At 38.8% G+C, this 53,730-nt stretch overlaps 1 protein-coding gene across 1 annotated transcript; it reads left to right on the top strand.

Moving 5' to 3' along the window:
- The first annotated feature begins 2,580 nt into the window (after positions 1-2,580).
- LOC103043435 (docking protein 3) lies at positions 2,581-32,985 on the top strand. Its single transcript, XM_049469009.1, has 6 exons — positions 2,581-3,243; positions 10,812-11,108; positions 16,065-16,179; positions 29,928-30,100; positions 31,250-31,896; positions 32,032-32,985. Exons 1-6 carry the CDS (start codon positions 3,184-3,186, stop codon positions 32,231-32,233), a joined length of 1,494 nt encoding a protein of 497 aa, XP_049324966.1. The 5' UTR covers positions 2,581-3,183; the 3' UTR covers positions 32,234-32,985.
- Positions 32,986-53,730: the final 20,745 nt, after the last annotated feature.

Below are 53,730 nucleotides of genomic sequence, written 5' to 3'. Positions count from 1 at the left end.
ATAGAAGTTAAAGGTACAAACATCTTTAGATAGGGCCTAAAGGAGATCAAAGGGAATAATTGGATAGAGGAGTAGAGGATGGGAAGAAGGAAATGAGGTTAGTAGTTAGTGTGTTAGAGGTGTTAGGAGAGTAAGTGCTCTTTGAAGAGCTCTGTCTTCAGGAGTTTATTAAAGATAGTGAGAGATTCTCCTGATCTGGTAGTAGAAGGTAGTTTGTTCCACCATTGGGGAACTCTGTATGAGAACAGTCTGGATTGCTTTGTGTGAATTTTTGTTTGGTAAAGCGAGGCATTGGAGGAGGAGCTCAGCGGCCGGTAGGTAACGTAATCCTTCAGGAGTGAGTGCAGGTAGGAAGGAGTTACATTACATAACATTATATTTAGTGGATTCATGATGTACATTTAGCAATAGAGGACATAGAATTTAAAGGAAAAAAAAAACATTTTTAAAGGACCTAAAGTAGACCAAATGGAATTAGAAGAGCAAAGGAGGGAGAGCAGGAACTTAGGTTAGAAGTAGTTAGTTTGATAGAGGTGTTAGGGGAGGAAGTGCTACTTTAAGAGCTCTGTCTTCAGGTAGAAAGAGGCATTGCTGCTCTGTTATTTACCTCACCCTACTCTAACTCTACATCACTGTATCCCACTCTACTCTTATTCTACCCTCACTATACCTCACTCTTTCTCACTGTACCCTCACTCTATATGACTCTTCCTCTTTCCACCTCATTCTTTACTGCAGTTTGTTGAAGCTTCTGTGAAAAATCAATTGTGAAAAACAGCAAACCTGGCACTCCTTCAAAAGATTTTTTTCTTCAAAACGTTTTCAAATTCACACAGATACTTAAATTCTGTTAATATTTACATCTCAATTGAAGATATATTTAAGTAGTGTAGGTTCTCCTAAACATAATTATATCTAACCCGTGTGACTGTCTCCTATAAAAACTTTGTAATGATTAAAAGAATGAAAGTAGTTTCAACTACCAGAATTGGGCTGAACCCCACAATAAAAAGTCACAAAAAGAAATACATCAGTAAATATTTTACTTAAATTACTTAAATATAGGAAGCCATTATATTTACTTTATTACTGTACACACCTGATCGGCTGTAATACTCGCGGTCAGCCGCAGAGGGGCAGTGTGGTCACATGGGCTGAGCCTGTGCTGCTCTGTGGTTTCTGCAGGGTTTTCTCTGATCATGTATCTCTCACTGCTCATCTTCAAACTGCTCATCTTCACACTGCTCATCTTCAAACTGCTCATCTTCACACTACTCATCTTCACTCATCTTAATCTCTGAGACACACAGACAGTAGATTCACCTTTACTGACTAGTGATTGATTCACATCCTGAAGTGTCCAAACATTTACGGCAAATTTAGGAGAATTCTGTAACGTTTGACCTCTCAGATATTTCCACAAAATGGTTTTGCCTATTTGTAATAAATACTGAACATAAACTGAATATTGAATAAGCTATAGTTGATACTGTAAAATGTTTAGTAAATACTGAACATTTCATACTGAATACTCAATCTTTAGTTGATACTGTAAAATTTGTTGTGAATACTAAACATTTCATACTGAATACTGAATAATCTATAGTTGATACAAAACAATTACAGTGGATACTGAACTTTTCATACTGGATACCAAATAATTCATAATTGATACTGTAAGATTTGTTGTAAATACTGAACATTTCATACTGGATATTGAATAATCTATAGTTGATACAAAAAATGTAATGAATCCTGAACATTTTAAACTGGATACTTAATTTGTAGTGAATACTGAACATTTCATACTGGATACACAATTATCTATGGTTGATACTGAATAATTCATAATGAATGCTGAGCATTTTAAACTGGATACTAAATAATCTATGGTTAATACTGAACATGTCATACTGGATACTTAATCTTAAAATTATACTTAATAAAGTCATACTGAAAAATATGTAAATACTATAAAATACTAAATAGTTTATAGTAAATACTGCATAGTACTTATCATACACTAAAAAAATCCTAGTGGATCCTAAATATTTTGTTAAATAATTTGTAGTAGATAGTGAGAAATTCATAATGAATACAGAATAGTTCATAATGGATAGTGAATACTTCATAGTGGTAACTGAATAGTTCCTTGTGAATTCATAGTAATTCATAGTAATTACTGAGTAATCTATAATGGATACGGATTGTTTTATACTAGACACTGGATACATTCATAATGGATACTGAATATCTCATTACTGAAAGACTTCACAGAACAATCATTTAGGAAGTAAAAGAGATCAGATTTGCTGATATTGGAAATATTTGTATCAATTTTGCGAAACAGGCGGAATTAACGTTTACAGTAAACCTCACTTCGGCACTGAGAACACAAACACACACACAATCTTACAGAAACACACACACACACTCTCACATACACACACACACACACACACACACAATCTTACAGAAACACACACACACACTCTCACATACACACACACACACACACACACAATCTTACACACACACAACACTCACAGACACATTCACTCTCACACACACACGTACACTCTTACACACACACACACACGTACACTCTTACACACACACACACACACACACACACTTATAGAAACACACTCACACACACTCTCTCTCTCACACACACATTCACTCACACACACACCCACGCATCTGAGCGCAGTGACTCATTTAGACCTGCAGTTCACAGGAAGTGAAGTTCTAAAGGCACTCCAGGTCAAACAATACACCACCGACAGAACGACAAAGAGAGAGAAGGAGGGAAAGAGAAAAAGAAAGAGAGGAAGAAAGAGAGAGAGAGAGTGTGTGTGAGAGAGAGAGCGAGAGAGAGAGGGAAGTGAGTATGTAAGTTAGAACAAGAGAAAAACAGACAGAGCGAACAAGAAGAAAGAGTTAGAAACATAAAAAAGAGAAAAGAAAGAGACACCGACACAAAGATAAGAACACAGAGAGAAAAGAAAAACGTCAAGAAGAAAAAGAGAGAACAAGAGGGCATAAAGGAACAGGGGAAACAGACGAAAGAGAAAAATCAAACAGCAATAAAAACAGAGAATAATAGAGAGAGAGATAACCAAAGAGATAAGAGAGACAGTGTGTGAGGGAGACAGAGAGAGGGAGATCTGTAGATGAACGATGGATGAAGACGTCAGGATGAGAGGAATGCTGTATCAGTTTCAGCATCGCTTCGGAAAGGTGAGAACATTTCAAAAGTTCTATGAATAACAGCAAATTTTGGAAAGTTCTCAAATGTACTTAGAAAACATTTCCACAGCTAGAATTCTTTCCTATGGTTTCAATGGTATGCCTTATGGTTGGTATGGTGTTGCTAAGTGATTGCTAGATTTTAACAATGGTATCCCAGGTGGTTGCTTTGGTGTTGCTAAGATGTTGCTTGGTGGTAAATATGTTATGCCACAAGGTTGTTAAGGTGTTGCTAAGTCATTGCTAGGTGGCATCTATGGCATCACTATGGCATTCCAGGTTGCTGCTATGGTGTTACTAAGTGGTTAGAAAAATTGTTGTTTGGTGGTTTCTATGGGCTCACTATAATATGCTACATGGTTGTTACCGTGTAATTAAGTGGTTGCCAGGTGTTTTTTAGGTGGTAGGTATGATATCAAAGGTGGTTTAGGCTGTTTGCTGGGTGGTTGCTGTGGTGTTGCAAAGTCATTGCTGGGTGAATTTTAAGAAGCTGCATGGTGTTTAGCACGGTAGGTAATGTGTTGGCTGCTATAGTGTTGCTAGGTAGTTGCTGGCACTGTTATGGCAACAGTGGGGATAACCAATGTTTGGTAGTCAATCATTTGTTGTCAGGTATCACAAACGTCCAGAAGGTCTGGTATCATGGTGTTGGGAGGTGTATTTCGGTAACATGTTGCCAGATCTTCACCTTTACTCTTCATTACAGGAATTTTAACAACCCAACGTTACTGAGGTTAATGAGGTCCTGCAACTAGTGACTCTACACTTACTTTACTTATCTTTACTAACTGTACTTAAATATACTCAATAAGTAAAATCTAAACATACTACTTCATGTATGTAACCCCATATTTTAAATATGCTTACAGTAAAATTATAATACATTTAATAAGTATTACAACTGTATCACTCTTATACACCAGGTATTTTAGGAATGTACTTAGAATTGATGTTAAATATATGTGATCTATTTACATCAGAGTACAAGTATGCTTCTTGTTCCTGTCTTTTTGTAAGTAGTACACTTCTAGTGTACTTCGTTGGGTATAAAAATATATTTGAATATACTGTATTACAATGTTTAGCGTGTTACTAATTTACTTTATTTTTTTTAATTAGTAGTAGTAATTTATTTTCTTTCTAAAAAGTTTAAGGATACATTGTACTTTAAGTGAACTATTGAACCAGTTGTTTTTTAACACACTTTGCTAAAAACGACAAAAGTATATTTGAAAGTAAATATTTAACTTTACGCATTAAACTAAGTTTAAAAAGTAAAAAAGTTAAAAAGTATGATCAAAATGTATTTTCAAACATTTGATGAAAGCATAATATTAATATAGTTTTAACATTTTAAGTAAGTACATAAATCTTTTAGTATATTCAGCATAAATCTATTAATATATCTCAATCCCTGTAACTTTATGTAAGCTCGGCTACATTGAAAATGAGGGTTACCCTCAATGTATTTACCGAGTGAAAATAAAGGTTGATTGATTGATTCATTGAGTGATTTACAGCATACGTAGACACATGTTTTAAGTACAATTAAGTATATAAATTTTTTTCACCAGGGTTATCACAGGAGGAACATTAGGAACCTCTACAACTTTCTACATGCTGAGACGTCTGGCATGTTGCAGTGTTACACATGTGCTACACACTTGTTATTACCTATATCAGTCTGAATTTATTATCATTTATTGATCTTAGTAAACTTTTTTCTTCCTTCTGAATAGAACTACACGTATTTTTGCAACTATTTCTGATGCCTACATCCTTTTGCTACCCATATTAAAACCCTGATTTATTCTTTATTTCACGGAATAAGCAGCACTTGTAGTAGAGAAGGCTTACACATGTTCCACGCAGCTCTGATTACCAGTTTAAATTAAAGGCCTACAACAATCTCCAGCTTCTATTCTTCGCCGGCCTCGTATCGTACCGTGTGCTCAGCAGAAGAGCTGAACTAGCCGCAGCAATTCCTTTTTAAAGCTTTTTAAGCTTTTCTGAGAGTACCGAGCTTTTACCGTTTTTCTCTGAAGTCCGGAACAGAAAGGAGGATGTTCTCAGATTGGCAGGCCTTTATTTTTTTTATCAGCTCCTCACACAAAGCAGATGCTGCAGGAACAGAAAAGCTGTCAGGCTGTAAGGTCAGGCCTACCCGAGCTCATCTCGCACGGTTCCTGCTGAATCACAGCCTCGACACGGCGCCGGATAACCAAAAACACCGCTCGCCATCAAATCTCACAGACGCATGTGGACGCTCGGAGGCTGAGGGATAAAAACCATGCCTGTAGTAACAATAACACAATAACACACCCCGAGATAGATGGTTTAAAGGGCCCATATAATAGGTAATATAACTACACCTAATAATATAAAATATTCAGTATAAGTCAAAAGTTTTTATACTGGAGTCATCCAGACTATAAAGGAACACGAAAGGAATCATGTAGTAACTTAAAAGTGCTAAACAAACCAAAATACTAATTTAGGTGCGCTGGTGAGCTGTTTCTGGTATTTTTTCTGGTTTCTGAGGCTGGTAACTCTGATGAACTTATCCTGTGCAACAGAGGAAACTCTTGATCTGATGAGTGCCAGTTTCATCATTACGTTTTTGATGATACTTTCAAAGTTCTTAAAATGTTTCAGATTGACTGATCTTCATTTTTTCTTAAAATAATTCTTTCTTTTCTTAGTTGAGTAATTCTTGCTTCTCATAATGTGGAGTAAAACATTATTCAAATAGAGCTATTCACTGTATACATACCTCTTCACAGCTTTACAACTTATGCTCTCAAACACATAAAGAGGCAAGAAAATGAAGTAGTTCAGTAAGTCTTGAAAAGTTCAGCACAGCTGTTAACTAAAAACCTGAATTCCAGGCAACTCTACCTCATAAAACTGACTGAGAAAATCCAGCAGTGATGTGCAAACCTTTTAGCAGTATAAAGTATAATAAAAAGTAATATACTAACTGTTTTTAACCTGTATTAACCTATAATTCAGTCTCAATGTCTAATGCCAGGTGTGAGCTAGAGGGGTGTAAATGAATCCTCCCATTATTGAGACACTGTGTAGCACAGTGGAACTGTGTTCTCTGGAATGATGGAGCTCTATCTAGTACTTTTGGATACTGGGATGAGTTAGGGAGTTGGGGATGAGGGATGAGTGGGGGAATAATTATCCAGCACCCTGACCTCACTTACTTTTCAGCTCATCTTTTGGGTGAATGCAATCAAATCCTCACAGCAATGGGAGTCCAAATCTAGTAGAAAGTAAGTCTTCTCTGGACAGTAGCGACAGTTATACCATCAAAAGTAGCAACACTAATAATGAATGAGTGAAAGTATCTCAGTACTTTTGTCCATATAGTAACAGAAACAGTCTATTTTGTGTAAGTTCTCCTGTATCCCAGGTGGCTGCTAGGGTGTTGCTTGATGGTTGTCGTGCTAGTGTGCCTGCATCAGAATTACACAAGACGGATGCACAAGGTTCTGAGACAGAGTGACAAAGTAGAAACTGTGATGTTCTAAACAAAGACCTGTTTAGAACATCTCCAGAACATCAGGCGATCTTATGGGATGTTCCTGGTATGCAGTGGTCAGTATCTACCAAAGGTGTCTACTAAAGAGAGAAGGGCAACCAGTGAACCAACACTGTCACTGATGTTACAGGTGGTTTTAATGTTATGGCAGGTAGCTGTGATTTGTGGGATGAAAGGAATAGATATTCTCTTTACCTTCACACTGTAAACGATGCTCCTTTGCATTTCTGCTTTCTGTAACGTAGATTAGCATTTGCATTTTTCTTTTTTTCAGACTTTCCATTCACTTCTGTTTGAGGTTCGCACCAGCTCTGAAACAGCAGTTAAGTTTCACACTTTACCCAGAAGGCCCTTGGTTTCGTGCCTCTGCAGCGGAACGTGATTCTCATGGGTTTTCACACTGAAAATAAACAAGAACATTTGCTACTCAAACCAGCTGGCACAAAGCAGAGTGTCATCACAGCTAACGGTTAACTAGGGACTATGCTACTTACTTTATTTACAACATCCAGCATTACTAGCCAAAACATTACAAATACTGACTGGAGCCTATAGAGTCAAAGCCTGAACCAACATTTATTTATTTATGTATTTCAAATTTTAGCCCATTTTCTACCCAGTTTGGAAACTAAATTTGAGGTGAGGGAGACCAAAGTAGAGCGAGTGAGGCAGGGTGAGGTAGAGAGAGGTAGAGCAGGAGAGAGCTAGGTAGAGTGATGGAGCTTATTTAGGGCAGTAGTTGCAGCTAAGTTTGTACAATAGTGGCATCTCTAATAGTGCATTGGTAGCTTAGTTGGGGCATTTGTGGCAGTTTATTTATGGCAATAGTGACAGCTCAGTTGAAGTGGTGGTGGCAGCTCAGTTAGGGCAGTGGAGGCAGCTCATTTGGAGCAATTGTGGCAGTCCAGGGTGAGCGGTGGTGGCAGCTCAGTTGGGAAAGGGGTGGTTGCTCAACTGGGGAAATAGTAGCTCTATTTTGGCTGCTAATTTGGGGTAGTTGAGGAAGCTCAGTTTTGGGGCAGTGGTTCCAGATCAGTTAGGGAAATAGTACCTTTATGGTGGCAACTAATTTGGGGGCAGTGGTGGCAGCTAAGTTGGGGCAGTGGTGGCACAGTTTATGCATTGATGGCTGAGTTGGGACAGTGGTGGCTCAATGGCAGTGAAGCAATAGTAGCTATATTGGGTTAGAGCAGTGGTGGCAGCTCATTTGGGGCAGTGGTAGCAGCAAATTTGGGGCAGTGGTGGCAGCTCATTTGGGGCAGTGCTGGAAGCTAATTTGTGGCATTGGTGGCAGCTCAGTTGGTACGGCATCTCTATTAGTTCATCGGCAGCTCAGGTAGGGCAGTGGAGGCAGCTCATTTGGGGCAGTTGTGGTAGCTCATTTGGGGCAGTGGTGGTTCCTCAATTGGGAAAATAGTAACTCAATGGTGACAGCTAACTTGGGGCATTGGAGGCAGAGGTTGCAGCTCATTTGGGGCAATGGAGGCAGCTCGTTTAGGCAGTTGTGGCAGCCCAGTTGGAGCAAAGGTGGCAACTTATCTGGGGCAGTGGTTGCAGCAAAGTTGGGGCAGTGATAACAGCTAAGTTGGGGGAAAGGTGGCAACTCATTTGGGGCAGTGGTTGCAGCAAAGTTGGGGCAGTGGTGGCAACTCATTTGGGGCAGTGGTTGCAACAAAATTAGGGCAGTGGTAACAGCTAAGTTGGGGCAGTGGTGGTAGCTCATTTGGGGCAGTAGTAGCAGCTCAGTTGGGGCAGTAGTAGCAGCTCAGTTGGGGCTGTAATGGCAGCTCAGTTCCTTCCTACCTGCACTCGCTCCTGAAGGCTTACGCTACCTCCCGGCCGCTGCGCTCCTCCAATGAACGTCGCCTCGCTTTGCCAAACACTCACACAAAGCAATCCAGACTGTTCTCATACAGAGTTCCCCAATGGTGGAACAAACTACCTTCCACTACCAGATCAGGAGAATCTCTCGCTATCTTTAAGAAACTCCTGAAGACAGAGCTCTTCAAAGAGCACTTACTCTCCTAACACCTCTAACAAACGACCTAATTCTAACCTCATCTCCTTCTTCCTCTTCTCTACTCCTCTATCCCATTATTTCCCTCTGACCTCCTTAAGGCCCTATCTATAGATGCTTTATTTTTAACTTCTATTATTTTTGTACTTAACCTCTTCTATTATTTGCACTTCAATATTGTAAGTCGCTTTGGACAAAAGCGTCTGCCAAATGTAATGTAATGTAATGTAATGTTAGAGTACTGTTGACTGAAAACTTACACAGTTTTCAGTACAGTGATGCATGTATGAGCTCAAGTGCGATAAAAAGCTTGTGCTGCTTCTGTTCTTAAAACAGAAAGCAGAAGGAGAAGTTCAGCATGGAAAACATGACTCAAGATCAGCGGCGGGAGACGGCGGCTCCTCAGACAGAATAAGAACCAGCGGGTTTAGAAATGATCTGGTTGTGTAAACCCGGTTACCTCAAAAAAAGGGAAACTTATGACACTCATGTGACACGAGCAGTTCAGTTATAGTCTTTATGTGGAACTGAGGTTGTGTTTCACTCAACAGTGTAAATAAAATGACTGGCGTTTGGGGGAACAACCACTATGGTGAAAGAGCTCTATACTTGGAAAAAATGATGGGAAAGCAGTGTGTAAACTGACCATGAATTGTTTCATTTCTGTTGAAGTAAAAGTATGGGAATTTAACATTTTTGCTAACCACAGTACTATAAAAGGGTGAACAGGAAATTCATCATAAAATGCTAATATTACCACCCACATTGGACAGTGCAGGGACTTGAAGTGGCAGAAACCACACCCACGTTTAACATATACAATGCTAGTGACTTATAATTCAAATAAAAGTGATCTATTTTGCTTCAAACCTGTTCTGTATTGACTTAAATGCCCTTTATATACAATTAAAGGTCCTTAAAAAGCAGTCTTAATAGCATAGATCTGACTTAACTTACAGTCATGTTTTGTGTATAGCATCACAGGAAGAGTTGAAACTATAGAGCTGAATACTTTTGAGAAAATATGCATGTAAACATGGCACAAATCTGATCTTTTTGATCACATGTAAACAGATGTGTTATATGTGCAGCAATCCTCTTAAATAGGTGGAATTAAAAGTTTAAAAAAAATCTGTGATAGGAATCAAATCAAATTCATGCATCAAATTAATGCAACTCAATTATGTTGAGGAGAAGGTTAAAGGCTGTACAGAGCTCTTAAATATTTGGTCGAATGTCTCTGTTCAAACCAAGGATGTCAGAAGCAGTTTTCTTTTATTGTATTAGATGTAATTTGCATTTCCTGCACTCTGGTGTGTTTTTAACAGGTTATTAAACACGTAAATTTACCTACAAACGTGATTTAATGCAATGACTATTATAAAGACAAATTTACCAGTTCAAAAGTCCAAACTGTATATTGTTGCTGTCCAATGAAAGACAAGTATCTCAATGTTTGTTGATTTTTAGTTTACTACATAATTTGAACCGACAAACTGTTCCTTATGCTGTGCCAAAACTTCTAGATAAACGGACCAATAGAAATTCTCCAAAATTACCTGAAATAAACTTATTTTACTTGACTTCTATTAAAAGTTTAGAAGTTGATACTTGTTTTTTTATTGGACAGCGACAATATTCATCAGCCTGTTTCTAAATCCACTGCTATGCCTAGAATAATTTAATTATTCTGACATAATTTTTCACCAACAATGACTTTATGGGTGAATTTTACTTTCTGTTTTAAGAATACCCTGCTGTTAAATACTGGAAGTAGATAAAAATGCAAGACGTACAGCTCTTAAACGCTGTATTTGATTTGATGAACTATCGCTTTAATAGATGGTTAAATATTAAATATGAGTGTCTGACAGATTCAAACTCAGCAGGATGTTCATTAATATAGAACTACAGAGGTTCTGTTCAGTGCATAATGCATGTTCCTAATGCCTCTGTTCTCCTGTGTGTGTGTGTGTGTGTGTGTGTGTGTAGAAGTGGAGGAAGGTGTGGTGTGTGTTGTCGGCTGACAGTATGAATGGTGCGGCTCGGTTGGAGCTGTACGAGTTCCGGCAGGCGTCGGTGACCGAGGGTCTGAGCGGGAAACGCTCCGAGGGGAAGAAGGTGATCCTGCTGAGGGACTGCGTTCAGATCCTAGAGAAGGTCGGCACTGAGTGTCCCAAAAACTGCAGCCCCTTCCAGATGGAGACCACCAACAAACTCTTCACCTTCGCCGCCCAGACCCCCGACGTCCAGAGCTGGGTCCAAGAACTCTGCAGACTGGCCTTTCCTGTAAATATTAAATACATACACCTACACCACTAATACACACCACTAATATACAGACATGTATAAAGTACTAGAGACCCAGACCTGAAAAAAGTACAAGTAGTCTGTCAAAAAAAGTGACTTGAGTAGAAGTTGGAGTGTTCTTTAAGTATCATTTTACCATATTGCCTTTTTTGTACTTAAAGCTCCACTAGGTAGGATTGAGATTTTGTGCTCGTGGGCTCCCCCTACAGTTGCAGAGTGTAATAAATGTATACAGCACTGTCATAAACCACCCCTTTCCTCTACTTTTTCCATCAGAAAGTAAAAATAATTACAACCATAATCAGTTTGTCTCTTTTAGCATGAAATGTTTACTTTATTGTAATCAAGACTGAAACAAGACATTTCTTCTGTGTCTACACCTATAAAACAGCGTGTTTACAGAGTAGCACTGTTAGCCCTTACCACAACTCAATTACGTCAAGGAGAAGTGTTAAAGGCTATGAGGAGAAGGGAAATGGATGACAGCAGTGAGTAAGGGGTTCAGTGGTCTGATAGTAAGTTTACAGAGCTCAAAAATATCTGGACGAATAACCTGAAATAATGTTGTTTTACATTGACTTCTATTGAAAGTTTAGAAGTTGATACATGTTTTTTTATTGGACAGCGACGATATTCATCAGCCTGTTTCTAAATCCACGGCTATGCCTAGAATAATTAAATTATTCTGACATAATTTATCCCCAACAATGACTTTATGGGTGACTTGTACTTTCTATTTTACCATATTACTTTTTTGTACTTTGTTGCAGAGTGTAATAAATGTATACAGCACTGTCATAAACCAACCCTTTCCGCTACTTTTTCCATCAGAAAGTAAAAAGCACAGGAAAATAATTACAACCATAATCAGTTTGTCTATTTTAGCATGAAATGTTTACTTTATTGTAATCACGACTAAAACACGACTAAAACAGCGTGTTTACAGAGTAGCACTGTTAGCCCTCACCACCAAACAAGCACAGCATGAAATAATATTAAAACAAAAACACAGTACCAGTAAAAGCTTTTACAAGCCCCAGACTAAAATGTATATTTCAGTTTGTGGCAATTTACTGCAAGCTAAGCTTACAAACAACCATATTTTACACTTAACATGATATATTTACACATTTAACACGATCGCTAATGCTAATCGCTGCTAGCTTCCGCCTGCTAGCCTACAGCTTTAGCAGTAAAAACAAACTTTAACTCAACTTATACCTCACATACTTACACTCTGGTTGTTTTAATAACCTTTTAACTCTCTTATTAATGTTTTAAGCTCCTTACAAAACAGAAATACCCACTGATTTACTTATAATCTGTCCTTATCTGGTACTTTCTGAACTCACCGGAACTTCTACTCACAATAGTACAGCACAGACAAACAAAACAAAAGATTCGTTCGAATGAACGAATCTTTTTAGTGAACGGATTCTAATGATTCAGTTCATCTAAAAGAGCTGCTGTGCTCATCACTACTAGTTAGCTTTTGTAAAGAATTAACCAACTCCAAATAGCAGGTTTTGTAGTCCTTGTAGAACTGTTAGAACTACATACAGGTCTGAAAGCAGGTCGCAGTGCTGGAAAGAGTTCTCTAAAAGTAAAAGTACAAGTATTGTGTTGTGTAGTTATTACTGAAAGAATTCAAAATGTTGAATATCATATTGTTAATTATTTCAGATATTTAGGCTAAAGGACACTCACAAGTCGTTTGGCTGTCTAACTCTCTAAACAAACTTACCCAAAAGAGAAGCTAAACAGTAAGTCGTTAGGATATTTGAACAAATTCAGCATTAAAGGTCACTAGTTATCAACTAAAGCTGTCAAAGGCCAAGAGATTAGAGCATGTTTACCAAACCCGGTGACAGAGATTTTTTTTTTTTAATGAGCAGGGGGGATTCTAGGATCAGAGGTTTGGGGGTATTGAGCACACGTCGAATAAAATCAGACATACAAACTATTATGTACAGTGGACAGATGTGTTACTTTTTAAAGCATTTAAAAACATTTTAAAATATTTCTATTAAAAAAAGGAAGCTTTATTATCTGGTCTAATTTAAACAGCTAAACGTGAAAAGCTACACAAACCTCAGTATGGATTTTGCAGGGCATCTGCTCACTCTAAACCAGGGGTGTCCAAACTACGGCCCGCGGGCCATTTGCGGCCCGTTTCCTTTTTTGGAGTTTTTATAATGTGAGATTCAAAGTTTGAACGCTAGTGTCAGAAACGGGCCAAAGAGTTGGAGAGAGTGCACATTTCTAGCGCAGAAAAACGGGCCAAAGAGTCTAAAAGCAGAGAGAGTGCGCATTTCTAGTGCAGAAAAACAGGCCAAAGAGTCTAAAAGCGGAGAGAGTGCACATTTCTAGTGCAGAAAAACGGGCCAAAGAGTAAAGATAAAGTAAAGATAAAGATAGTAAGTCATGTAAAATGGTGTGTAAATGAAATAATCAGGAAAAAAGTATTATTTAAAGTGGTATATTTCATTATTTGTTTTATTACAGAGTGTGGCCCGTGACTTCAAATATATTTCTCCTTCTGGCCCCCAACAAAAAAAAGTTTGGACACCCCTGCTCTAAACTGATTTTTTTTTTTTTTACCTTTTTTTACCTTAATTTTTATACTTGAATCTGAATATAACCTTTTATTTTAAAAACCAACCCATTATCCACAACTGGCTGACTGAACGATTGGCCACACACACGTGAGCGCGCATGCGGGCACGTATCAGTAGAGGAACATCTCGTCAAACTACAGCAACATAAAGAGTGTTGTTTAATATTCAGTGGAGAGAACATGGATTATAGTTTTTGGTTCCTGAGCCCCTAAAAAAGGACTGGCGACGCTCCTGGTAACGAGTAATAAAGCAGCACATAAAAAAATGTATCGGAGTAAACGTATTAAACTCAATTAAAATATGTATTAAATGTGAAAGTAGGAGAAAAAAATAATACGCCAATAAAGTACAGATACAGCATTTTACTAGTTAAGAACAGTAGTGCAGTAGTTCTACTTCAGTACTATACATTTCTGCTAATACATACAATAACACTGTACACAACACTAATACATACCATAATACATACTAATGGCATATGTATTTACATATGTATTTACATATGATTAAACAGTTTATTTAGGGCTACATTTACCTGCTGAGTAAACGTGAGGGAGAGAAGCAGCTTGCTTTAACTTTGCTCCAAATTTAGCTTATCTCCAAAACTTTCAAAACAAAGCTATAAAGCTGATGTGTGCCATCAGTTGGGAAAAGTGCTGTATATATAAACTTTAATTGATTTTAAAAAATGATCCACTGAATGAAATCACTCCAGAAAAACATCCCCAGGATGCAGATTTTTTTTCTTCAATACCATAAACTGGTTTGGAAACTCCTGAGTTTATAGTGTTGTATAGAACTGAGACACCACCATACTACACTGAATTAAACAGTTTCAATCCAGTCCAGGTCTTTGTGGGTGTGGTTACCTGGACATTGTGACTCGCTCTGAATGTGAGTGTAAATCTGGACTAAACTTCAGTATGTGAACGCTGAGGATGGTGGTTTTGGACACATTGAGATTTGATTGATTGTACAGTCCTCAGTAAATCATAACATGTCCTAAACCACTTCCACAAGCCTGCGGCGCTCTGCAGAACAGCCGAATACTCTTACAGGAAGCTGAGAGGAGTGTGTGGTCATGTGTTTTCACAAGTGTTCGAGCGACTGCAGACAGACTTCTAGTGAAGCTGGGAAACTCATTGTCTAAAATATTAGTACACTTGCACTTCTTCCAGAACAGCTTTGCAATTACAAATACACCAGTTTGTTTGCATTGGAACATAAAATGATATGTACGTTATATACATATGCATAGTAGCATTATTAAGTTTGTGGACACCCAATGGTCTGTGAAGAAGTGGAACTGTTGGAAATAGGGTGGGGTGGTGATCATATAACATCCTGAACTGTTGCTCTTGTTGCTGAATGCAATCTAACCCTCACAGAAATGTGCATCCAGGGCTAGAGCTTAGATCAGGCTCAAAAAAATCCAGCCCGACCCTGCCCGAGCCTGACCCGAACCATAAACTGTCATTATGGGCCCGAGCCTGATTTAAACCCGACATTTCTTTAGTAAGTAGAGCGTTTAACCTGAGCTTTTTTTATTTCGGGCTGTTTAAATGAATTATGTTAATTAACATTGCAACACTGAAGAAGCATAGACCTTTTATTTAAGAAAAATGGTTATTTAGGAAAGCGACACACAGCGCTGCAAGTCAAGTGCGTAATGTGAACAAGTGGAGGGGCTTGCAACATTTGCTAGATTGGGATTATTACATCGTAGCTTTATACAAAATAAAAATAGCATTAAAAACAGGTGCCTTTGTCACAGACCATTTTCCTAAGCCCAAGGAAAGTGGTGGGAAATATCGGCCTCAGGTTGAGCTCAGGCTTGGGCAGAGAATCTAAACTCTACCCAGTTTATACTCTTTTAATATCCTTGATTTCAAGAGAATATATATGAAACAGTGAATGAATAGGTGTCCTAATATTAATTGAGCACCTGTGGGGCATCCTCGAGTGGTATTAAAATCTGTTACAGATCAAATTTGTGGTGATACGACTCAATGTGTTTTGTCCTATCGATCAAGGGGAAGGGATTCTTTCATGAAGCAATAGAAACAGCACTGGGTGAACAAATTACCAATTAGACCAATTTGACCATTTAGACCAATTAGACGAATGTCAGATTTAGATCACATTAAAAAGATGACAGTGTGAACAGACAACAGATTTGTTGAGGAATTTGTATTTGGGCCATTTTTATCTGCTGTGTGAACGCAGTGTAACTCAGACTGGTTTTATATGTGTATAACTGCAGTGTTTTATTGTAGCTGGTTGTGACGCTGTGTTATTTTTCTTGTTCTGGTTTCAGTTGAACCGAGCTGAGGGCAGATCATCCGGGCCAACCGCCGTCCTTCACCCTCCTGTGAGAGATCACTCAGCCGTGGAGATGAAGGAAAACTCTCTGTACGAGCCCGCCGCCAGCTGTAAGACTGTTTACACACACACACACACACACACACACACACACACACTACAGCCATATATCCCTCCTGCGGTATTCCACACACGTCTGCTCAGTGGGAATAGAGATGTATGGAGTTTAGTGATTGGTTCTCTGATTGCAGGCTCTGTATCACTCTGACTGAACGGCTGGCTGAGTGTGGACACAGCGTGTGGACGGGGTGTTATATGGCTGTAAATGACCTGTAAGAGCAGTAATATTAATACTCTGCTCACACTGCAGATATCTGCTTTATTCTCTGAGCAGTGACAGTTTGAATAGGTTGGGTAGAGCACAGTGACTCTGCTGGAGCTTCAGGAGTTTATACTGTTCTCCGCAGGATTAAAGCACAGTGTACTCTACTACCAGCTGTTATGTAACACAATATAATACAATACAATGTATTTCAAAACAATGCAATTTAATATGATTCAGTATGAAGCAATGCAATATGCTACAGTACAATGGGCTACATGATTATTCAATCAGATTCAGTGCATTATATATACAATATAACACAATATGAAACAATTCGTTATGGTACGAAACAAAACTAAAATAAGTCGTACAATTCTTTACGGTACAATATGATTTGATAGATAAACTCAAACCCCAACAATTATTGTAAACCCAACCTTAGCACCAGACTTAGCCCCAGACCTAGTTTAAGCCAAAGCCAAAACCTTATTCTAAGCCTAGTTCTAGCCCAAGCCCAACCCCTAGTTTTTGCCTTAGCCTTTGCCCAAGCCCTAGTCCTAGCCCAAATCTTATCCTCAACCTAGTTCTAGCCCTAACCCCAGCCCTTGTCTAAGCTAAGCCCAAACCCAAGCCCAAACCTTATCCTGACCCTAGATCTAGCCCCAGCCTTAGCCCAAGCCCTAGTCTGAACCCCAACCCTAAAATAAGCTCAAGCCCAAACCTTATCCTTACTTTAGTTCTAGTTCTAGCCCCAGCCTCAGCCCAAGCCCTAGTCTGAGCCCCAGCCCTAAGCTAAGCCCAAGTCCAAACTTTATTTTAACCCTAGTTCTTGCCCTGGCCTTATGTTAAATTCTAGTTCTAGTCTAAGCCCAAGTCCTAAACTAAGCCCAAGCCTAAGCTTTATCCTAACCATAGATCTAGCTCCAGCCCTTGTCTAAGCCCAAGCCTTAGACTTAGCCTTAGCCCAAGCCCAACCCCAACCACAAGCCTTATCCAAACTCTGGTTCTAGCCCTTGCCACAGCCTTAGCCCTAGTGTAAGGCTGATCCCTAGTCTAATTCCAAACTCAAATCATACCCTAACCGTAGTTCTATCACTAGCCCCAGCCCTAATCATAGTCCTAGTTTAAGCCCAAATCTTATCCTAACCCTAGTTCTAGCTCTAGCCCTAGCCCTAGTCTAAACCCAAACCCAAACCTTACCTCTACCTCTAGCCAGAGCCGCAAACTCTAACCTAAACTTATCCTAACTTTATCCTAGATTAAACTCTGGTCAGAGCTCAAACCCTTACCTAGCTCAAACCCAACCTACTGTATTCCTAGCCTTAGCCTTACCTTTACCCTCAATCCTTATCTTATCCTCAATCCTAGTACTATCTGAATAGCATTGGTGTGTAAATGTAAGTGCAGGATTGACCTGGTCTGCAGATCAGCGAGGTGACCTGTGCTCTGTGTAGATCCCTGTAAGGGCCTTGAGGCATTATGTGGACTTGACCGCTGACTTCTGTCAGACCGACCAATTATTACAGCAGCTCTGAGGCAGCGGGAGAGAGCAGCACTGTTAAAACCCAGGCTTTAACTCTGGGTGGCGGGTGGAGTCTCCAGGGCCTACACATCCTTTTAGCAGTCGACCCCGAGGTCATCGTCTTTTCACTCTGCCCGGAGAGTGTATATGTGTGCAGTGTGGGCAGTGATAAAACATCTGCACAGCAGCCTCTCCCTCACCTTCTGTGGGTTCCACACTGTATGTGTGGTTGAGTGCCATACCTCACTGTCACTTTCAGCGGCATTTATGTGGTTTTACAGTAAACCGAGCTTTACTTTGTCTCTGGTGGTCAGTAGAAATGAAACTGTGTCAGATTTGTTGGTCTTTTGAAGTCTGGATGACTTTTACTGGGCATACTTTCCTTTACTTTCCTGCATATAAGATAAGATTGAGATGGTTAGGTACGGAGGTTCTACAGGTTCCAGATAAATCCTGCACTCAAGTCTTTGAGTGCATTGTAGAGGCATGTCTAGCAGTCAGCAATCTCTCACCAGGAGGTACACTTCCCAAAAGTAACCTCCGAAAGCTGTTTCATAGAACAGTGAAGGAAGCATTTTACACCCACTTGTGAAAAGACCCAGGGCTCTATGTCGTTGTGATGCTCATTGCTATCTTACACCACACCAACAGTCTATTTTACTATTTTCACTCTTTCCATCTGTGTCGTTTAAATAGCAATGGTGGTCAGTCTATATCTATGGGTCTGGTGATCTTAAAGGGCGGTGCAGGTGTACTTTTCCCGTCGTTACGAGCAAGGACACACTGACACGCCTATAGATTTCAAAAATAGGGCCTCCAGTGTCTAATCAGACCACACAATGTAAATACTACATCTTATGTGTTAATTTTAACACATTTCCTTCACTTCTCTCAAACTACAGCAGGTGTTCTCTCTGTTTTGTTCTCTTCAGCAATAAATGAACTATATTAGGTCAGGGTTTGTTTTCCTGTGGTCATATTTTTACTTTCTGTTGTCTGACCACTTCAGGTTCTCATAGACTCTCTGCTCTTCAGGTATAAACCGCCTTCAGAATTTAGTGTTCTGACTACACAAAATTTATAACCGAGGTACAATACAGTAACGTACAATACAAATAACAGCCTACTTTAACAAAGAAAACATTAACCCACTTGATGGATAGAGTGGATTTGCTGCTGGAGTTTTTATACACCTTATACCTTTTATACACACTAACACCTCATACACCACTTTACCACCATGCTAATCACTGCAGTGCTGAGTTGCTATATGATCAGTGGAACTGAAGAAGAACAGTGTAGAAACAAGGAGGTGGTCATAATGATATGCTTGAAACAAATGATCATGTCCCATGATACACTTTAACCAATTCCTGTATTTTTTTTAAATATTAATATTTGTGGGAAAATGCTTATATTTAAAACACTTCCCAGGAATATGCTGCTTGATTTGGGAAAGTGTAGTGTTGCCGACATTAACGTCTGACTGTTGACATCTGTCTACTACTATTCTTATTATACAATAATATGCTATAATCTTTTATTGGCAACTTTTAACTTACTGTAAAATTTATGAGAAACTTAATCGAGAAGCTTAATATTATTGACACTGTGGATCAAACTTCTGAAATATATAATACACCCACTCAATTATTATCAGGCCTTGCTCCAACTTTAATTATTCATGTCCCGTGACTTTTGGCATGTGATTGTATGTTTATGAACTGGAGCAGACTGTTAGTTACTCATTATAAAAGTGTTAAAAGGTGTGTTTGTGTATTTCAGTCTGTCCTGCTGAAGGACAAACTGCCTGATTCTGACTGCAGAACCTCGGGCCAGAGACAAATTGACCATTTGGGCCACAGGTGGCTCACCCTGATTCCATTACAGCCTGCTGGAGATAGGGTGTGTTCTCAGCTTCGTGTGAGGGTGTGAGTGTGTGTTAGTGTGTGTGTGTATGTTAGTTTATGTGTGTGTATGTGTGAGAGAGAGAGTGTGTGTGTATAGCACCATCTCTAACAAAATAAAATAGGGGGATATAAGCCGTCTTGAAATTTGCCCACAGCCACCTCCATCTGCCTCCCTCAGAGAGAGAGAGTGAGAGAGAGAGAGAGAGAGAGAAAGAAAGAAACAGACAGAGAGATAGACAGATAGAGAGTGTGTGTAAAAGAAAGAGAGGGAGAGAGAGAAACAGATGTAGAGATAGACAGCCAGAGATTGTGTGTAAGAGAGAGAGAGAAACAGACAGAGAGATAGACAGATAGAGTGTGTATGTGTGAGAGATTGAGAGAAAGAGAGTGAGAAAGAGAAACAGACAGAGAGATAGACAGATACAGAGTGTGTGTAAGAGAAAGAGAGGGAGAAGGAGAAACATACAGAGATATACAGCTAGAGATTGTGTGTAATAGAGAGATAGCGATGAACAGACAGAGATAGACAAAAAGTGTGTGTGTAAGAGATAGAGAGAGAGAGCAAGACAGACAGAAAGATAGACAGATAAAGAGTGTTTGTAAGAGAGAGAGATAGACAGACAGAGAGATAGACAAATAAAGTGTGTGTGTAACAGAGAAAGAGAAACAGACAGAGATAGACAATTAAAGTGTGTGCGTAAGAGAGAGAGAGAGAGAGATAGACAGACAGACAGAGAGATAGACAGAAAGAGAGTGTGAGTAAGAGAGAGAGAGAGACAGAGAGATAGACAGATAGTGTGTGTAAGAGAGAGAGAGAAAACAGAGAAAGAGATGCTACTTCTATTTCTACGTTAGCATTGTATCTATTAGCATCTTGTCTCCAGTGTTAATTAGTAAAGTATAAGTGAGACAGATATAGAGTGTGTGTAAGAGAGAGAAACATACAGAGAGATAGACAAATTAAGTGTGTGCGTAAGAGAGAGAGAGATAGACAGACAGAGAGATAGACAGAAAGAGAGTGTGCGTAAGAGAGAGAGAGATAGACAGACAGAGAGATAGACAGAAAGAGAGTGTGCGTAAGAGAGAGAGAGATAGACAGACAGACAGAGAGATAGACAGAAAGAGAGTGTGAGTAAGAGAGAGAGAGAAACAGACAGATAGATAGACAGATTGAATGTGCATGTGTGAGAGAGTGAGAGAAAGAGAGGGAGAGAGAAACAGAGAGAGAGATAGACAGAGTGTGTGTGTGTGTGTGTGTTAATGAGAGAGGGGATAGATAGATAGTTACTGTGGGTTTGGTATGAGGTTATTTTATCTGTTAGATACGTTACTGTTGTCTTTATAGCTGCAGTTCTGTGGGTGGGGAAGGTATATCTTCTGCATTTTCTGCATTAATTGTTATACTACATTAGGCGACATTAGGCTAACAGCTGCAGTGCTAAATCTGAGGAAGTAAACTTCAGGTACCCAGCGTGACTCAGCTGAGCGAGTGTTTTGTGTGATTTTTGCTGAAGCGAGGCTTTAACTCCTCAGTCTGGGGTTTAATTTTATTCAGACGGGACGCTTTAAAGTCCTGAAACAGGTTAGGTTTAGTCACAGAGCTGTTTAAGGCTAAAATATGATCAGACGCTCGTCTCCGCCGCGCGAGCAGAGCAACGCGGCCGCTAGCGGTTAGCCCCGCGGTGCTGTGCGGATAATTGGATTGAAAGCACCTGCCGACAGATTTGATTGGACGGCGAGGCGTTTCCAGCTGAAAGTTGCTGTTTGCTCTGGGAGTTCAACATCAAAGCAGAAGCCAAATACAATCAGAGCCCGAATCCTCAAACACTTCAATACAGCAGCAGAACCGCCATCCGACGCCGTACACACACACACACACACACACACCGGACACACACACCAAACACACATCTCATAAACACTGAACACCGGGATTACACCATTCCATACAAATAATTATAACTCATACAAAGTCATATTACCCAATAAATCAACATAATGACTCACTACATGTCCAAATATTTGTAGACACCCTTCTTATGACTGCAATCAGCTACTGACACATACAGCTTTGGAAAAAAGAAAATAAGAGACCACTTAAAAATTATGGGTTTCTTTGATTTTAACCAATTGAAAACCCCTGGAATATAATCAAGAGGAAGATTGATGATCACAAGCTGAACTCATCAAACCAAGCTGAACTGCTTGAATTTTTGCACCAGTAGTAAAGGCATAAAGTTATCCAAAAGCAGTGTGTAAGACTGGTGGAGGAGAATATGCAAAGATGCATGAAAACTGTGAATAAAAACCCTTAAGACTTTATGAATATGAACTTGTTTTCTTTATATTATTTGGGGTCTGAAAGCTCTGCATTTTTTCAGCCATTTCTTATTTTCTGCAAATAAATGCTCTAAATGGCAATATTTTTATTTGGAATTTGGGAGAAATGTTGTCTGTAGTTTATAGAATAAAACAACAATGTAAATTTACTCAAATATATATGCATATTTTTTTCAGAGCTGTATAATGCAAATACACACACATAAATATGACAGTTTAATGCAATGTATACAAAGTATTCAGTGTACAGTACAGTGTTACAGTATAACAGTGCAAATTTACTGTGCCCTCAAAATAACTCACATAACACACAGCCATTAATGTCTTAACAACTGCTAATAAATATAAGTTCACACAAACTATAACCAAAGTGTCAGTATTTCGAGCCTTAAACTCTTTTGGGCATGGAGTTGAGACATCACAGAGCTCCACCTTCTGTTTGAGGATGCCCCACAGATGCTCAATTGAGACTTAATTGAGTTTAGGTCTAAAGACATGCTTTGACCAGTCCTTCACTTTTACCATTAGCTTCCTCTGCAAAGCAGTTGCCTTCTTGGAGCTGTATTTTGAGGTCATTATTATGTTGGAAAACTGCTGGTTGTTAAAATGTAGCTACTTTACATTGTATTAAAATGTCATATCTTCAGTGTTGTTCCATGAAAAGATAGTATAACATATTTACAAAAATGTAAGGGATGTACTCACTTTTGTGAACTACTCTAGATATAACATTTGGACATTTACTGTAAATTATCTGCTGATGAATAAGGAATTCAGAATCGAATCTATAGTGCACTGAAAAAAAAAACAATATGAGTAAAATTTACTTTAAAAAAGTTTTGTAAGTTTCTGCAAATTTAATTTCTGTAAATTTAATTTCAGATAAATTTAATTAACTTCAACTCGGTTTCAAGATTTTAAATGTTACATAGATAAGTGAACTGAACTTCGATCCTTTCTTTTAGTAAACTTTACTTAATTTATTTTTGCTGAATTAATCCTTTCTTTTAGTAAACTTTACTTAATTTATTTTTGCTGAATTAATCCTTTCTTTTAGTAAACTTTCCTTAATTTCTGCATACAATATTACCTAATTACAATTACTTTATTTATATAATATTACTCAAATAATATATGATACATAATATATTATAATTCCTGATTTTTTATATTTCTAGTTAAAACACACATTTAAATATTTACATATTTTATTATTTTGTGGACAGACCAAGTCTCATTGTCTCAACACATAGATGGCATGTAAAACATTCTTTTTAGTATGCTATGCCACCCATGTGTTGAGACAGTGTAATATGTGTGTTTTAAAAAAAAAAAAATTCAGGAATTATAATATTATAATATAATATTGTATAAATTAAGTAATTGTAACTAGGTAATATTGTATGCAGAAATTAAGTTTACTGAAAGAAAGGATTGGCATGAATTTCAGTTCACTTATTTAATCCATGTAACTTTTCTAATTACATTTTACTTTTTATTAGTGGACTTAACTTTCTAAACTACATACTTCAAACTCAAACCCTGGTTAGTATCAGTAATAAGTGCACAATTGGGACATACCCTGTGTTTGATATGAGATGGTTCAGTATTAATGCAGATAAGCGAGTGCTCTGGCAGTCTGACAGATCTCTAATAATAGCCGCTCTGGTTGGGGTGAAGTTCTCAGACTAAAGCTAGTAGTGATAATCTGCTCTGAGGTCGCCGTTTATTTCTGCTCATCAGGAAGGAAGTGGTTGCTGTGTTGCATTTTTAGCAGTGAGAGAGCAGCATCACACGACTGTGGTTCCCGTCTCAGTTCTGCTTCAGTCCTGCAGCCCTTAGATCAATTCGGGTTAAAGCGAAAGCTGTACTTAATCTTCTGTTCTGTAGATTCAAATACTGCAAGAAAACATTCAAAACTATCTTTCTAAGGGATATCAGTGCGTTGCAAAAATATTAAATCTACCATAGATGTCATTTATTAAGTATTTAAAGTGTTGTTTAATGTATAAATAGTAATTATGTGACTTTATTTTGGTTAAAAAATGCTGGTTTACAAGCATATTTACTATCCTGTTACCTTACCACCCTGTTACTGTACTATCCTGTTACTTTACCACCCTGTTGCTCTATTATTCTGTTACCTTACCACCCTGTTACTCTACTATTCTGTTACCTTGCCACCCTGTTACTGTACTATTTTGTTGCCTTACCACCCTGTTACTGTACTATCCTGTTACCTTACCACCCTGTTACTTTACTATTATGTTACCTTATGACCCTGTTACTGTACTATCCTGTTACCTTACCACCATGTTACTCTATTATTCTGTTACCTTACCAGCATGTTACTGTAATATTATGTTATCGTACTACCCTGTTACTATACCACCCTGTTACCTTACCACCCTGTTACTGTACTATTCTGTTACCTTACCACCCTTTCATCTTACCACCCTTTTACTGTACTATCCTGTTACCATACCACCCTGTTACTCTACTATTATGTTACCTTACCACCCTGTTATATTACCACCCTTTTACTCTATTATTCTCTTACCTTACCTTACCTGCCTTTTACTGTATTATCCTACTACTTTACCAGCCTTTTATCTTACCACCCTGTTACTGTACTATTCTGTTACATTACCACCCTGTTACTGTACTATTCTGTTACCTTAACACCCTGTTAGTGTATTATCCTGTTACCTTACCACCTTGTTATATTACCACCCTGTTACTGTACTATCGTGTTACCTTACCACCCTGGTATCTTACCACTCTGTTACTCTACAATACTGTACTATCCTGTTACCTTATCATCCTGTTACTTTACTATCCTGTTACCTTACCACCCTGTTATTGTACCACCCTGTTACCTTACCACCCATTTACCTTGCTACCCTGTTACCTTACAAACCTGTTATCTTACCAATCTGACATTGTACCATCTTTTTTTTAATCTTTACACCCTTTTATCTTACCACCCTGTTATATTACCACACACCTGGCAACGGATCCAGAATGTCCTATTCTATTGGCAGTACTTCTCTTCCACAGGGACAAGCTGTGTGTGTGCATTTGCACGTCCATGTCATTCAGCAATGGGTGCAACTTCCTGCCAGAACCTTGGGCCAATTACAGTCTGAATAACCTGTCTACAAAGAAGATCCGATCTTAAATATGCGGAACCGGTGGGATTCTCCGGGCCGATGGGCAGTGCTGTGTGTGGAAGCGCGTGGTTCAGGTTGGAGTGGACGGCTTCGTGTTTGGTCCTCAGCTGATGATGGATTGAGGTCATTAAGAGGCTTTTAATCAATGTCTCCCCAATCAGTGCTGATTAAGACTCACCACTGCTAATTAGAGCCTCTGCCAGAGCAGCTGAGATCAGCTCCAGACCGGCTGAACCTGCTGATGCAGGACTGCACCTAGTTTAGACCCTGTTGGTTCCTCTATCCTGGATATAAGATGAGATTGAGATGGTTGGGTATGGAGGTTCTATAGGTTCTGTATGGATCCTGCAGCAGATTTACCCACAGATGTTGCTACAGTTGGACCTGTAGATCCTGCTCTACACTCGTAGGTTGAAGCTGAAACTGCAGCGTCCCAGCTGCTCCATAAATGCTGGATTGGTGATACATTTTAAGACCAGGCAGAACAAGGAAGTTCTGCAATCTGAGATGTTCCTCTATTTCTGGGAACCCTTGCTGTGTGTGGGTGAGCATTATCCTGCTGAAGAAAATTGTTTCAGTTGGAAGCAGCACAAGTGTCTGCAGGATGTTCTGCACATATCACTGAGCTGTTAGTGTTCCTTGTATCACTGCCCAAGAATAGAATAGGTGCCAATATAATAGGTGTCTCTGGATTAGATAAATAAACATGAACCTATTATTGGCTCCATTCCTAATGCCAGGCATTGGCTATAGAGGGGTCTATAACACCAGTATTAAGACACTGTGGAGCAGTGGGAGTGGTATCCACTGTATCCACTTTTAAATTATGCAGTTATATTTTATGCAATCAAATAAAATCAAGGGAAATGTAAGAAACATGCATTTTAGCAAGGGTGTGTTGAAAATTGTAGCTGTCAACATAATTTGTAGTTGACTACATAATTTAAACAGAAAAACTGTCGCTTACACTGAACCAATATTTCTTGATGAATGGACAAATAGAAATACTTCAAAATGACCTAAAATAAACTCTTTTTACATTGACTTCCATTGAAAGCTTAGTAGTTTTTTTCTCTCGCCTGAAAAGTTGTTGTTTTTCATTGGACAGCAACAATATACACTAGAATGGAAAATATCACCAGAAGTATCCTGTGCTATCTTCCACTCTGTTATTATATCACTGACAGTTGGCTGTGGAATATTTAGTAGTAAGGAAATTTCACAGCTAGACTTGTTGCACAAGTGCTACATCCTATCACAATACCACACTAGAGTTCACTGAGCTCCTGAGTTTGATTTGGATTTGGATGAGTAAGCAAATACTTTTGTACGATACGATATAGTGCACAGTATGTGTGTGTATGAGTGGATATGGATCATACATGCAAGAATAGGCACAAGACGTAGAAAATAGGCAGACTTCATCTGTGGGGGAATAAAAATATTAAAAATATCCGTCACTGAGCATCAGAGGGTGAAATGAAAGAGCAGCACAAACGTAACGTGCGAAATAGGAGAACACTCCGGTCTTTTTTCTAACCTGACTGACGGGGAACGCTTTACAGTATAATCGACTTCACCCTTATTCAGAGTGCAGCTAAGCCTTGTGGGTAATGGCGAGTCTGAAGTGAGTCCAAAGCAGCAGAAGCTCATAGGGTCGTCCAGGTTAACCAACACAAGCAAACTGCACCACCTTTGCTGCCGCCGCCGCAGCCATACGGTTATCTCTTTAGCCGGATTTGGCACTCGGGTCGCACCCCCGGGGCACGCCGCTGGGCCGCTATCTCCAGAGGGGCAGCGCGGCAAACAGCCCTGCAGAAAAAAACTAAACAAACAAATCTGATGTTCTTCTGGGCCGGCCTGGCTGCCAGCAAGCTGGATCAGCACCCGCTTCATCTCGAACCGCAGCGAGAAAAGGAAGCCGTCCTTTTGTGCCCGTCGGAGAGTGACAGATGTGAACATCCATAGCGAGAACAAAGGCCAAGCTCAGACAGACCCGGCTCCTCGCTCTGCTCCCAGACATCCGTCCAACTCGGAATTACAGAGTCGTCTCCGGGGAGGGGAACGCCCTACAGGCTCGCTTTCAATAACACAATCTGCTAAAAGAGACGTCCAGCAGAGTGGAAAAAGAGAAGAGGGAACCGGGGACACAGCTGGCACTGAGCCGTCACTTATATATTTACCCAACAGTGCTTTAAAACAAGTGGACGTTCCTTTAAAGAGAAACTCGGCATAACTAAAGAATTACTAGGGTTTTACCTCAGCAGACTGTTCTAATCATACATTTACCTCAGCAGTGCTATTCTAAATTATACATTTACCTCAGTAATGCTGTCTAAATCATACATTTACCTCAGCAGTGCGATTTTAGACAAATTTATCTTAGCAATGCTGTTTAAATCATACATTTACCTCAGTAATGCTGTCTAAATCATCCATTTACCTCAGTAATGCTGTTTAAATCATACATTTGCCTCAGTAATGTTGTCTAAATCATACATTTGCCTCAGTAATGTTGTCTAAATCATACATTTGCCTCAGTAATGTTGTCTAAATCATACATTTAACTTGGTAATGCAGTCTAAATCATACATTTACCTCGTTAATGCTGTCTAAATCACACATTTACCTTAGTAATGCTGTCTATATCATACATTTGTCTCAATTTACCTCAGTAATGCTAATCTATTCATACATTTACCAAAGTAATGCTATTCCTATAATACATATAATATATGTATCTCAGTTATGCTACACTAATCATACATTTACCTCAGTAATGCTATTCTTATCATACATATAATACATTTACCTTAGCAGAGCTATTCTAATCATACATTTACCTCAGCAGTGCTATTCTAATCATACATTTACCTCAGCAGTGCTATTCTAATCATACATTTATTTATATGTAAAGAATTGACCACTTTATATTGTTGCCATTCCTTCTCACAAAAATAAAAAGACGTTTTAGCATTTTATTGGGTTTTTCCTTACTGTCCCAGCTGTGATTGGTCATTTTCTATAGCAGTTCTCGGCCACGTTTAGCTGTAAAGTTCCAGACGTAAGTCTGGGTTGTAAGACTTTTCTAAACCAGACCAGACATCCATCTGTTTCTGAATTACTGAGATATCTCCGTGGACGAGGACGCCCTGCAGGCTCTCTCAATAACACAGAGTGATAGAAGAGGAAGAGGAACTGGGGACACGGACTGACATTCAGCCCTTTCTAACAGATTCACCCTCCAGTGTTTAATAGAGTCCTGATAACTTTCATTTCTAATGATGTGTCCTTGTAGTCCTCTTTACCGTCCAATCAGGCGTTTATTTATAGGAACAATAGTCACTATATGACACCACATGTGTAGAATGCCTACTTTTCTTTGCAGTGCAAAGACTGGAAATACACTGGAAAGAGTTTTTTAGCCACACCCTTTACTTCTGAGACATGAAGCTCACATTGGTTGCCAGGTTGAGGACACAGCACGTACACAAGAACTTACACAAGTGCAAGACCAGTTCAAGAACTAGAATTTAAAGTTCGTAACAATGCTGGAAACAGCTGTGTACACACAGTGTAGCCAGTTAGCACTAGTCTGGGTCACTTTACCTCAAATATATCTCAAATTTTAACTGCCTTTATAGGTCAGCTGCACTCAAGAGACCAATTAGTATAAATACTCAAGACTCCTACAAGCTAGTGGTTGTGATGAATTACTTAGCTAATGTTACCTAACCTTCACCAAAGCTTATTGCTAACAAGTGCAAGAGAAAATTAGGAACCCACCATCTGTCTTGTAGTCCTTCTGGGTTCTAAGCTCTGAGTCTCCACCTATCAAACGCATTGCTAATGTTTACTGACTATGGTGTTGCATACCTGTCCAGCTGAGATGAGGAAACCTTATGATTATTTTATTATTTTGCGAAAAGTCATCTGTTCTGCTAGCTTGTTGGTAGGCTGCTCTACTATATACAGTAGATGGCTAGCTAGATAAGTAAGCTAACATGTAAAACTATCCAGTATAATTTTTTTGTAAAAGAAACTGTCATGCAGCTAATCATGACTAGCTGAGAAGGATTAGTGCTTTTTAAAACTAGCTTCTAGCAACATACCCCAGAAATGAGCCCGATTATCCAGTCAATTTGAGTTTCTAAACCTTTAGCTTAACCAAGAAAAAATGTGAGGCAGATTTTAATCAGATAAACACTTCTTAGGACATAAATTTAGCTTATTTGTTTATCGTATTTGTTTATCGGTTTCTTTATTAATTGATTAATTGATTGATCTGTATTATTGGGGGATGCTGTGGCATAAGGGTTCAAGAATAGGTTTTGGGATCAGAAGGTCACAGGTTTGATCCCCTGGTCCAACAAGTCCAACAGTAAGCAATTGTTTATTGAATTGTTTGTGGTGCACACTGCAACTGCAGGTTGTGTAGTGTAGTGGATAACTGCCAAAGCAGGATTTAACGTTGCTGTGAGACTAAGAAACATTTGGAATATATAACATGGAGAAGTATTTCAGGAAACAGTAAACAGTGTGTGATTTACGCTGTATTTATCTGTATTTATCCCTCTGTGTGTTTCAGTGCGAGATTTCCTGGTCATCGCCATGGGGACGGAAGCGGCGCTGAGGTGTAAACTGTATGGAGAATATATTCTGACTCCTCACGATGACCGAATTCTGCTGAAGGACCACAAAACCAAGCAGGTCCTCTTCTCCTGGCCGTACTGCTTCATCAGGAAATTTGGGCAGGACAGGGTAAGCTGTGATAGGGGGCGCTCTAAGCTGTGGATGGGAATAAACAGTAAATAAAGTGAGGGGGCGAAGCCACAGACTAACATTTTTATGCACAGTATTTTAATCAGTTTCTTTTAACCAAAAAAAAACTTGGGTACTGCTTTAGATTAAAACTACCTTTAGAGGAAAGAACAGGAAATTAAAGACCAGTGTAACGCTACAGACTGAACAGGAGGGTAGTTATAATGCAAGCGGTGGTCAAAGCCAGAGTAATAATACATCGATAAATCAGCTGTTTGCTGACAAAAGAGAAATCCTGAGCCAGAAATACAGTCAAAACAACCAAAATACACAGTACAAACAGAGCTAGCCAAGGGCTAGCCAAAAATTAAGATTCCAACAAAAAATACCAAAAATACATGGAAATACAATCAGAAAGAAAACACTTGGTATAAAGAGTGGCATTACTTTGCAAAAAAAAAACAGGTTTATATACATGTAAAAATTACTAACAGCTAAAATGAATTCTAAAATAACGGGGACATAATAACGAGCGTAAGAAAGTGCAGCCATTGCCTGAGTCTGAACATGTCAGGTGCATGCTGGGGATTGTAGTTCTGGAGAGGCATATGTCTATTAATAAGAAGGGGAAAGGCAGCATTAGGAACTACAGTGTCCGTATCAGATAATACTCAGCTTCTCGTGTAGACAGTGGTTCTGTAACAGGTGTATAAGTGTACAGATGTACAGGTTTTAGGGTTTATAAAATTGGCATACATATAGAATTGCCATTCTATATTATTTATCTTGGTGTTTATCTTGGTGGTATCTTAGCATTAAAAGCTGATGTCTTCTTGGTTGGTATAGGAATTGTAATGATGTAACAGTGATATTCGTACTGGTTGTTAATGGTTAGTAAACATCTTTATAAACCTACCTATCAACAGTTTATGAGGGTAGTCTTATTTTAAAGTTGTTTCTTTAGAAAGTGCTCTGTAATAAATCCTGTAGTTATAAGAAAGGAGTATTATTTAATCCCCATACTATTTGCATGCCTTTTCTTCAGCTTGCTTTTCATATCGCTCTAAAAATGTTATTATGGCCTCAGTCTGCCAAAAACAGAAGTGTTAAAGTTTCAGTTCTGTCTTTTCTTTTTTCTTTCCTCTCCAGCTGTCGTTCTCCTTCGAGGCCGGGCGCCGGTGCGAGTCTGGTGAGGGAAACTTTGAGTTTACGACGAACCAAGGCGACCGAATCTTTAAAATCGTCAGCGGCTACATCCAGAACCTTCCGCAGTCCAAGAAACCGGGCAGAGAAATTAAACCCAGGCCTGTAGAGATGGTAGACACACCCCCTCCTCAGAGCATGGACGACACCTGCACGTACAGTACAGTAAACCTCGTGCCGTACAATGTTTCAGGCCAGGACTTTTCCTCCAGTCCCAAACAGCGTTCAATAAAAAAGCTGAGCCCAACCTTCAGGAGCTTGTCTCTGAACGCCATCGAGCCTCCAAACAAAAGTCAAGTGAGGAGCATCAACAGCTGCCCCTCAACAACATCATCATCCAGCACTTCTTTCACTGCATCTTTTACTGCGTCTTCTACCACATCCTCCGATGCCCCCCAGGGCCAGGAGCCACTTTACGCTACTGTTACCAAGCCCCGCTTCCTCAACGAGACAAAGAACGACCAGAAGAGCCACTGGCACGGCTTCAATGACTACGTCCACCAGCTCGATCCTCTGCCTGATCCTCCGGAGGACGTGGACTATTCTTTTCTAGAAGAGGAGTCCAGCGAAATGCTGCCGGGCGACCTGCCGAACGACCTGCCGGACGAGCTGCCGGACGACCTGCCGGACGAGCTGCCGGACGACCTGCCGGACGAGCTGCCGGACGACCTGCCGAACGACCTGCCGGACGAGCTGCCGGACGACCTGCCGTCTCCGCCTTTCCACTTCCAGTCTGAGGACTACATCGAAGAAGACGTTTACTCAGAGCCCAAAGACTACGATGGTCGCGCTTTCTGGGAGGTAACCAGGGAATACCAATTCCCAAAGGAGATCCTGGGTGAAGGGGAGGTGGAGAACGGTGGAGAAGAAGAGCAAACAGAGGGATTCTTCACTTACGATAATCTGATGAGTCGAGGAAAGATGCTGTAAATGCTTGTAAACAGTGAGTCCACCAATAGGAGGCGCTGTGTACAAACTTTTACACTGTTCCAACATGTCAAATCCTTTATAGCAATGTTTTTATTCTGTAGGCCCCAGTGGTCAGCATTGGTACTGCTACTGAAATAGTAAATCCACCAATAAATAGGAGGCGCTGTGTTTAAATTTCCATACTGTGCAAACATGTTCAATTCTAAGCAGTGGATTTCAACCTGTGGTCCATGGCCGCTCAGTGGTCATCAGTAGTACTGCAACTAAAAAGTTGTTAAATCCACCAATAGGAAGCACTGTGTTCAAATAAAAAAAAAATCGGATTTGTATACAGTTTATCTATTAATAGAAAGGTGCAGTCTTCAAATTTCAAAATTTCAAATTTTAGTTCTGTCCGGACGCTGAGTTTCATCTCCTTGCTTTTAATAAAATAGCTATTTGCCCATTGCCACACACCCTAATTACACTTTGCATATTACCACGGAGATCCGTGTAAACATAACAGCTAGTGGAAATGGAGGAGCTACTGAACGAGATGTCACGTGACTGACAAAGCTAAAAAAAACTCACTGGTCCTCCTGTTTTTTCAGTTGCAGTCCAGATGCAGGAGTTTTATCACTGAGTAGAATTGTAAAATATTTTTCACAGACGTCCCCCTGAGAAACTAATCCCATCCGGAAAGGGCTAAAGATTCTGTAGCAGTGTTTTTCAACCTATTGGCCATGCCCCCTCTGTAGGATGCAGTAGAACTGCTTGTAAAAATGTAGTAAAATTGAGTTTTTTTGTTGTTGTGAATATTAAATAGCAGGCACTGTGTTAAAATTTTAACCTGCACAAATATGTTTTATAACCTGTGGGCTGCAGGGTTATTTCAGATTCAGATAAACAGCTTTACAAGTATTTTACACAGCCCTGTGTGTTTGTTTACTGTACATGCATTCATATATAATGTAGTTATGCTTATATTTATATAAGCTGTTGTGGCTGGGCCACTGTTAGATTTTGGATCTTTTTGATTTTTGTGTGTATTTATGTTTTTACGTGGAATTTTTCTTTGTTGTTTTATTCTGATGCTAATAATACTTTGATATTTCACACTTCAGATGTAAATCTTTTCTATGTCTTTGTTTCTAACAAGCTGTTCATGTAGCACTTTGTGGTTTGAGGATTGATAAAATAAACTACAGCATTTTAAAACTAATATAAATGTGTAAATGCTCTCAAACACATAAAGGGCATTGCTATCTTACACTCCATCAACAGTCTATTTTCACGCCTCACGTGGCATACTGCTATCTGGGAAATACAGGTGTGCCACTGGCTGATTAAAACCCTGACAACAGTCAACAGTCGCCCAGTTCTATCTTAGCCATGCAGAAGCGCCGGGAACAAATAAATGCACTGCTGCTCACAAATCCAGTTTTTAACTCAACAATAAATAGAATAAGCAATAAAATAACATTGATGTTCTTTTAAATGAGCTGCTGGAGCTCCTTCACAGCGTGAACAAGCAGGTCAGTTTCCTCTGCTTACACGCTCAAAAACGCAGCACTGTTAAGATATCAGAGCTCACCTGAAAATAGCAAGTGACACATTGATTGTTTTTTTATTTCACGCTACGCCCAAAACTCACCCATGATAAATTAAGAAAATTCGCACATACCTTTTGCAAGTTTCGAGATGCGCATTGACCTATTTTTTGAACCCTCACATTATTGACACACCCATACACCCTAAATCCAGCTGAACGATGCACAATTGATCAATGTGCTATTGATATTAAAATAGGGCCCCAAGAGGCATGAAATTCAAACTAAGTGACTAAGAAAATGCAGCAGAGATGTGCAAATTTGTCATCTAATCAAGAGGACCTACTTTGAAGAATCTAAAATATAAAACATATACTGGTTTGTCTAAAACGTTTTTTATTTGCTAAATAATTTCAGATTTGTATGTTATTTTAATATTTTTATTTTAAAATAATAAAAACATTACATTTAAGGCATGTCCAAACTTTTGACTGCTAATGTAATTGTCTATAAAAGGATTCTAACAGAAAAAACTTTTATTCAACCTATTAAATGTCCAGGATCTACAGCAAGTTTACAAGGTTTGCAAGGTATACATTGCTTATTATATAATTATAGAATAATATGCTTTAAGATTAATAATATAATATACTCAATATTATTATTTGGTAAACAGTTTATTTTATTCAGTCTGGCTGATCAGATTCTTTTGTAGTTTGTGTGTAAACTTGATGTTTAAATCAAACATTACTTAAAGGTGTAATTAATGCTTATTTAAGTGCTAATTAAAGATATGAGCTTTCAGCTTTCAGTCTGCATTTTGAAGAATGTGAGGATCAAACAGATTAATTACACCCAAATTTACTGCATTTATTAGTTTATAATTATTTGAACTCTCAGTTATTCTCATGCACTTTCCTCCACAGACTCTAGGGGGCAGTCTGCCTCTCCTGATGCATCTGATGCATAATAATAAACGCAGGAGCTGAAGTTCTGTGTTGTTCTGGATGCTGTGAGGACTGAAAAAAGCTGCATTTAGGGACTACAATGATACAGAATTGTCCATTACACACAATTCACCCTGGATACATACACCAGGACCAGCTTTTTATTGTAGCTGAGCTGACCAGAGCTGAGGTTATGCTTAAATAAACTATATAAACCATACCTGTCAAGTTTTGGACTTAAAAATAAGGGATTTTTTCCACCGCCCCAACAGCCCAACCGAGGGCTTGTGCTTTATATATATATATATATATATATATATATATATATATATATATATATATATATATGAAATTGAAGGGTGCACAAATTTACAAGAAGGACATGGATCAGATATATTCCATAAGTAAATAATAGTCCTAAGGGGCCTACACAATTAATAATCTTTCATTAATACTTCTTTCTATCGTTCAGTCCACTCCTGATCAGTTCAGTTAATTTCAGCCCTCTCCACATTTTCTCTCTCTCCAGCTCAACCATCTCTTCTACCCCTTCTAAATAATAAATTACACCACAATACTTGAGATTTAAACAGATTCTAACAAACCCTAAAACTAGCCCTGAACAAATAGAGTTTGGAAATTATAGTTATTGGCTGATCAGGCACATAAGGGCAGGGCATTATATATATATATATATATATGTAGATTTTTCTCAAACCCTGAATATCTATCTAGCTAATTCTAAAGTTAAGCTAACTGAGTCACAAGCTGGATTTTATTAAACACACAATGGGTTTAATTTATGTTTTGATTCAGAGAAGAGTCTTTTTAACCAGCTATCAGAAACAATCTCATCACAGTTTACATAGTTAATTACCTTTCTTTTAGAAAAATCTCCGTACATCCAGATTAGTTTTAACGACAGCTGCTCCGACTAGCTGCCTGAACTCACAGCGAGGGGAGGGGCGGGGCTTCCCGCACACTAAACTGCGCTCCGCAAAACCAGCAAGCTGATTGGCTGTTTCTCCTGAAAGGCGGGACTTTCTCCTTGAACCGGCACCACGATTGGTTAAGAGACACACAGCGGTCAGTGCATTGTCGCCTGTGGCCTATATATTTTTTTATTTAGTATAATACGGGAAATTTACGGGAAAATACTAATACGGGAGGACGGCGGGAAAGAGGAGTAAAATACGGTAGTTTCCCGGCCAAAACGGGAGACTTGACAGGTATGATATAAACTATATTTATCCCTATTTAATTACTACATTGTTGTAGTTCAGTATTAGATGGTAGTGAAGTAAATGTAAGTGGTTGCTTAAAGATTTCTTATGTTTTTGCTTTTTTTATCATACTTACATTTTTCAAATTAACAAACACTTTTTAATATCAGACAGAGACTGCATGAGTAATTTCATTTACTAAGGTAAAAAAAAAAATCAAACCAACCTAAAGCTGTGTAAAAAAGTGTTTGCTCATAAACATAAAATAACTTGGTCGTGCCACCCTTTGCAGCAACAACAGCAATCAAGCGCTGGCGATAACTGAGAACGAGTGTTTCACATCTCTGTGTAGGATTTTTTGTTCCGCTCTTCTTTACAGAATTGCATTAATTCAGCCACATTGGAGGGTTTCAATCTCAATCAGACTTTATTTGCTGGTGTGCTTTAGGTCATTGTCCAGCTGCAGAACCCAAGTATGCCTGAGCTTAAAGAGTTGGTTTGGATTGTTTTTTTTTCCGTAATAAATTAAATCATCATTTAAAAACTGCTTTTTGTTTGATATTAAAGTTTGTTTGATAATCTGAAAAATGTATGAAAAAAAGCAAAAACAATAAATCTGTATGGGGATAAATACTCTTTCACAGTACTGTACGTACTGTATTATTGTGTACATATATATAACTGAAGTATTTTAAGCTACTCTCTTGTTTAAAAAAATCTGTATATTATTATTGCACATTTACCAACATTAGCAATACACAGTAACACAGCATAACATTATGACCACCTTCTTGTTTTTACACTCATTAACTATACGCTGCCCAAAAAATCATTGTAATAAATTATTCTTTATACTCCAGTGCTTTGAAGTGAACAGTGAAAACAGTGAATACTGATGAGATTATCTTATCTGTGTGAGTAAGTAATGCAGGTATGAAGGTGGAATATTATATATATATATTGTGTCTAATATAAAAATAGTCTTTTATTTGTGCTCGTGTCACAGCAGAAGGGTCTGTGTGGGATTGAGAGACTTCATTCAGTGTATTTTACATTAATATGAAAATCTGGCAGCGAACATAATATCCAGATTTTTTATGAATAAACTTTGGTGACTTTTATTAAAGTTCAGGTTTAAATATAAAAGGCTAAGAAAAAGACGTTTTATACTGAAATCCGAGAATGAAGTGTGTGTGTGGGTATTTGCACATTTATTGAGTTTCTTCTAAATTGCACTTACATACTCATAAATATATTCATAACTCATAAGGTCTCAGAAGGTCTGGTATCATGGTTTTGGGAGGTGTAATTTGATAGGATGTTGCCAGATCTTCACCTTTACTCTTCATTACAGGAACTTGATAACAGATCATCATTACTGAGGTTAATGAGGTCCTGCAACCAGTGAATCTACCTTTACTGAACACTGAACACTCCGGTCTCTATTCCTCCAGCAGGACGATGCTCGTCCACAAACTGCTGCTGCGTCTCAAGAGCTTTGAGTCTTGAAGACACTTCAGATACTAAACCATGTCCAGCTGCTGCATCTCCAGATCTATCCCTGATTAGTCTAGTGAATAAAAAGTAGATTAAAGTATATTAAGCATTATTATGCTATAGTGCACTAAAGTGTTTTTATAGCTACATTATTATTAATCAGTATATTTAAAGAGTGCTAAAATGGAACCACTTTTTTATACTTATTATACTTTAATTGTATAAAAATAGTACAAAAGTTTTAATGAAAAAAATTTACTAAGTGGACTTAAATGGATACTAAAATGGAACTATTTTCAATATACTTAAGTCACATTTAAACTACTTCATGTATGTAACCCCATATTTTAATTAAGCTTACAGTAAAATTATAATGCATTTAACACTCATTAGAGTATTACAACTGTATCACTATTATACACTGGGTATATTAGAAATGTACAAAAGAATTGATGTTTATTATATGTGATCTATTTACAGTACAAAGTACAAAAATGCTAGTATATAGCATATTTAGTATACTAGTATACTAGTATACTTCGTTGGGTACAAAAATATATTTTGATATACTGTACTACAATTTTCAGCGTGTTAAAAATTAATGTACATTTTTTTAAGTAGTAGCGGTAATTTAATTTACCTTCTAAAACGTTACACGATACATTACACTTTAAGTGTAATGTTTAACACACTGCTAAAAATGTACAAAAGTATATTTGGAAATAAGTATTATAGAAGTACACTATATTGAATTACATTAAACTAAAAGTGTACTTCATAGTAGTCTGTTTATTTTAAATACACTATATTGTACTATTTACACATTTGAAGAAAGCATAATATTAATGTGCTTTTTATATATTTTAAGTAAGTACATAAATCTGTTACTATATTTACAGCATACTTAGATATTTCTCAATATGTTTTAAGTACAATTAAGTATATATTTTTGTGGGATGCTATTCTATTGGACGCTCTATTAATACTCCTATATCCAGGTGCGGATTTGAAAGTTCTGGGGCCCCAAGCAATGTTTTTTTTTCCGGAGGCCCTGATCAAATGGATTCTTTTGTATAGCAAAATGCAGTATTGACAAACTAGTCTCAGGTACCTCATCCTCGTCAGATGTTTCATTTCTTGCTGCTGCTGCAAAAAATGGTGAGCTTTGTCAAGCTTTTTTTTTTTGGGCACCGCTGGGATAAGACCATTTCAAGGTTGTGCCGAAACTACCTTAGTCTACTAGCTTAACTTGCATGTACTAAAAAATTAAATAATACTTTTTTTTTTTCGCCAACCTTTTGGCCAGCAGGGGGCCCCTTGATCCCTGGGGCCCCAAGCAAATGCATGGTTTGTGTGGTGGTAAAATCAGCCCCTGCCTATATCCCTACTGCACAATCTGCAGGAACTGTGTATAGAGAATATTGGGGCTATTATGGGATGGATTATCAAAGGAGGAACATTAGGAACCTCTACAACTGTAGGTTTGTATAGTTGCTTTAGCTTTGAGGATTAGCAAAGCTCTGAAAGGTTTCTGATGAAACTGTAAAGGATGTTGGGGCGTTATATAAGATGTGTTACAGTGTGGGTACAGCGGGCATTGTGGGTAAAAAGAGCTAAGAGCTAAAAGTTCTGTAGAAAATCCATTAAAGTGCTTCTATTGCAAAGTTTCTAAAATCAGAGCTCCACTATGAAAGCCATGATGCTTTTATAAACCAATACAGTAATAATTAATTTCCACAGAATCATTTTCCATGGGCGCTGAGTGGTCCAGCGGTCTAAGGCGCTGCCACTATGAGCAGGAGGTCGCAGGTTCGAACCCCAGCTCATGCAGCTTTACCATCAAGCTGCTGGCGTCAGAGGGAGCAAAATTGGCCCTGCTCCCTCTGGGTGGGTAGATGGCGCTCTCTCCCCACATCACACTCCTAGGGTAATGTCTGCAGCACAGGGCGTCTGTGAGCTGATGTACCGGAGCCGAGCCGCTGTGCTTTCCTCCAAGCGCGCTGGCTGCTCGGCAATACTGCATCAGCAGCAGCTCGAAAAGAAGCGGTGGCTGACTTCACATGTATCAGAGGAAGCATGTGCTAGTCTTCACCCTCCTGGTGTGTTGTGGCATTACTAGTGATAGGGAGAGTCCTAATGAGTGGGTTGGGTAATTGGCCGTGTAAATTGGGGAGAAAAATGGGAAAAATTTGAAATAAAATTATATTAGAATCATTTTCCAGCTTTTCTCTGTCCAATAAACAGTCTGTCTCTGTTTCTCTGTAGCCTTTTAGACTCTAGAGGGGCAACATTTCTACAAAGTAACTGAGCATTTTTCTGCTTGTACGCACAGAGTGGGTGGGGCTAAACTGCTGTAGGCTGAATGGGTGGGGCTAAACAGCTGTATGCTGATAGTAGGTGGGATTAAACTACAGATTTAAGCCTATTATCATGCATTGGTCTGTATATGTTATACAGGTGTAGGTGATCCAAAACTTTTTTCTTTTTTTTTTTTCGATACAGTAAATGAGCATTCTTCTGCTTGTACACAGAGAGTGGGTGGGGCTAAACTGCTGTAGGCTGAACGGGTGGAGCCACACAGCTGTGGTAGGCTGAATGGGAGGGGCTAAACAGCTGTATGCTGATAGTAGGTGGGATTAAACTACTCTTCTGCTTGTATGCAGAGAGTGGGTGGGGCTAAACTGCAGGATGCTGAAGGGGTGGGGTCACACAGCTGTGGTGGGCTGAATGGGTGGGGCTAAACAGCTGTATACTGATAGTGGGTGGGTTTAAACTACAGATTTAACCCCTTAAACAGGTCTTGGCCCCTATACGGGCTATAGGTGTAGGTGATACAAAACATTTTTCTTTTTCTTTTACTACAGTAAAAGAACTTAAAATTATACAACCGAGAAAAAACTAAAGGTTTGAAGGTCATGCAATGTTTGCTTTGTATTAGAAAAAAAAAAATTAAAAAGTGATTTTCACTGATTAGATTTTAACAGCTGCAGATTTACTTCAATAGTTTTATATATTTTCTATTACAATTACAGTTAGAATTTTCAGTAACATTTCTTATCAAACATGAAACTTTTTAATTGACATTTTTAATAGAACTTCTCAAGATTTTAATTAAAGGAAACTTTACCAATCTTGCTTAAAATATTGAGAAACCTTTCCTAACCTTTATAAAACGTTTTTTTTTTATTGTGGTCATTATTGCCTCTGCAGTGCCCTCTCAGGTTCACCTGTGCTATAGGCGAGGAAGATGTTTTCATGTACTTTTGGTGGGCGGACACTTACAATATGCAAATCAGTCAATCAATAATACCGCCCCCTGTGCTGATGTCCAATCATCTACATCTCACCGCTATCAGAGCAAACTGCTCAGCCCAATCAGCTTTCCCTCTTGCTCCACCCCTAAACCCATACATCACCCATTGCTTGTTCCGAACTACCATTCCAATTTTTTTTGCATTTTTCAAATTTAGATTTTCACATTTCATAAAATGGCCTTATTTAGTTAATTAGTTGGGCTAAACCTTGATCATAAACCATGATAGAAGGGCAGGATTAAACCTGTGTGTACTGGAGAAATACTACATTAAAACATTTAATTACAGATTGATAAGAATGATATTGACGCTTTAAATTTTGAATTATATTCAGTAAAGCATTTGATATGCAGATCCTCATTCTGACATCACTGCAGAGCTGAGTTTTCCCAACACAAACTTCAGAGTAAATCCAGCCGCAGCAGCAGCAGCATCTCGGATATTTATCAGTGGAATTCTCATCGGAGGAGTTGGGATCTCAGCGCTCAGATCCCGGCCGGGTGATGTACTCAGCTGATGAGATTTTGATGGCTGGAGCTTTCACTGGATATTGAACTTTTCATGGGAAATTAATTAATAATCACTAGCAGATAAAAAGCGGTGAAGGCGAGCTCGGCCGGCGCCGGCGGCATCAATAATTCCGAGAGAGAGAAAAATCGATGGCAGCTGATTCGAAATGAACATCATTACTTCCTCGACTCCGCGGAGAAGCCGGTGATCCGACCCATCACACACTCTTACTGTTTAACATAAACCAATCAGAACAAAGGACACATAACTTCAGATTACACAGCTGAGCTAAACTTAAGAACACCTTTCCTTTACAGTGTGTTAGAATTTCATGATGAATGGACCAATAGAAATGCTCCAAAATGACTTTTCAACTTTTCAACCATTAATACAGCAAAAAAACAATAGAATACTCTTGATTTCATGAGTCATCAAACTGGAAAAAAAACTCAAATCAACCACTAGAAAAATCTATAGCCAGACTACCCTTTCTTACACCCTGCCTAAGGTGTGTTTCAAAACACCCCACCAACAGTCAATTTTCACTTCTGTCTGCATCGTTTAAATAGCAAGAGTGCTGCTGAATAGATCTACACTGATGGGCATGATGGTTTGGAAATGAGGTGAGTTTTCATGTAAATTTCTGGTGTATTGCTATCTTGGCAACAGAAAACACAGGTGCTCCACTGACTGAATACAACCTTGACAGGCTGATTTGGTTTATGGTGCACCGTTGGCAGCTCACCTATAGATATATAAAATAAAGCCTTCCCTGGTCTCTATCTCTAAACCTCCAACTCTATCTAAATGAAAAAAAAAAAACATTTTTGAACTACAGTGACTGTTGTAAAGAAATAAATAATAAAGTATTAATAGTCCTCCAAAGAACAAAAAACAGAGTTTGAAATTTTTATCCAGTGCTGTGTATTGGTCCAGTGCCAGATGCAACATGTTAAATTACACTACATTAGGGGGACACTTATATATTGTATAACTGATGTTACCACATAAAAAAAGAACAGCATGAAATAAAGCACAACTCACACCAGCTGCAAGTGGGCCGAGCTGATGGATGAACTGAACAGAATCGGGTCAGAGAATCTGTATTTTATAATCCATCCCACAGAAACTGGAGATACTATCATACAGCCTGAGATTCATACTGAAACCTGATATATGGCACTTTATAGATGCGTTATAGAATATATAATATTACACACATACAGGGGTTGGACAATGAAAACACCTGTTTTTAGACCACAATAATTTATTGTATCGTTGGACAGTTCTGGTGGAAACAGGAGAGTTGAGGTGCACATTGAATTCTGCGGTGATTTGTTCAGTCGTGGTTTTATGTTTTTTGGATACAATCCGGGTTAGCACCCGAACATCCCTTTCAGACAGCTTCCTCTTACAGCGTCCACAGTTAATCCTGTTGGATGTGGTTGGTCCTTCTTGGTGGTATGCTGACATTACCCTGGATACCGTGGCTCTTGATACATCACAAAGACTTGCTGTCTTGGTTACAGATGCGCCAGCAAGACGTGCACCAACAATTTGTCCTCTTTTGAACTCTGGTATGTCACCCATAATGTTGTGTGCATTGCATTATTTTGAACAGAACTGTGCTCTTACCCTGCTAATTAAACCTTCACACTCTGCTTTTACTGGTGCAATGTGCAATTAATAAAGATTGAACACCAGGCTGCTTTAGTTTAGCCATGAAACCTCCCACACTAAAATAAAAGGTGTTTCAGTTTCATTGTCCAACCCCTGTATATACAGTACGTACATATATATATACTGTACGTACACAGCTTTTGTTATCATGCAGTTCAGCGCAACATGCTGAGATAACGAGGTTGTTATTATAGCAGGCTTAACTCTGGTTCTGCTTCTTTCTATAGATGCACGTTTCAATCCATGGACTTGTACACTCGTTAGCATTAGCGTTGCATTAGCCACAAGCACACCTCTCCACCCCCCCTCCACCAAACTGCCTGCCACCCACCTCCACCTTCACCCTCCACCCATCTGGCTGTCTTTAAAAGCCACTGAGGAGTTCAGGGCATGCACTTGCACTGCATTGCTCAGTCCGTGGGCGAGCGCTAATCTGATTAGCCTGCTAGCGTACACTCCTACTGCCTTACACCACTGAGAATATGATGGATCATTTTCATCTGCCTTACTGGCATCACACCAGTCATCTGTAGCACACACACACACACACACACACACACAAATACATGTGATCCACTGGCATGCAGGGATAGCTGTAGGAGGGGTTAAAGCTATTCGCTATAACAAAACAGCCTCTGTCCAAACCCACGAGAGGAGCTATCGGACGCTAATAACCCTCAATCTAAACACGACCGCCAACAGCAAACACAATCCAACCCACATACAGGCTTACGCAAAGGGTTGGCACTTGAAGCTTTCTCGAATAACATGGTTTTGAAGAACACTATGATCCTTATTTTAGCTTTATCTATAGCCGAGCCATGAACAGTGCACCGTGCAGCTTGATTTAGGGTGTATCAGACTGTCATTGCTATCGTAACGACGGGAAAAGTAGACCTTGCGCGGCTCGAAATGCAAAGCAAAAGGCATGTACTAATTCTCTTAATTAATCATGTGTGTCACTTGCTCATCATTCCCTTTAATAGCCAGGTGAGCTCTGACAGCGCAGCTACCTGAACATGTCCAACGATTCTCAGCAGAGGAAACTGAACTGCTCCTTCACACTGTGAAGGAGCTCCAACAGCTCGTTTACGGGATCAGCAATGTTATTTTATTTAGTATTCTGTTTATTGTTGATGTAAAAGTAAAAGGGTTTGTGCTGCTGTGTGTTCATGTGTGTGTAATAAGTGGGGGTGTATGCACAGCACGCCTGTGTTAACAAGACAGCAATGAACGTCTGACTTATGGAGCTAAATTAGATAGATCTGGACAAAATAATAGACCACTTAAAAATGGTAAAAAATATATATATATATATTTTACCAAATTGAAAACCTCTGGAATCTAATCTACAATTCTTTGCATTATTAATACAAATAAATACTTTTAATGACAATATGCTGAAATACTTTGTATTATGCTCTATCTATCTATCTATCTGTCTGTCTGTCTGTCTGTCTGTATATCTATCTATCTATCTATCTATCTATCTATCTATCTATCTATCTATCTATCTATCTATATTACAATTAATATTACCAATTAATAGGTTTTTCTTTCTTTGTTAAAGAGCATAATACAAAGTATTTCAGCATTAAAGCTCGTATGTGTAATGTGTAACAGCGTCCTATATCATAATTACATCTCTGCTGTTTGTAACAAACCAAACCATGTATAAATCGGGTATAAAATGGTAGAGTTGTGATTATATAGATGTATTAAACACCTTAATAAGTGTAAATTAATGCTCTGAGGAGTGCTGGATAGGAGAGCTTGCTTTGCTGTGCAGCCACCTCTCGTAAAGTGTCCCACAGCACCACCTGCTGTTCTGGGGCGAGGCATTTGTACAAGGGTTGGGTGTATTTGTAAGAAAATCTCAACACGAGTTTGCGACTCTGCTAAAAGAGTGCCAAAAGTCACGTGATTTACAAATGGGCTGTGTGTGTTCGTGAATCATGACACGGCAATGTTTGAAAATCATGTTTTACTTGTTATTTATTGCTTTTTGCATTTGTAAAACGTGTTATATTTGTTTGTAAAGAGCAATGTATTAGAAAACAGCTGTGTATTTATTTGAAGTTTACGTATTTATTTACAACCATCAGGTTTTGTGTTTGTAAAACACACCATGTGTGTTAGATAGTCGAGTTTTGTATTTGTTAAACGTGTTGTGTTTGTTTGCAAGTAGTATCATATTTACAGAATAAGTTTTCCTTATTTGCATAGTTTTGGCACTAATTTAGCTTTATACTGACTGTTGATGGCCGACTAGGTTGTATTCAACCTAGACAAGTGGTGCGCCTGTGTTTTATGTTACCAAGATAGCAATACACTGGAAATTTGAAAGTTTTGTTTGTTGAATGTGTTTCGGTAAAATTAATGTACTGTAATAACAATGCTATAGCATGTAGAATAAATGCATCACAGACCTGAAGTGTGCTTTGAGTGATTGGATTTGATCTGGATTTGTATCTGTATTATTATCATACTGTCTTGGGTGTTTACAGGTAAATACAGTTGCATGAAAAATTATGTGAGATTTTTTTGCAGAAATCCAAGTAATCCCAAAGGATTTACACACTTTTTTCTGCAACTGTATTCCTGATATGCAATACACATGCAATTTATTGATTTGCCTTTCTTACCAGCATATGAGCATTTCTTTGAGAGTTCTCTTGGCCTTAAAAATTTAGTTTTGACTGCCACAGTTCCCCTGAACTTTCGTTTCTTAACATACTACATTGTAAAAAACATGCATGGCTATCTTTATACAGCCTTTACCTGCCTGTTACACACAGTGATAACTTCTGCTTTTCAGATTTTCTGATGGTTTCTGATTGTTAGGACTAGGTTGAAATAGTTAGGAAATTTATAAACCAATTGGAAATTAGAGTCTTTTGAATGTGTAGGAAACAGTACTCACTGCTCTCTGACTTATACTTTCTAGTTTCTAAACATTTCTAGTTATTAGGATGAAAGTATGAATGTGTTACAAAGCTCAGTTTGTTTCTATTGATACTCACCAACTGTTAGAGCAATGAAATAATTAATCAAAGAATTATTTAGTAACATTCCCCCACACTTTTTTAAACATTATATGATTTTTTTTACAATATAATTTTACAAAGTGATATATATCAGACGTTTGTCATCATTTTTGTGTTTGCCACTCTTATTGCACTACATTTTTAAAGGCATACCTTCCATCTACAGTGCAATACCATACATATATTAAATTATTTATTTCAATAGTTAGAGGATTTATAAGACGCTTATAAATTGAAATTGATTCAGCTGACTCTTCCTAATTAAAACTTATGACATTCCACTGCCATTTGGTCAAGGCTGCCCAACGTTTGCATTCAACTGCAATCGATTCATAAAGGGCAACAGTAAAAAAAAAAAAAAAAAAATTAAAACAGTAAAAAGATGATCTAATGGATAAAAAAGGAAGGAAACGTTTAATGCATAGGTGCATTATATCTGCTTTTCCTCCATAAATGCCTATAAATATCATAAGTGCACTTCAGAAGCAGAAATGAACACAGAGGAATGTAAAATACAGCTCTTTTCGGTTATATAAAGCCGGTGGTGATTAATTGGTTCGGGTTTCTATGCAAATACTCCAGCAGCAGGTTCTGCTCTGTTGTCGGCCTGAACTTGACTCCAATTTTCTCAGAGCCAGTTTACAAATTGAGGTGTGAAATGTATTCCGAGGTGTGAAAATGAAAGATAAATGGAATAACATATTCTCCTCTAAAGCACATTGATTTCAGGAGCTGTGAGAAATAAGAAAACACATGAGAGGTGAGAGTGAGATGTGCTGATGTAAATCCGAACCATTCAACCAATTGCTCACAGCAGTTCTTTCAAACACAACGTGGCCAAAATTCTTACTTAAAATTCAAAACTCTTACTGTAGCAGTGCTGGTCGAAAATCTTCTAGATTCAGGGGAGTATTTTTATTGTCATAAAGATGCTGTTCGCTGTATTTTTCAGGTTTTAAAAAAAAAAAAATGATTACACAAGATGTGTGTGTGCCAGTAATGATGTTTTTGCAGAGTGCAGTACCACATATGGCCACCAGATCTCTTTATACAACGGGAGAGAGATATAATTACAGCTCCGCCCCTTTGACGACCTGGAACAACACCCTACTTATATCCTAGAAATCGGATGCCAGAAATGGCTCCGTCTGCATAATCTCTAGAAGTGTTTTTGATCCCATGTAGTGATTTCCAGTACAGAATCAGTACAGCCTGTTATCAATGCAGCGCCACCTGAGGGCCTGAAGATCATCAGCACCCAGTCACGACCATCACACACAGGGATTTCTCCAGATTCTCTTCCATCTATTGAAATTTGTTTCAAAATTTTCTTTAAAATGTTTTTTAACACCCAATCATTGAGTTTTAGTTGTAAATTGTCAGGTGGGAGCAGGAACGATACGTGGAAATCGGATGCAAGTGCTCAAATTTATTGAAACTTGATCAATTAACAAACAAAGAAACAAACAAACAAAAAAAAAAACAAGACAAAAGAAACAGAGAATATTAAATAACACGGGACCTGACTGACGAAAATCGTACAACCACGGACGGGGGAAAACAGAAACAAGGGGACTATTTATAACAGACAAGGACGGAACAAAGGAAACACCTGGAACCAGGGGGCGGAGCTACAAATGAACAGGTGAACAACAAGGAGAGGAGAGAAAGGATATACACAGGGCACGTGCAGAGGGTAAATAAACACAGAAACAGACCAGAGAGACGCAAAACATGACATAAATTGCTATTATTGGAGCTGTTATTTTTTTTTTTTTAATGAAATACTAAAATGGGTCAGTTTCAACATCTAATATATGTTCTGACATGTTCTATTTTGAATAAAATATGGGTATATTCGTTTTGCACATCATTTCATTTTGTTTTCATTTACTTTGGGGAATTGGGGTTGCGTATAACAGAACAAAGCAAACAAAACAACAAAAAAATACTATTCATTAAATTAAAATTACATTTTATATAAAATAACTTGGCATAACTTCCAAAAAAAAGAATGAGAAACTCAGAGAATGGAGAATATGGTGTAGATGTTTTTGTTCTGCTGGGTGTGGAGGCAGTGAGATGGATCTGGAGGAGCTGATATTGCTGTAATATATTTAATAGGTTTAAAGTGTTTAATGTGGTTTGGGGGCAACAGAGCTTCAGAGAGTGTGTGTATTAAGTGTGTGGGTATAGTGTGTGTGTGTGTGTGTGTGTGTGTGCGCTGGGGGCGGTGCTGTGTGTGGTCGGGTGGGTGGAGCACTGACAGTGAACTGAACTGACGACTTCATCGAGCGCCGTATGACAGCGGCGGCGCTGTAACTGATGAAGCGGTGAATCTCTGCTGACAGGGACCGGTGGGCCGAGGCGGGCGGAGCGGGTACCGCCTTAAACCGCCTTAAAGCGATAGTTTAGATATTTACTGTAAATCTCATTTTCCCTTTAGCTTAAAATGTAGCTGCACATCTGAGACGTGTTTCAAACACAACATTATGACCATCTCCTTGTTTCTACACCCTTTATCCATTTTGGGATGAGTTTGGATGTGCTGATGGTACATTGGGTGGATCAGATGCAGCAGTGTTGATGGAGTTTTTAAACACTGTGTTTATTGTATATAATACACATTATATTAGTGTATTAGTGAATAAATGTGTACCGTATTTTGGGACTATATACGGCGCACCGGATTATAAGGCGCATTTGGTACGACTCTAGTAAGGCACAGTGGTGTCACCATGTTTTTTCTTTTAATTCAGCAGGTCTCACTGTTTAGCAAACTGTTATTCTTAAAAATTAAACAGACAAAAAGGAGTCAGACAAGTCAAACGAGTGCTGGATGATAATCTACACAGATTTCTTTTCTGAAAACTGTTTATTTGGGTGGGTAAAGCACTTACTTACTTATTTACAATAAGTTTAGATTTCCAGATATCCACTAAAGCTGAAATATTAGCATTAGCGTCTAACTGCTGCTAGTGGCTAGCAGTGCTAGCTGTGGTTAGCAGCAGGTTACAGGCCAATAATGCTTACCTCTGAACGTCCAAAGAGCTAGTGTTTAGTGTGGTTAGCGGGTAAAGTTAATGCTGCTCCAGCAGTGCTACAGGACCATAATACTCACCTTTGGATGACAAAAGAGCTAGCGCGTAGTGCGGTTAGCGGCTAATGCTAATACTGCTAGGGACACTGTACTTCAGCGGAGTGGCTTTTACTGCTCCTTAATACCTGACTGGTAAAATTCATACATAAGACACATTAACGATTGTTGGGAAATTTAAAGGATTTTAAGTGCATCTTATAGTGCAAAAACTGTATTATATTTATGTTTGCACAGCAATATATTTATTCTAATGTGGTATAGACCATGTCATATAGTGGCATGTAGTAGTAGTAATTTCGGTTTAGCGAGGATTCATCTATTTAAAAGCCGCATGTGCATGGCGTGAAATTAAATGAAAATAGAATTCAAAATGTTGCTAATAATTGTTCTAATAACGTTCTCTGTTAGCTGGAGTAAGCTTCTATTAGCTGTTAGCGACATGCTACATTGTACCCACTTCAGTTCTGTCCCTTTTTATAGGTATTCGATTTGCGTAATGATGCGTAACTGATGAAGTGTTAAACTGCTGCTGACAGTTTTAAGACACGTCTCAGACAGGAGATGAGCCAATCTCGTCCGCAGGACAGGCGAAAAAAAGGTAAAGAAAGAATAGCGGCAGCGACGACGGGCAGATAAGGGCGGGAGATTTACGAGGCTAATGGATGGAATCAGATTGAGAAAGCCGAAGGTGTAGACACAGGGCCGGGCAGCGGCGAGCGTGTTGGCCTCATTGTAAAAATCTGTCAGCCCACCAGTGCGTACGCCGAGTGTAAATTGAATTATGGTAATGTGCCCTACTTCATGGCGCGGTAGCGGCGGTGTCACACTCAGCCTCGCTCTTTCAATCCATCATATCAAAAGCCATTGACTTATATTGACTTTAAATGCAATAATCTCCCCCTCACTGCGGCCGGCGTCAATCAGCCGCTGATGAACTGAGCCGCAGTGGATCAAACAGGGCATCGCTGTGGAGGCTCACCTGCACTGCCCTGATTTACACCTTAGATCTTATTCAAACTCACCTGCTGTCCGACCGGCTGGAGAAGCCTGGAGATCATTGGAACGATCTTTTCAGTTGTGTCTCTATCTGTTATCTCTACCTGGATATGATACTACTGTATAATCATGAGTCACAGCTGGAAACTCACCTGTGCACATCCCAAACAAATGAGCAGGTTAATCAAAAAGTACCCAACTACCATCTCCAGAAAGAAACAAGAGAATAAAAAGAATAACAATTCAAAGATCTAGATATGCCGCAAAGACTAAAACAAGACAGGAAACAGCGAAGAGTAGGTGGGGTTGGATATGGTATGGATTTCCTGAACATGTACTAAACTCTGCAGACCTGAAAACCCACCTGAGCACAAAACAAAGAGAGTGAAGACTAGCACATACCTCCTCCCAAACATGTGAAGTCAGACTCCGCCTCTTTTCGAACTGCTGCACAGTGCTAACGCTTGGAGGAAAGAGCACCATCTACCCACCCAGAGAGAGCAAGGCCAATTGTGCTCTCTCAGGGCTCCGACAACTGATGGCAAGCTGCAAGACCGGGATTCGAAAAACTCTCACAATCCCCTCTGATACACAATTTTAAATGTACAGAATATTAATAATAAATATGATATGATAAAAGAATATGATAAATCAACTACAACTGCTTCTGTAGTTGATGCTGATCCAGTTTTTTGTGTTGAGCTTTTGTGCAGGAAATTAACATTTTGGTTAATTGGATGACAAAGGTACTGTATGTTGAGTTTAGAAAAATTGTCCAAAAGTAACTCAAAAAGCTTAATAGAAATAGTACGAGCTAAGTACTGTAACCTTGCAGATATGGGACCAAGGCTAATGACGTTTATGAAATTTTTGTTGAGTTAGGCAACAATTTTATTTTTTTAACTCAATGCCTGTTTGCTGTTTATGTAGCAAATATTGCTTAATTACTTGCATATTTCTTGGCAAAAAGGCACACACTGGATACATTTAAGTAAAAATGTTATAAAAAGTTATAAAAATCACACATCGTGATGTCGTCAGTAATGTCATTAACTGCTATTATTTAGACAGTGGTTGGGCTGTGATTGGCTATACGTAGTTCTGGAACAGCGAACATTAGTGTTAGAGTTTTGAGGAAATTAGTTGATGTAGATTCAGGATTTTGTGTTGAGCTTCTGTGAAGGAAATTAACAATTGGGTTAATTGTATAAGGGAGGTACGTTTTTGTATTTAGAGTTTAGATAAAGTGTGTAAAGTACTGCTAAAAGCTTCCTAGCAATATTAAAAATCTGTTATCCTCACTGTTTCGCTACACTGAGTAAAGACAGGAATTCGTCCTTGGAAAGAGACGCTTGTGTCTTTTCCCGCCAGTTTGATATGCTAATACAATCAAGGTTCACGGCTTAAGTGAAGCAGCAATTTGTAGCTTTGATTATAATGAAATTAAAACGTCTCTCTGCTCCATCTGATTCAAACCCGCGGCCATATGGGATAAAACTCCGTCTGAATGATGATGATCATTTCATCAGCGGCTCGGAGGAGAAGAGCCACGTCTGTCTCGCGTCTCCAGCGAGGAGGAAATCGCACGTCTGTGCGTTTAGACGTACAGATTGAACAGTGCGGAGTTACGAACGTCAGAAGTGGTGTTTATTCATATTTATCGTACGCGAGGTTACGGAACAACACGCTCAATTAATCGATAATTGGGAAGTCACTTAAGATTCCGGCGGAAGATTCCCCAGAGGGAAAGACGGAGACGGAATTATGCGGAGCATCAGTAGAGCGCAGACGGGGAGCTGATGGAATGAGAGCGTAGTGGAGATGTTAACACATTCCAACCATTAACGTCAGCTTGTTTACATTAGCTTTATCAGCACCGCTAACGACACGCAGATATCTCCACACTGCTGCAGCCTCAGCACTGCACAGAACAGAACTCTGTTCACTAAACAAAAAGAGCAGGAATCTTATATAAATCATAACTTTTTACCTGTAAAAAAAAAACCTGAACACACACCTTAACACACACCTGAGCCCATAACTCAACACATAGAATACAGTCAGTTTTGAAAAACTAACCTGAGCACACACCTGAACACATACCTGAAAGCGAACCAAACCATACCAGAATACATACCTGAACACAGACCTAAACACATAGATAAAAACTCACCTGAACACAACTGAAAATGTACCTGAACGCAGAGAAAAATCACCTAACACACAGACTGGAAAACGCACCTGGAACACAGGCAAAAACTTACCTGAACACAAAGACCCGAATCGACAAAAGCTCATCTGAATACAGACTAAAACTTACCTGAACACATACCTGAAAACTCACCTGAACACAGACAAAAACTTACCTGAACACATACCTGAAAACTCACCTGAACACAGACAAAAACTTACCCGAACACATACCTGAAAACTCACCTAAACACAGACTAAAACTTACCCGAACACATACCTGAAAACTCACCTGAACACAGACAAAAACTTACCTGAACACATACCTGAAAACTCACCTGAACACAGACTAAAACTTACCTGAATAAATACCTGAAAACTCACCTGAACACAGACTAAAACTTACCTGAAAACATACCTGAAAACTCACCTGAACACAGACTAAAACTTACCTGAACACATACCTGAAAACTCACCTAAACACAGACAAAAACTTACCCGAACACATACCTGAAAACTCACCTAAACACAGACTAAAACTTACCTGAACACATACCTGAAAACTCACCTAAACACAGACAAAAACTTACCTGAACACATACCTGAAAACTCACCTGAACACAGACTAAAACTTACCCGAACACATACCTGAAAACTCACCTGAACACAGACTAAAATGAACCCGAACACATACCTGAAAACTCACCTAAACACAGACTAAAACTTACCCGAACACATACCTGAAAACTCACCTGAACACAGACTAAAACTTACCCGAACACATACCTGAAAACTCACCTAAACACAGACTAAAACTTACCCGAACACATACCTGAAAACTCACCTGAACACAGACTAAAACTTACCCGAACACATACCTGAAAACTCACCTGAACACAGACTAAAATGAACCCGAACACATACCTGAAAACTCACCTAAACACAGACTAAAACTTACCCGAACACATACCTGAAAACTCACCTGAACACAGACTAAAACTTACCCGAACACATACCTGAAAACTCACCTGAACACAGACTAAAACTTACCCGAACACATACCTGAAAACTCATCTGAACACAGACTAAAACGTACCTGAACACATACCTGAAAACTCACCTAAACACAGACTAAAACATACCTGAACACATACCTGAAAACTCACCTAAACACAGACTAAAACGTACCTGAACACATACCTGAAAACTCACCTAAACACAGACTAAAACTTACCTGAACACATACCTGAAAACTCACCTGAACACAGACTAAAACTTACCCGAACACATACCTGAAAACTCACCTGAACACAGACTAAAAGTTACCCGAACACATACCTGAAAACTCACCTAAACACAGACTAAAACATACCTGAACACATACCTGAAAACTCACCTAAACACAGACTAAAACGTACCTGAAAACATACCTGAAAACTCACCTGAACACAGACTAAAACTTAC

The sequence above is a fragment of the Astyanax mexicanus genome, chromosome 20 (assembly GCF_023375975.1).
Source record: "Astyanax mexicanus isolate ESR-SI-001 chromosome 20, AstMex3_surface, whole genome shotgun sequence".
Taxonomy (NCBI): Eukaryota; Metazoa; Chordata; class Actinopteri; order Characiformes; family Acestrorhamphidae; genus Astyanax; species Astyanax mexicanus.
Note: the sequence above shows the minus strand (reverse complement) of the source record. Positions and strands in the feature narration are given on the sequence as shown.

Excerpts from the sequence above, each read along its gene's own strand:
- LOC103043435 (XM_049469009.1), top strand. The coding sequence starts at position 3,184 with ATGGATGAAGACGTCAGGATGAGAGGAATGCTGTATCAGTTTCAGCAT. Across the intron at positions 3,244-10,811 it reads TTCAGCATCGCTTCGGAAAG|AAGTGGAGGAAGGTGTGGTG; the intron begins GTGAGAACATTT and ends GTGTGTGTGTAG. Across the intron at positions 31,897-32,031 it reads CTGCCGGGCGACCTGCCGAA|CCAGTCTGAGGACTACATCG; the intron begins CGACCTGCCGGA and ends GCCTTTCCACTT.